The sequence below is a fragment of the Amia ocellicauda genome, chromosome 7 (assembly GCF_036373705.1).
Source record: "Amia ocellicauda isolate fAmiCal2 chromosome 7, fAmiCal2.hap1, whole genome shotgun sequence".
NCBI lineage: Eukaryota > Metazoa > Chordata > Actinopteri > Amiiformes > Amiidae > Amia > Amia ocellicauda.
The window spans coordinates 3,645,310-3,716,157 of NC_089856.1; the positions used below are offsets into that span (position 1 = coordinate 3,645,310).

General features: G+C 49.2%; 3 protein-coding genes across 4 annotated transcripts in view; all 3 read right to left on the minus strand.

Annotated features, from left to right (window-relative positions):
• Positions 1–13,898: 13,898 nt before the first annotated feature.
• Positions 13,899–30,185, minus strand: nfil3-5 (nuclear factor, interleukin 3 regulated, member 5). Its single transcript, XM_066707975.1, has 2 exons — positions 29,862–30,185; positions 13,899–19,092 (listed from the first exon to the last, which is right to left on the minus strand). Exon 2 carries the CDS (start codon positions 18,488–18,490, stop codon positions 16,838–16,840), a length of 1,653 nt encoding a protein of 550 aa, XP_066564072.1. The 5' UTR covers positions 18,491–19,092; positions 29,862–30,185; the 3' UTR covers positions 13,899–16,837.
• Positions 30,186–35,575: 5,390 nt separating this feature from the next.
• On the minus strand, positions 35,576–40,373 carry LOC136752555 (NFIL3 like protein). Its single transcript, XM_066707976.1, has 2 exons — positions 40,109–40,373; positions 35,576–38,515 (listed from the first exon to the last, which is right to left on the minus strand). The coding sequence occupies exon 2, from the start codon at positions 38,433–38,435 to the stop codon at positions 37,128–37,130; it is 1,308 nt and encodes a 435-aa protein (XP_066564073.1). The 5' UTR covers positions 38,436–38,515; positions 40,109–40,373; the 3' UTR covers positions 35,576–37,127.
• A 25,957-nt stretch (positions 40,374–66,330) lies between these two features.
• The window catches only part of klf1 (Kruppel like factor 1 (erythroid)), a 4,820-nt gene continuing 302 nt past the window's right edge, over positions 66,331–70,848 (minus strand). The window contains exons 2-4 of one of the 2 annotated variants that reach the window (XM_066707978.1): positions 70,767–70,838; positions 68,222–69,179; positions 66,331–67,715 (exon numbers count right to left, since the gene is read on the minus strand). In XM_066707978.1, the coding sequence (XP_066564075.1) occupies positions 67,540–67,715; positions 68,222–69,179; positions 70,767–70,838 (1,206 nt within the window). In that variant the 3' untranslated portion in view covers positions 66,331–67,539. Of the gene's footprint in view, positions 67,716–68,221; positions 69,180–70,766 lie in introns of both variants that reach the window. The other variant, XM_066707979.1, reaches the window with a different exon arrangement.

The following is a 70,848-nucleotide window of genomic DNA, read 5'->3' on the forward strand; positions in this document are numbered from 1 at the left end:
ATTTATATTATGGAATTGACTAGGGTTACATTTTAGCCTCGGCTGTGTTTACGGATGTGGTCCACTTACCGTTGTGGTCGTGTTTCTACCGGGTTAACCGAGACCGGTGTAGTTCCTCACTGTGGCTTCACATCGTGTGTGTTCGGTGTTGGCTGTGGTTTGGGTTCTGCGTATTGTTCGGCCTACTCGTGGGCTGAGCCTCCTTGTGGAGGAATACTGTAGTATACAGTCATAAATCTTTCTGCTCAGAATACAGATTGACAACCTGATTTTAGCTGTTAGGATAATTGTTACCCCTCAAGCAACTGCCACATTGGATGTTTAAAGATCATATCGCTGAAAGAAGGGAGCATTTAAAATTTGCAAATATTTGCTTGCTTGTCACATCATAACGCCTGCTTGACAGTTGGCATCCTTCCTGTTTAATTATAGCTATCTTTCCACTACATCACATGCGTCAATGGGGAATGCGTTTGTCCAGTGCTGTCCATTAGCTAGTCTCTGCTTTGCCCTGATGAATGTAATGTCTTCATTGATTTATTGTCATGTATAATGGAAGATATAAAAAGGAAACCTATCCATTCTTAAAAAAACATTGTGTGGTTATTCTTAATAGAGACTCTTATGTGCTAATTGTGTTTTGTATAAATAATACTGTTTATTTTGTGGCTGGCGAAAATCTCTCCCACGATGTCTGCGATCCGAACAGGCCTGCTGAGTCAGGGCAAGGCAAGGATTTGCAAGGGAAATGGGCACAAGAAGAACTGAACTCACTTTCAAATCATTTCATCACCGAAAGCCCTGCGGATTTGGCCCATTGTCTTTATATTGTGGTTCTTCTGATTGTTTGGTTTTGTTGGCCCGCTCAGCGCAGAGCTTTGTTCTTCCTGATGGCGGCGGTGGAATATAACCGGGGCTGGGCTGCCAGGGGGGGTTTTCTGCGCTGCCAGAAAGCGTCTGTACTCCCGCCTGCCCGCTCTGTGCCAGGATTACTTAACCCACACAGGGTGCTGGCTCACAGCAGGGCATTCTGGGAGGTGCGCCAGGACCCAAGGTGAAAACAGTTAGTGGGTGGCAGCATCTTCCCGTGCCCCCACCCACCTCCTGCAATGCACACAAAGGGCAGTTTTAGAAAATACTGTGTAAAACAGATTTGTAAAAATTCAATGAATAAATCGACAGGATGCACCCTCCTAGTTTCCAGTGCAGCAAAAGTGGTGCAATTCCTGCGGCACAGACTCCCCCCCCATCCCCCCCACCTCAGCTGTGCCGGTTAAATATTCCCAAAAGACGGATCTTAGTGCATTTTAATAGGGTCTAGACTAGAGCCTTTTTTTTTGATCGACGCACACAGGAATATTGTACCACTCCTCCCTGCAAAACTAATTACAGTGAGAGACCAGTCCTTTCAGTTGATCACAGGCGTGTTCTATGAATCTCTATTGTTATAACCTTCCATAAATGCCCTGGTGCAGAAATTGGGATGCACTCATGGGTGCACATAGCAACCCAGTAACAGAAACTAAAGGCCAGCCATGACATAACCTCTGGTAAAATCTAAATCAGGCGATCGGATACTTGTCTGTACTTGCCCTGTTGCTTCTGCTGTCGTGGTTTAACAAAGAAGGTATGTTTTCTTCTCCTTTTAACAAAGGGAGGTTACATTTTCCCCTGGGAGAGACACTACCTGAGAGGAGTGGCAGGCGGGGGGTTATGAGTCGTGTCATTTCCTGTGCCCAGTGACTGTGCCCGTTTTGGGGCCGGCCGCGCAGGAGCGATTAGTTTAGCCTGGAGCCGCCCGATCCCTCTGTCAGGAGGGGGTTACATGATGAAACGTACAGGAATGTAAGGCTCCCTCCCCCCATCTCCAGTTGGCAAGCCCTCATGACCACTGAAATCTCATCCCCGGCCTGGCCCTGCGCGCTTAGCCCTTAAAAGGACCCTTTGTGGAACTGACACACAGATAACGGTGACTAAAATAAATAAATAATAACAATCTGTCATCAACTTGGAATTCCTTGAGAACCAGCGTCTGTTTACTTATTTTGCTGCTTTCTTGCTGTTGTTGTTCCTCGCAGCGCGTCTCGAAAGCACAGATTACAAGGCTTTCTCTTAATATTTTCTATATATAGTCATTCCTGGGGAACAGGGGGACAATTACGTGAAGAAGAAAAAAGAAAAGGGGTGGGTAGGCCCAGCTTTTGGGCTCCAGCCAGGCGCTGCCGATCCAGTTCCTGCCTGCCTGAGTAGGCCTCAGATCGGTTGCCATGGAGAGCAAGTTCACTCTGGGTCCTCGGAGTAAACATGTTTGCAAGGGGGGGGGACTGACTGACCTACATTCACTGCAGCCTCGCTCTCTCGCTCTCGCTCTCTCTGGTAATGCTCTGTTATCGGAGATTATTCTTTCAGGACCACGGGGCACCGCTTGTTTTCAGCTTTTTATTTAAGGTCAGAGAGTAGGAAACAGGCGGGGGCAGTGAATGAGGGGAGGGGAGGGGAGGAGAGGGGGGATGGGGGGTAGGGTAATTGAAATATCCAGCGGCTGTCGGCACCTGAAATTCTTTATGGAAAACCAGGCAGCCTGAAATTGGGTTAAGCGGGGAGGCAGTGGAGCAGAGCAAAGCAAAACAAAATAAAATCCCCGGCTGTCTCGGATTGAATATCTAGGCCGGCAGACAAGGTGAGCGGGGGAGCGGGGGAGCGGGTCCGTACAAGACGGAGGAGAGGACGGGGCTTCGATCCTCGCTTTCCCTCGTTCCTCACTCCGGAGCTTGACTTACCTGCGTTACCCAGTCAGTCCCGGACAAACACGGTCCCGTGGAAACACTCGGAGCGGGTTGTGTCATTTACACACCTATTAATATAACCTGATATTGTTTGTTATGACTAGAACATAAGAACATAAGAAAGTTTACAAACGATAGGAGGCCATTCGCCCCATCGTGCTCGTTTGGTGTCCATTAATTAAGTGATCAAGGATCCTATCCAGTCTGTTTTTAAATGTTCCCAAATTGTCTCTTCAGCCACATCGCTGGGGAGTTTGTTCAGATTGTGACGCCTCTCTGTGTGAAGAAGTGTCTCCTGTTTTCTGTCTTGAATGCCTTGAAGCCCAATTTCCATTTGTGTCCCCGGGTGCGTGTGTCCCTGCTGATCTGGAAAAGCTCCTCTGGTTTGATGTGGTCGATGCCTTTCATGATTTTGAAGACTTGGATCAAGTCCCCACGTAGTCTCCTCTGTTCCAGGGTGAAAAGGTTCAGGTCCTCAGTCTCTCAGTAGGACATTCCCTTCAGACCTGGAATAAGTCTGGTTGCTCTCCTCTGAACTGCCTCTAGAGCAGCGATATCTTTCTTGAAGTGTGGAGCCCAGAACTGCACACAGTATCCAGATGAGCTCTAACTAGTGCATTGTACAGTCTGAACATCACTGCCCTTGTTCTCAATTCTACACTTTTGACAATATACCCTAGCATCGTGTTTGCCTTTTTTATTGCTTTCCCACATTGTTTGGATGGAGAAAGTGAGGAGTCCACATAGACTCCTAGGCCTTTCTCATGCGTTACTTCATCCAGTTCTATTCCTCCCATAGTGTAATTATAGTGGACATTTTTGTTACCTGCATGTAATACCTTGCACTTGTCCACATTGAATTTCATCTGCCAGGTGTCGGCCCACAACTTAATATGATCCAAGTCCCTTTGAATAGCTGGTGCTGTTGAGACTGTATCTGCTGAGCCACCTATTTTAGTATCATCTGCAAATTTGACAAGTTAGCTAACTATCCCAGAGTCCAGATCATTAATATAGAAAAAGCAAAGGCCCCAATACTGATCCCTGTGGAACTCCACTAACAACCTCACTCCAGTTAGAAGCGACTCCTCTAATCAACACCCTCTGTTTCCTAGACATCAACCAGTTCATAATCCATCTACTTACATTACCCTGAATGCCTACAGCTTCCAATTTGAGGATCAGTCTTTGGTGTGGAACCTTATCAAAAGCTTTTTGGAAATCTAAGTATATCATATCATATGCTTTCACCGGATCTACAGCTGCAGTTGCATGTTCAAAAAATTCTAATAAATTAGTAAGACATGATCTGCCTCGTCTAAACCCATGTTATTCTCCAAGAATATGGTTTTCATTGAGATGCTCCTCTATTTTCTGTCTAATCATTTTCTCCAACATTTTACAGGTGATGCAGGTGAGACTGATTGGTCTGTAATTTCCTGGCTCAGTTTTGTCCCCTTTCTTGTGGATTGGTTTGACATTTGCCGTCTTCCAGTCAGTTGGCACATCCCCTGTTCTAAGTGTCATTTGGAATAATTGAGTTAGCGGCCTATAAATAATTTCCCTCATTTCTTTAAGTAATGTTGGAAATATCCCATCTGGCCCAGGTGATTTGTTGGTTTTTAATTCTGCTAGTCCCTTTAGTACCTCCTCCTCATTTATCCTGATCTCTCTTAGGGTTTGACTGGACTGATTGTCAACCTGTGGCATGTCATCTGTTATTTCTTTTGTAAAAAGATTTTGAAAAGTGGAGACCTGATTCTGATTCATTTTGAATTTGAAAAACTTAGCTCAGAAAATCCATGTAATCATGCAGATTTTGATTTCCAACATCTTTGCTTCACAACCACATATCACCAGCGAAAAATCCCACATCAACCGACATTATGCAGCAAACTAGACGTGGTTTCTGGTGCTAGTCAATCACAGATCTATTTTGGTGGAGGTGTGTAATTGAAACGGGTGAGGATGCACAACTCTCGATTTGTGCGCAGCTAGAAATATGCGTCTTGATTGGAAATCAGCTGTTTCCACCACTGATGTAGGAGTTTCTAGGTGAGTACAAGCTATGGCACCGTGCACCCTGCCCTCCCTGGTTGTGTGAATGCACTTTTATATTTTGGAGGTGAGGTTGAAATATGTCCACATGACAAACGATCTGCAGTTTATTTATAGAAATCAATAAAACAAACAAAATACCCTAAGTTTATTTTTTTACGAGTACAAAGTGCCACGGTCCAGAATGTGTACAGAGACGCCCAAACAGGGAATCTGCGAGCAATCAACTCACTAACTAATGGGAACACAAGCTCTATATAGGACATCCATATTACTAAATAACATCCTATTGGCTAATAACCGGAAGGGCTGCTACTGGGTTCCACACCTCCATAACAATACATTAAAAAAAAAAAAAAAATCATGAACATTTTATTCTTGCGGTCCGTTCAAAAGCGTGTGGCGGTCCGGATTTGGCCCGCAGTCCGCCTATTGACTACCCTTGACTACCCCTGCCATAAACCATCATAATGAACACTTTTTTAGACACAGTGTTGGTTATAATCCAGTAAATCCCGTGGATTGTCACTCACAACTGGTCTGTTTGTCTCACAACTCCATCAGGATGCTGTCTGTTCCCATCTGCTCACACCCTTACCCCCCCCAGGTCAGGTCTGATGGTCCGAGTCTCGCTCCTGCCCCTGGAGCGAGTGCTGGCAGTTAGTCGTCTGCAGTCATGGCCGGGACTCTGACAACAGGAGTCACATGTTGTTATATTCCTCATTGAGGTTCACCGAAGATGCGCTCGATGCCTGCGCTGCGCCCCTCCCCCAGAGCACTGGGCAATAGTAGGAGCCCCTCGGTGATGATGGTCACCATCTTAGTGCCCAGGAAGTGGTGGTTCACAATGCCAGCCTTCATGTGGAGCTTGTGACTGCAGTGACGTCACGGAGGACAGTAGCACGTGCGTCAGGCCCACGCCGACTGAACAGGCTTCTTTTGATGGTCGTTTTGTGCCGTGTAATTCAATTACTGCTGTCGTTTACACCACAGAATGTCTGCATTTCAATCCACACACACGCACGCTTCAGAATAGGTATCACACGCAGAGGATTTCTCATTCAAAGACCTGGTGATCTCCGCTAGATCCTGCTTTACACTACTATGTCTTTAGTATAATATATGTCTTTAACTGTGCGCTAATCCACTACGGAGTCTTATGAGTCTTCGTATATGAAAATAAATCTGTAAAAAACAGATCTGAAATGAATTGGACACCAGGGTTTGGACTGAGTGTCAAAGTGTCCTAAACTGGTCCTGCTTTTGCAACCCAATGCAGAATGGCTCTGTTCTCCCTGGCATTGTCTGGCACTGTGACTTTATGCACAATCCCTGCATTTCTCTGTCATTCAGCTCTGTGGCCCTGTGTCCGTAGGTATTTTGAAACCTGAGGAATCGCCAGCTGCCGTCCACATTCCAACACAATTAAACCAATCAGTCAGTCAGTCCGTTTCTATTTGGCCTTCGCAGATGTGGAAATAAACACATGATTACAGTACATCAAATGGGATTCTCTATGTATGACTGATCATTTCAAATTTCTTTTATCAGTTCTTTTTAATCTGAAACACTGTTTTTTCATCTCTGTCACTTTGCACTCTGTACTTGCCCTGCTCTTGTTGTAAGCTGGCTATGCAAACTTATGCAAGATGCTGCTCTCCACGGAAAACAAATGTATTCAAATGGTAACACTTTCTGATGTCATGACATAACACCCCACTTCCTGTTCAGATCGAGCGTCTCTGTGTCCAAGTCATTTGCATGATAAACTTAACGGGGGAACTGTAAAAAGCACTAGTGCTAAAGTTACATAATGCAGCAGGCGGCAGCCGAATACAAGAAGTCCTACGACGGGGGGGGGGGGGAACGCGGTGCAGTGGGGTGGGATGGTGCAGCAGTGGGCAAGACTAGGAAAGACTCTTCTGACTGTAGGAGCCCGGTGTCAGAACACAGTCCACGTGTGTTCCTGTTTGAAATGACATCATAATGGAAAGCCACTCCCTCAGAGCCATTGTAATCATGGAATTTCTTAATTGCGTGTTGGAGAGGAGCACTTTTGTACTCTCTCTCCTTTCTCTCATTGTATCCTCTTTTTTTCTTCTCTTCTTTTTTTCTCTTCCTCTGTCTTCCACCCCTCTCTCTCACTCCCTCTGAAGCCGCCTCCCTATGCGGAGCCCCAGTGCACTCAGCTCGGAGATCGCTGACCTATTTTTCACCACGAGGGGAGTCGCAGTTTGCTTTGAAACCCAAGGCTCCTATTGGCAACTGGCCACACAAGTTTTTTTTTTTCCCTCTATTTTTTTTTTGGGGAAACGCACATTCCACCAAACCAGAAGGGCCAAGGGAGGGGTTGTGTTGAGCTGTTCGCTGCTTACTCAATACGCTATTGTGCTGCAGAGGCAGTTTCACACCGCAAACAAGCAATACTGCGAGGCACAATGGAGAGCGATGTAATGCGTTTCACGAAGGCGTTATCTACAGCTTGCCTAGTTATCCATAGATTTGCAGTTGCACATTCTTGCTACATAGCTTTCATTAATCAAGAACAATCCTACAGTTACATTCAGATTTAAAAAGTTACAAATCGGTAACAGAAAAAGAAAAGAGCAACGATGAAGCGGGGGACAAAGCAGAAATATACAACGTTGTGTGTGCTTTGTTTTATTTTTGTAACGTGTGTAGTAGCGGTGACTCTCGGGGTGATATGCCAGCGAGTCGGCCAGGGCCTTGACTGTAATCAAACATTGTGCTTGTTTAATGCTTGAAGAGAATGGAAGGCCAAAAGCTACAGTAAGCCCTTTGTTTGGCTGTGTGTCACACCCCCCCTCTCCCTTCCTCTCTCTCTCTGACCTACATTCTGAAGGACTGCTGTTGCATAACCAGGTCTGCGCCCGAAAATCAGGCTGTGACTGAAGCCCGTCCCCCATCTGTATCCAGTGAGCAGGAACTAGGGCAGACTGGAATAAGACCGCGGTGTTTATAGGGGCTACCAGGACACTCTTGCTCCACAGCTCAGGGGAAATGAAGAAAACTCAGCCCCATTTATGTAGATTTAAGATTTGTTTTTGTTGTTGTTGATATGTTTTCAATTTTGGAATTGCCAGTCTCTTAGTGTCCCCCCAACCCCTCACCTACCTCCCCTTAAGTACTGGTAGTTTGCAGATGAACTTGGCTGTCTGAGACCACCATCAGGCATGGTGCCCAGGGTGCGTTGAGCACATTGCAGCCGCACATCTGTTGGCCTCCATGCCCGCCGGTTGGCTGAAGGGCTAGGGCCCGTGTGGAAGACGGGCCCCTCTGCTCATCTTTCTCCGGCTGCTGTCACAGCGTCTGGATTCATGTTGCCGGGAGAACGAGCAGACTTGGCAGCCTGTTCAAACCTCTGTATTTTAAGAAAAGGTTTTCCAAAGGAACTCCCCCAACTGCCTCCTTTGGCAACATCATTACGGTTTCCTCCCTCTAACGCCGTTGACTTCCCAGGGCCGAGCCGACATCTGCTTTGTGAATTCAGTGTAACCGTGTTCAATTGAGCAATTAAGACCTGGCTGTATATTACAGACTGTGCGGTGATTGAAGCAGTGCTTTGACTGACTGACTCTGTCTTCCTAGAATTGTACGTTTAACTTAGTTTAAATGTGGGATTTTTTTTCACCTATTACTATTATTATTTTTAGATTTAGTTTATTTTGCAATCGGTTTTTATTGCTCTCAATACCAGCTCATTAACTGATTGGAGGGGAGGTCGATACCCAACACCAATGCCGCACTAGTGGGCATTGTTTTCGTCCAAGAGGGAATAGGGTCCCATCGGCTTGAGTGCCGAGATGGGTTGAAGTCGTTGGCTGGTTGAGTTGCGTGGCGGCCTGGTCACAATGTGGGAGAAGGTGGGAAGCTGAAATAGCCTCTGTGCCCCTGAATGAGCGCAATGTGTGCTTATGCAGGCAAAGTTTGTTACGCTGATTAGAGGTACAATACAGCAGGAGCAGCAGCCTGGCGGGAAGGCTGTTTGCAGGTTGTTATTCTTGTGCCTTTTCCTGCTGTCACTCTGCCCAGACGAGCACGACGCCCAGAGGAACATGCAAGCCGCTAACACGGGCCCCAGATCTCCGAGGTGACAGCGCCGCAGGCCACATTGGCTGGAAAGGTCTCAGCAGTCACTCGCAACCCACGGGAGCAGCGGGGTTTGTTTTGGCCTGCCGAAATGTAGGTCAGGTGCGCAGCCCTTTGTCTTCCGCTGAGCAAACACAACGAGGGCAAGCGCTGCTGTGGTGCTCCTCTCGGGGAGATCGCTCTCATGCTGTAATGGCTGCAAGTTTGTGCACGGTTTGCAGAACGTGGATTCTACCACGGTTCGCAAAACTGAAAGCCCCCGCTGGGCCGTCCGTACAGGAGTTTTACATGATCCAGCACATTACTGCTGTTGTGCGAGCTCGTCATTGTTGTGCAATCACATCCACCTAGTTGTTGTGTGCGCAGTTTGTGGGCTCATCTGCTGCCAGCTTGCTTATGTAACGTCGCGGGGCCGTGCTGCTCCAGTGCACAGCATGAAAGACATGGATTTGAGGTGTCACTCACGGCTGCCTGCATTGTGTACATTGCATAAGCTGCTAATGCACTTTAGTCCATTACAGATGTGTATCTGGTAGTGTAGATGTATTCATCCCACTGTGTGACGGCGTTGTTGCTGTAGCGTGGCTCACCGGCTCACGCGGACTTCTCAGAAGCACACTACGGGGAAATCGGCCTATTTGCTCAGTGGAATGTACAGGCCATCGCGATTCTCAAGAACACACCGAATTGGTGACGCGTTGTAGTTCGGCTACATTTTGTTCCTGTGCTTTATGCAGTCCTTAACACCCAAAGCCCTTAAATATATACAACATATATATACAGCCCCTTTACTTAAACCTACTATTTCTGTGCTGGAATCGGTGGAGGAACAATGTGGGACATGCTGTCAGGGGCACAGTAGGCAAGAAGCATGACAGGTGTGTAACATTAGGGCTCTCGAGTGGCTCGGCAGGGTCAAAAGCCCCCATGACTGATGCTAAGCGTCCCTCAGATGTGAGGGGAGAAGTGGCTGTTGTGCTGTTAATTGAGATTGGTCAGGCAGTTAATTGAATCGAGGGCGCTTGTACAGACGGGGAAAAGTCCATAGGATGAACTACTTGACATACTTTCATGCTATCGTAACCCATTGTGATTTCGCAGGTCTTAAAGGCTGATCTGGTGAAAGACGGGAAACAATAACTACAAATACACAAAAGGAGGAGGTGGTTTCCAAAAGGAGGCCCTCAACACTCTGTCTCCACAGCCGCCTCGCTGTAAACAAACCGGTGCCTTCTAGTAAGCAAACCTGGCAGTAGGGCAGAGTAAAGGAGAGAGAGAGAGTGAGAGATGGAGAGAGAACAGGGAGGCCTAATAAAAAACAAACTTAAAAAACGAGACCAGGTAGCGCGCTCTCCATCGCCACCCGAGACGGCTTTGTGTGGCACGGCACGTCTCTCTCCCCGGCTCCTGACCAGCGATCTCCCCCACGCCCCGCCTCCGTCTCCTCGCCAGCCACGGCAAACAAAGCCTTTCCATTTGATTTGATTGTTTTTTTTTATCTGGCGCAGTGTGTCAGTGGGTTTAAACATCAGGCTTCGAAATTGCTTCACTGCATACCAGCCAACCCCCAGCCCCCCCCACCCTCCCTCCTCTCCCAGCTCCGACACTTCTCCATTCCTCTCCTCTCCCCCGCCTTCCCCTTTGCTGACCTACTTTCCTGACCTGTTTTCATGAGCTCCCGCATGTTATAATCGAATCAGAAACAACAACCTTCAGAGGAGCCTCGCCTGCCTGTCACTGTCACTGCCATCACCTCTTAATAGACTCCGAGAGGGGCTGGCGAAGGTGCCGGTGCCGCAGAGATAGTGTCGGGGCGGGGGGGAGGGGAATGGGGGGGCTCCAGTGTTGTCCACAATGGGGATTAGGGCTTGTCCTACAAAAGGGTCGAAATCTAAAGCTGCTCTTTGTCGCTGTGGCTGAGGGTTATATCATCATTAGAATGTTGCACAGCAGATACGCCGGCCGCTTTGTCACCGAAGCACGATGCAGATTCGGCTGCGATCACCCGACCCCTCTTTTGCCAAGAATATGAAGCCCCCCCCACCGCCGTGCACAGAGGTTTTGACCCGTTTCGGAGTCGTTAAGTAAGCCGACGCTGAGCTGGTTCACGCACCGATGTGTGGGGGTTTCAGCGACTGCTGTGCGGCCTCACTGCGGCGGGCGGCGTATGTCTGTGTGCAGGAGCTGACATGGATCCCGATCGTGAACCGCGGGAGGCGTCTCCGCTTCCCTGTGCCGTATGAACAAAAGGATGGTGGGCGACTTCCAGGGAGTGCTTAGAGCGCTCGGGGCAAGTCTCCGGTTTCACTGATCTGCCCACCTCATCCAGGGGAACGCAGGGATGCTGCAAAATACACACATTCCACAAATCGTTACGGTGAATAAATGATGCATAGACGTGCGTGTCCTCAGCTCCCATGGAAACGGGGGTGTACGTGCGCACCTGACGGGGGCTGCGGTTGCCATGCCAGGCTAAAACAAGAGCTGATCCCCCCCACTCTCTCTCTCTCTCTCTCTCTACCCCCGCCCAACATTTTGCACCTGACCGCTATCACTGGGCCGTAAAAACTCGCAGCCTCCCTCCGTTTGTAGGTCAGGGAAGTGCGTTTGGCACGGCGGTGCGGTCTGGGATCAGTGAGCCGAATGTAGGCCATTGTTACACGCCGAAATTACACCCCCCCCACCCCGTTCACCGAGCATACTGTGTCATTGGAATTGCTCTGGGTTTTCATGCAGTTCTTGCACAGGTGCAGAAACAAAGACTTTGGCCGCATGGATCTGTGGCTCTAAGTGTTGTTTTTGATTACATTTTGTTAAATCATACATTTAATTATTTTCCCCTCCTGATCAGCCTGTCTGTATTCTAAGCCTTGGTAAAGCCACCTCCAGTGCCTTAATTAAACTCCAGGGAAGGCTGTTAATTAATCATGAAACGAGCCCAGTTTGTGTGCAGTGCACTTTTTGACAACAACAACCCTACCTCCCACACACACACACTCAATTTGTATCATCGCTCAGTCTCTTTGTGTATCGATTTGTTTCCCTATACTTTTTCCCGTTTGATTCTTTCATTCAGTTTAACCGGGGGATCTCCTCATTCATTATACAGCAAGACCAAACCAGTTGAAACCATAGACGGAGAGAATGAGAATAAAAGGGGGAGAGAGAACGAGAGAGAGGGAGAGATGATACGTGAAATTTAATGAGGGAAGGCGAAACAGCATTTCCGAGAATGCGAATCTGTTCGGCCCAGCCCCTGACGTCTGTCTGTGTTCTTCTGAAACGCTCGTGAAGGCAGGGTGTGTCGGGGGGGATATGAGAGTTGGCAGAACAAAAGCCAGCACAGATGTGATCCTAATGGAGAGGCACGCGCCGGCGACAGGCACAGCGGTTTGAGGTTCATGTGGCTTCTAACCCAGACAGAGCGCCTTAAAACTCGCTTTAAAATGGCTTTGTTCCTCATGTGTGCCTGATCCCTTCCGCAAGCTCCGTGAGGTCAGCCCACTACCGAGAAATAAACGGCATTTCCGATCCATTCCTTTGCAAAGCCTGTGTTCCAGCTAATCCTCGGCGCAAGAAAAGTATTGGCTAAGACTTCGAAGGGTAAACCAAGAGAATAAAACGCACGCCAGGCGTCCAGTTCTTTATAAGTTTGGTATCTAGGCTGTGTAAAGGTTGCACCGCGGAGTGAACTGTAGCACAAGGGGTGATTGTTAGGTGATGAAAAGTAAATCTAGGACTAGTCTAGAGAAAACGCATCCCAGTGCTGGAAGACATCAGTGTTGTCACTTCATTCAACCAATCGAGCTGGTTGGGAACAGAAAGTGGAAGTTAATAATAGTTAATAATGTTGCATGTTGCGCTAAGTGGGCAGTTTTCATTTTTATGTGTGTAGCATTAGTGCCATGTACATTGTGGAACATCACACCACAATTATTTCTATCCCATCAGCACCAAGGAGGGAGAAACACACAGGGCGCTCAATCCCATCAGTGGAATAGGCTTCTTTCATTGCTGACCTTTCTCGTGTCCTTACCTTGCCTACTGCAGACGCCTCTCCTTTAAGCAGCTCATTAGCTGGAGAAGAAACCTTTAATTGCCTTACTGGCACCCAAGCCGGCCCTTAATACAGTACTCAAACCTGCCCCTGGGAGATCTTTATCTGTCTCCGTGCCTCTGCTAATGGTGTTCGTTTTTAGCCGAGGCTTCGTTCAGATTCGTCTGCGGACTTGCCCAGTGTATCAGGTCCTGTGCCCCTGACTCTGAATGCGCCTAACTTTCCCCCTGTGGGTCTTCAACTTTAAACCAGCTGATGTATTTTATGTATCGTTTCCTTTCACAGCAGGCAGGTCTCCTCAAGGGTAAATACTGCGTTTCATCTGCCCTACCTCTGTACTTTATTCTCCATTGTCTTTTCTGTAACGTGTTGCCCCCCCGCCTGTACAGTGCTTTTGAATTTCTGAATGTGAGTTGCCACGGCTGTTGTCACGCTGACGCATAATAAGTTACCTTATCCGAGGGCTAGACCACAACGTTGGCCTGCCTGTGAATCGCGAATTACAAACCTGTGTCCTGACCAGTTTCATTTCTTGTCTTATTTACAGAAGGCCTTTCTATGATTATTTATGTATTTATTTATTCGCAGATGACACATCTATATTGCAGTGGTTGGTCCTGTCCTATTAATAAATAGTTACTTTGTGACAAGTGTCCCATCACTTCCCATGGGTCTGCACCCTGATCCGGGTTTGGCTTGGCTCGGCCCCCGCCCTGGCCCTGTGGAAGACCCACGTTGACCCACGCTGTACTGCTGGGCTGTGTTGCGGTGGGTGTGTGTTAAATTGTAAACTTAAAGAATGCAAAACCGCGTCAGAAGTCTTGTCGGTGAGTGTGCAGGAGAGACTCGAGGAAACAGACAGGAACAAAATATGAGATCTCCAATAATTTTGTGAAGTTCAACATCATTTTATTTTTTTTATTTTTTCTTTCTTTTTCTCATTTCCATCATCAAATATCAACATTAGTGTCCTTCCATTTTCACCCTGGGGGGCTGGGTTTTTTTTAGTTTTTTTTTTTGTATTTTATAGAAAGCCCCCCTCCCTCTCAAACACTGACTGGGGGACAAGGAACCTTTTTTGAAAAAAACGTATCATCGGGGGGGCAGGGGGAAAAAACTAAAAAACACACACACACACAGCACTGAATACGCAATGGGGGGGTGGGGACGGGGGCCATTACAGATTATCACAGTCAAGAAAAAAACGGAAGGAGCCGAAAACAACGAAACAAACAAAATAAAGCAACAGCGTAAAAAAAACAAACAACTCAAACGCAGATAAACCTTACAACATTGTCCAGATAACAGCTGTACATTTATACACAAGAGCCAGTGTCAGTGCACTGTGATGCTTCACACAGACGCCATCCCGTCAGGCGCAGGCCGAGCCCGGGCACGCGACGACAGAGGAATCCAGAGGCCTATATTACACAGGGAAGCACGGTTTAAAACAGGAAAAAACAAAGTGAATCTACCTTTTACAGTTTTTGATTGTCCTTATAGTTGTCTGGGTTCTGTGACCTGATCGGTCATAATGTTTAGATATTTTATCCTGGCGACAGCAGCACCCCAATGCATGTCCTGACTTTAACTAATGAGTTGCTGGTGTGCGGCTGGCGGCCTGGGCGATTGGGGACACTCGGATCGGACGCTGTGGGGTCTGTTGAGCGCTACTTCCTTATGGGGGGGCGAGAACAAAGGCAAAAGACACGCATATCCTAAAATAAATATGTGGTGCATATGTTGTATTGATTTTGTATTAGTGGCAAGAGATTTTGCTGATGAATTGTGGTATTCAACTTTTGAAAACTAAGGGATTTCAGAAGTAGCAAGTCCAGTAGTCCAGCAGCATATGGTTTTCAGTGATACAAATACAGTAAAATGTAGGAGTGCTTTGTAATTGCCGGGGAAGAGAGAGAAGTTGATTGGGCAGGGAGCCATCTTGTATTTTCCAGGTCAGCAATCTTTACTGCCTCTGATCCTGATTGATCTTAATCTGTGGGTGGGGGAGGAATGTCCTGTACTTCACGAGAGCCATGCATCCCAATGCCCTATTAGGAATGTAGGCTACGGCGCAAACCCATGCTGGGCGGGAGTTCAGAAATAGACGGCGGTATTTGCAGAGACTTCGAGGGACATCTAGGCCTGCGCGTGTATTAATGTCACGGCATTAACCGCCATGTTAGACTCGGATCGGCCTCCAGGGAATGGTATGCGAGCGACGCCTGGGGCAACGGGATACCGCAGGGCAGAGCTGATATCTGGGCCCGATTTGGCTCGGCTGCCGGGGCCAGCTGCGGTTTCTGGTCTGAGGGATTAGGAGCGTCTTGAGTCTCGTCTTCTGCTGATATTTACAGGTGATATGCTAAATTGACATCCCTAATGTATTTAAATGTATAATGTCCAAAAACAACCTGCACACAGGAGTTTTAAGCACTTTTTGTTTCACGTTCAATGAAGGCTTAACGGGACCTAATTGTGAATCGGGAAAACCATGTTGTTGAGAGTCTGTATCGTTCTTAACCTTAAGACAAGTGTGTGGCATCTATCCTTGAACACTGACGATGCCTGTATTTACAATGACGTGTTACACACTTGTGGTTTTGTAACAACTTGGCCTAAGACAGTACACCTCTTTGTCCTCGGGAGTCATATGTTATTTTGAACCTTTTTTGACAAGAATGCGTGTGGATTCTTTTAGTGGAGGAAGTTAGGGGCATGTAACAGAAACAGGAAACAATACAAAACAAAGCAAAACTAAATTGCAGGACTGTTTTCACACAGACAAGCTCAACTTCAATAAGAGTACAAGCGGCCGGTTTTTTCCAGCTGGTTTGTTTTAGAAAGTGAGTTTATAACACCCTGTTGGAAAGACAGAATCTTCGTTGATGTTGATTGAAAATGATTTCAGTTACTTTCTAACAAGACAATGTTTCTGTCTGTCTTATTCTCCCCTGAAGGGTGCATGATGGTATACCTTTGTTTGGTAACCAGTAAGCCTTCCAGCAGGGTGTTTTTTAGCTCACTGTTCGTGCCCCAAAGCCCAGATCTGACACCATGCCTGTAGGGCTGCCATTGCTAGTTCTGTAGAGATTTCAGGTGCGGTTCGAACGAGACACAAGTTCGACTGAAAAAAACATCCTGGCGCCGACCGCCCAGGCCCAGCTCTCTTCTGCAGTTCCATTTTGTTCGTTTTTTGTTTTCTTCGTTTTTTCTTAAAATATATATTTATATATAATATGTATATTCATATACACAGTAATATACAATCCAAGTGCTTGAAAAAAGGAAAACCCACAAAAGAAAAGAGAGAATTAAAAAAATAAACCAAAACGATTACTGGAGGGTCATTGGGCGGTGATGAAGGGGAGTGGAACTCAGTCGGAGGCTTCTTTGGTCAAGGGAATGTTCCCAGAATGCCGTGCAGTCGGTGGCGACACTCCCATAGTCCGGGCAGGAGTGGCCACCTACTGTCGGGTCACGTGAGTCGAGCTTGGTAGCAAAGAAGTGGTTAGAGCCAGTTACCGTCGTAGCCGTATCGATTTATCGTTCAGTGGCTTTTCAGAGAGAAAGTCTGAGTACTGGCAGAGTTCCAGTCCCCTTCACTCGCCCAATGCGTAAGTGCTTTCATAGTCTGATGAGAGGCGAAAGTATTGAAACCGAGTATCCATAATCAACTCTATAAGACAGTGCACCCAGAAACCCAGCCCATTGAGTTTGTTTTTCCTCCCCACTACCTACCTGGGCCAGTGGTGGGGAGGGAGGGGGGGGTTGGCCAAGTTCGAGGTTTAGAGAGCCCCCAGATCTCTGAAGCCCATTGAGGCTCTCAGTCGCGTCTCTTGTTGCGGGAGTTCGCCCTTCGCTCCGTCTCCTTCTGCTCTCCTTCCCGGGACACGGGTTTGCAGAAGCCTGCCGGCGTCCGGTTCTCTCTCTTGCAGCCGCCGGAGCTGTTGTTGCTTCCGGCCGGCTGGTTGATGTGTGTGAGAGCCAGGTAGGGGTGCTGGGGCAGCGCCGGGCCGCCCATCCCCGCGGTGGAGAGGTCGTACTGGGGGGCACCGCTGCAGCTCATGGCCCTGTACTTGAGGCGTAACTTGTGGGGCAGGGCGGTAGCCTTGACCTCTGTCTGCCCATCGCTGGGCGGCTGAGCGCCGGAGAGGGCGGGGGCCGGGGACACGGGCTGAGCCGGTAGCCTGTGGTAGCCCCCCGCCTCAGAGCAGGAGGAGGAGAAGGGCGATTCGTCGTCCGTGGAAGCATCTTTGTCGGAGCTGCGAGGGTCTCCGTCGCTGGATGAGCAGTCCTTGCCCGGTCTCTGCTGGTAGAAGGACTCTGAGGCGGGGCCGCCCTCGTAGGTGAGCACCGGGGGCTCCTCGTCCTGAGAGCTGAGGTAGGGGTGGTGGTATGCCGGGCACTCGCTCTCCTCATTGTGCAGGAGATCGGGGGCATAGGAGTTGGGGCCGAGATTGTCATGCTGCGGCGGCTGCTGCTCTTGCTGGTGGAGGCTGTACTCCACTGGTTCCTCCGCGCTGGAGAACTCATACGGTGATGGCGAGTCCAGGCTCTTGAGATGCTGCTCCTCGTCGGCTGTGGACTCGGAGGCTTCCAGCTTGCTGGAACTGTCGTCCGTCTGGGCCAGGCTGTGGGAGACGGGCAAATGTTCCTGCCTCTGCACTGGCGGCGGTTGTTCTGCTTCACTGTCCTGAGGCATCTGGATCTCCACGGGGTAACATCTGCTGCTGAACCGGTAGAGGATGACGCTCCTCTGGGAGCTGAGGTTGGCGGAGGGTGGGGTGGGGGCTGGCTCGTGGTGGTAGTCCATGACCGTCTCCATCTCCTGGTGGTGAGCGGCCATGCCGTCGAACATCTGGGGGCTCTCCTGCTCCAGGCCGTTGATGTCCATGGCCGAGCTCTCGCGCTTCACCTCGTAGCTCATGGGCTCGGGGCTGTCCCGGGAGGAGCCGTCCGACATGTCGGACAGGGAGCCGCGTGGGGAGTACTTGGCCAGGGTGTTGCCGTCCCCCCGGCTGGACTGCTCAGCCTCGGAGGAGTCTGAGTTGAGCATGACCTGGGAGCTGCTGGAGTAGCCGCTGGAGAAGTAGTGGTTGACGGAGCTGCCCCCGATCTGCTGGCTCTTCTCCATGTAGGAGGCGGTGCTGATGAGGCCGAAACGGAGCTTGAGCTGCAGCAGCTCGGTCTTGAGCCGCACGTTCTCCTCGTTGAGCGCCAGCACACGGTTCTCCAGCACCATGTCGTTGAGCCGCCGCTTCTCCCGCGAGCGCTTGGCCGCCTCGTTGTTCTTGCGCCGCTTCTCCCAGTATGAGGCGTCCTTCTTCTCTTCGGAGATGAACTCACGCTTGCGTCGGCACGTCATGTTGGGCTTAGGCTTGAGGGATCGGCCCGGCCGGGGGGACGGGACGCTGTCGGTGAAGGACTGGACGCTGTCGGTAACACTGTGGGAGTCCTGCGAGTTCAGATTTTCCATTGTTCCGTGCCTGCCTGTGGGAATTGTTGACACCTGGATGTCATCGATGAAAATATTAGAGAAATCGAGTTGAAGTGTGCGTGGGGGGAAGAGAGAGGATGACGGGTACGGCAGCTGGTTTGGGATCCTCACGTTTCTTGGCGATCTTTTCCCTTGACTTCTAAGTGGCGGAACTGTTGGAGAACTGCAGATGAGCTGTTTGCGCTCTTCCGAAGAGGAACCTCATTGATTTGCGATGCTCGCCGGCTCTTCAACAGTGCTCGTTCAAGTGTCTAAATTGGCAAGGAATATTAAAAAGAGGTCGGACTCCTCGACAATCTGCCACATTTAACACGTTTCTGGGAACCGGAGGGGTAGAAGACACGGGGACTCTTGCTGGCACAGACTCTGAGCCTTGTGCTTCACAGATCAGCGCGGGAAGTCGTGGTCCTGCTGTGTGGAGGATGTCTGTCGTGTCGCAAGCTGCTTTGCTCCTGGTCGAGCTGCTGGGCGGCTGTGATGGATCAAGACCTTTGCAGGATCGATGTCGCTTCCCCGGGTCTTGGACTCGGATCGAGGGGAGCAGATCTCTGGAGTTCTGTGCTTTGCAGTAAATCCTGCGCCTGAGGAAACGAGCAGAGGGAGAAGGAAGGTGTTAATGGGTGTAAATCATACACACAGATTCACAAATGAGTAACGCTGGGTAGCAGATGCCTCTAGTCACTGTATGAATGTTGAAAATGTTTTTCAAAGCTCTAGAATTTCTGTGAGACCGAAGACTTGCAATGTTTTATTAAATGTATTTAAAGCCGTGCAAAACAGATGGATTTTTCTCTTTTAGTTTTAGGATTTTTTTTTACTACTTTGCCTACTGTTAGACGAAACACAAGAGCCAGGAGTGAAGATGTCACATATTTCGCAGCACTTTCAGTTACAACATCGTTGAACTGCCACCCTCTCGACACGGATACCTACACGGGACTGACCGGTCGTGTTGTCACCCTCGAAGTCAGAAAAATTATGGGAAACTAGAACCGCGTTGAAAGCACATCAGCGTGGTTGGATTTCACCTCGTTTCTGTGCCTGGTTCATTGTACGGTGTCTCTCCCACATGTCTCTGTGACCCTCCCTGCACTGTAATGCGTTTCACAAGTGTAGCCAGCACTCCTCTGGGTCAGCCAGCGCCGCACACCGCACTGAGATCCCAAACAGACCTTTTTTTTTTTTTCTTCCTTTCCGGCCCCAAGTCTAACAGCGGTAATCCCCTTTCTTTAAAACAAACACAACAGAACGAAACACCCAGACACGTGACATCTGGAGGTCCGTTTTACTGAGGCTGGGCAGGAAGACAAAGTGAGAGAGGGCAAGAAACAGACTGAAAAATGACATGGGCGTCCCGATTCTGTTACAGATTAAACACTTTCATATTGTATGTGTTGGCGGTATTTTATTCGACCTCCGCCTGAAGCACAATGCATTGGAATCGAACTGTCTGGGTATTCTGTAAAAAACAAAAACAAACAACCCCCAAAACCCATGTCATAATAGTATCAAATCGCTTCCACAGTAACCGCGGGGCTCGGCCTAATCGCGCTGTGTAGAGGAGAGCTCCCTTGGCTCGGCCCTGGGCCCCCGGTTGCGCACCATGTGACCCGAGCGAGGGAGCTGCGCCAGGCGGGGGAATGTAGGTCACTGCACAATAGGATCTGCAGCGGCTGCCAAAACAGTCAAAACATGCCGTGTTGTGTAAGCCCGTCACATAAGAGCTGGCTTCCCGGATCTGGAAAATTAAAACTGCGTAAACAGTCGTCGCTTTGGAGTGGAGTGGGGGGGGGTTATCTTCTCCCTCCACCGGGCCGCTGCTACCGTGGTCTCCAAGGGCTTTACCACAGCAGGGGGCTCCGGCCCTGAGGGGCTAGGGCATGCTCCTTTAGGCTTGTGGTTTTGGCACGCTTTTGCTTTGTCTCTCTCTGCTTATTTATTATTAGGAGTTAGGAGGAAGAGAAAAATAAAAATAAGATATCCTTTTGTGACAAGGATGCTTTCAAAAGTATCCTTCAATCATTCTCATTCACACTTTTATAATATATATTATTATCTAATATTATTATTACGACTATTTATATCACTATTCTACTGATTACATAGTGCTATTATTGTTGTATTGTTAAGGGTGTTATTTCTTATGCCCCGCCCTTCACTCATAGCTGCCCCTCAGTGAACCGAACCCCTGTTCTGTAAGCTCCTAGCGCTCCCCGGCCTCAGTTGCATAATGACAAAAATCTCCTTTATGAAAACCAGATGGCTCCCCATCGGAGTGCGTAATGCCTGGCCTCCATCTAATCTCCCGCAGATCAGTTCACCCATGTTACGTCAGCGACAAAGTCTGCCGTGAGGGCAGTGTTTTGTCTCCAAACGTTTGCTTATTTTCTGACTATTATTAGCCCGCCGAACGCAATGGGATTTCTGAAAAAAACGCTCATGAAATTCTTAAATTGACAAAAAGCTGCCGTCGTGTTTCTTTGCCATTCCTGTAATTCTATTAAAAGCAGGAAGCCCGTATCTCAAAAACAAGAATAACTTTGTTTTTGCTAAATGTTATCATTTGATCAAGTGACACTGATTAGATTACACTCCACCCCCCCTTAGTTTTCATAATCAAATCATATCATTAAGCTATTATAGCTGTGAGGTTTCCAGGAAGACACCAACTGTGCCGAAACAGCAGAAATCTGTAAACTGTTAAATAGTCTCTCTCTCTGTCTGACTACCACCTCTGAATGTTTTTCTCCCTCTCTGACAATCCTGCACAGGAAGGCTGTGACTCGCTTTACCAGGGCGTGTACAATGACCGTCTGAAAAAGATACTCGTGTATTTGTTCTTCGTGGACAAAAGATTTTTTCCTTAACATCTGTCTCACAGGACTGTGTTTATTTTTTATTCATTATGTTTTTGCTTACATTGTCTGTTAGTAGCATGCATTCAACAAGGTTACCACAAAAAATATACCTATTTTAAAGTGATTTGATACCTGTATTTATTATCTAAATTACAATACTCTTGTTGGTTATCTTGAGCAACTGTGATTCCTAATGTTGGTTACACTTCGTCAACATGAACTTCCATTTTCCTTTTCCTTTAATGATAATTGCAAGATCACACAAGCCACATCCTGCAGCTATCAACTGGGCCTGCTTTGGAAGTAGCCCAGAGAAAGGCGAGGCTGTGGCTGCCATAGCGGTGCGCTCAGCACCACGGTTCCCCTGACTCGAACCCCCCCGCCCCCTGGAGTCTGACCGAACCCAGCAGCCGACAGCCAGCCCTGAAAAATCACAGCGCCGGGTCCCTTTGTCTTCAGAAGCGGCCGCAATGCGGAAGTCTCGCTAGGGTGTCGCTGTGTGTGCGCGGTCTGAACCGGTCACTGACTCACTGGGGAAAAAACAACAACAAAAAGCTGTTGCATAACTCCCTGCAAGAGGTGCAATTAAACGAGGCTGGCTGTGTCTAGCGAGCTGCCCTGTGTCTGGACTCGGTGGCTCATTAAAGCAGCCCTGTTCGTGTGAGGGTGAGGGGATTGGACCCTAGCAAACTGTCCAACCACTGAGATGTGTGGCTCACACTCAGACACTGTGTTCTGGTGATTGGAAGATATGAGCTTCGTCCTGTGTTGTGGCATAATTGATTGTTACTCCGGTAAATGCCCCTTTTATGGACAGGGTTTTATTAAAAAACTTTGATCTAGAAATGTGGGGTTTTTTGAGTTCCTGGATTGTAGTGCTGTCATTTGATTGTCTCATAGGCCTGAAAGAGTACTGTACTGTGTATATACAACTTGTTTTGTGTTATTTTATGTACTATAAATATCACAAATTGTCTTCTTGAAACGGTTCCATGTAGGACAAAAACATCAACGCCAAAAAGTGGGAAAAGAACTGGTACGAGCCAGCTTTCTCCAGATTCACTCTGGAGTGATGTTCAGAGACCCACGTCAAAGGAAATTATATAAACATGTAAAAAATTATCTTCAGACAGATTTTTTTTCCCTTAAAGAAATATTTATTCTCTCCTGCATTGGTGAAGTTTCATTCATGTAGAGGAATAAAAAAAAGTGGTTGTGGTTTGCAGGGGGCAAAAAAAAGGAACAAAGAAACGAAAAATGTGTTTCAGCGGCACAGGGTCCGGGCAGCGCGGGACGTATTAGCTCGGAGAAAGAAAAAGTCCCAGTTCGACCCGGCTTCCTCCTGCCGCACAAAGGAAAACTTTTGCCCATGTCCTACTGACCTACAAAACAGCCCGGCGCTGTAAATACTGCCTGCGCAACACAGCCTCGCAAAACTAGGTCAGTAGGCCTGCGAGCAAGAGAGGCAGGGAGAACTGGAACATCCTCTATAAATAGAGAGGGAAGGAGGGAGGAGTTTGCTAAAGCGCTCAGTTGGCAGACGAGAGAGGAATTTTACCAGCACTGCAGAGAGAGAGAGAGAGAGAGAGAGAGAGAGAGACGCCTCAGTTACCAGGAGTCAAGTGCCCAAGTAGCACCCAGATTGTGATGAGCATGAAGAACACTTAACAAGTGCCCCCCCTTTAACAAGCCTCGAAGACTGAGAAAGGACAGGATAAAGGCAAAGGGGTGGAGATCATCGACGTCACGTATTACGCCACTGCCTCATGTTATATCACCCTCCCAGGAGCGACCAAGGGCTTGTGCGAGTCATTAACGTTATCCCTCCACCGCAGCGCTGTATTAATGAAAAGTGATTCAACTCCCATCATTTGACATCCTTTCCTTCTTTTCTGGTTGTTATACGAGGAGCTTAGCAGTCAGATGAAACGAATGATGTTCTCCGCTGGCGAATGGCAGCCGGCGCGTGAGCCGCCCACACAGACGCACGGAGCCGAGCATCCATTCAGACAGCAGCCGCACACACTCGCAGCGCGGAAATGTGAATGGGGTTTAGAGTAGGTTTTGTGTGTGTGTGTTTTCTACACACTCCAGAGGACTGTCTTTAAAACATTTATTGAAGTGCGTGGGAATGCACTTGCGGTATTAAATAAAGAGGTGCCTCAATAAAATAAATACATACGTGCATACATACATAAACAATCCCTGTATTTGTTCTCTAAGACTAATCCTTCCTTCTCCATCTGCACAAGTTAATGAGTTCCTTGCTAACAGCCTGCAAATGTCAATCGCTAGCAATCCAACGCAATACTGGCTTAATGTCAGCTTTTTTTAGCCACTGTAAGCAGAGATCTTTATTAAAGGACAATCTTTCATTAGGAATCTTTAATTAGATTTGAATGAATTTAAGCAAAGTCTGCTGTCTTAGAAAGCAGACCCACATCTGTCCATCGTGCGAAACACAGCTTCATTCAGAAACAAGGCTGTTGTTTCCTAACTTTTGCCTGTTGTCTTTCTTTCTTTTCCATTTGCTGGATTCGGGGCTGTAATGGAAGGACCTTCACACTGGTTCAGCTCTGGGGGAGGGGGTTCTTTGTTAGGAAGCAGGGCGCGTCCCCCCCGTCTATTCGTACTCAAAAGTGCAGCCTAATAACTAGGATCTTGGATCTTAAAAGTGCAATTACATGCTATTAGGAGCCCGTATTGGCAGACTGTGGGTTTGGGTTTGACTGAGACTGAGGGAGTTCCCTCCGGCGAGCCCAGAGTCTGACTAACCTTCCTAACCCTGTCCAGCTGGAAGGCATTAGTCTGTGCTGGCGTCGGCGGTCCCCTTGCATAGCGGGGCAGATCGGAACACATGGAAAAGTACGGGTCCAGTCCTGACCCAACCTGGCCGATGCCCACACAGTCAGGCTAATTTAAGTTTGGGCACCTGAAATGTGACTTACAATTTGGCAGGAACAGGCGTTTCTCATCTCTGTAGTACCTGAAATGGTTTTAAACCTCGCTCTGCCTGTGGCTGTAGTGTCAGTCCACTGCCCATTGCATTTCCTGTTTTGTGCTCTGTGCCACTCATCTGTAATTTTGTAATTAAGCCTTCAAAATCTCTCTCACTCTCTCTCAACTCACTCTCTTGGTTGCTATTTTTGCCTGTCAATCCTGTTGCAGAGATGCAGAAAGTCTTCAAAAGATATAGATCTGACTCTTCAACTACAGAAACCTTTTCTTTTCCTCCCATTCTCAGATTGTGGCGCCTGTGTCGGGGGCATGTTGACACTTGAGATCTTGGGGATATTCATTCCTAGCTGTCTTTCCTAGAAAGAGAGCAAGATGTAGCCCACCCCCCACACAGTTAAACGGCAACCACAATACTTTTATTTTCATTTTCACCCTGTTTATAGTCAGGGCACCGCTCCTGTGCATACCATTCATGACTATCCTTAAGAGACAAACACGGTGCGAGAAACGTCCAGGTGCAACATATTCCCCCGTGGAACACGACCGGAGACTTCTGACGCTGTGATCAAAATCAATCAAAATCAAAATCAAAAGCATGGCATGTGCTAGCAACAGAACTAACTCGAGCAAAACAACAACAGAGGGATGGGAGTAGTGAACACTTGCTGAGTTTAATGACTTTTTACAAATATTGTAAGGTTGTTCACATTGAGGCTGTCCAGAGTGTGAGAGCGTGGATCTGAAGGATCTCCACATTTCAACACAAAAACCGTCCCCGCTGTGAACGGGGGCTTAAGCCACCGATTCAGGAACTCGATAATAACATTTAAAACCCATAAAGAGGTTCCTTGACTGGCTGCCTGTGATTCCTCCGCACCGGGGGCCCGGTCTTTCCTCCTGCTTCCTGGCACTGAACTCGGACTTTGGACTGAGATAATGAAACACTTGACTGAGAGAGGGCTGATACTGTAGGGGAAAACTAACTAGCAACCATACTCCCCACCCCCCACCCCAAGTCCCTGAAAAATAAACAAACAAAGAAGATTGTGTATGAGCAGGCATATGTAACAAAGCTGTTCTTGTACAGAGGGACCCTGGATCCTAGGCTGGGCTATGAAATCGCCAGGAGCGCGGGAAACGGGAAACTTCACGTGTGTAAAAAGACAGCTTTTCTGCAGATATTTTTCTGTTTGTACTTTTTGCTTTCGAATCCTTTAATACTTTTAAGTTCATGCTCAGATTCAGGGGCTGTTCGAGCTTGTTTGATTTGTTTACAGAAACGAGTGCGCTGATGGCAGAACCGAAGGCCCCCGACTCGAAATGCATCACAAGTCAGGCGTGTGTAGGACGGCTTTTAATAAGTTGCTTTTGCTCATGGGGATCAATTATGTCAAGCGCTCACTCGGAATTAGGCATTACGTAACATCCAGTGCGATACGTGACTCTCATTAGCTCTTACACACTCTACTCTGGCTTTTGATATTGTTAGCACGGCTAAAAATAAAAAGCAAGGCTCTCCACAATATGTAAACATGCCAGAAATGCTGAGACTGGAGCCAAGGATTGTGTGAAGGTCTCTGCATATTTCTGCTGAAGTGGAAGAGTTTAAAATTGGCTTCAATGGGGGGAATAAAGGTGGGTTAGAGAGAGAGTGAGTGCTGAAGGGTAATTTATGTCCAGCAAGGACCCCCTCTTTCTTATCGGGTAAGAAAATCGTGGCGTTCTGATACTCCGGCAGACAGATCCCGAGAATGGGACCGTGCTGGGAGAGAGGACAAAGGAGAGGAGGAAGAGAGCTGGAGAAGGGATGAAAGAGAGGGTAGAGAAAAATAAAAAAACAGACAAAGGAGGAGGGCAAGATTGCATCATCTGATTTTCCAAAGCCCTTTGATATCTATTTTTCTCTCATTCCTCTCTTTCCCCCTTGTCTTATGTAACCAAGCCTCTGGGGCCGTTATGAATATGCTAAAGTGCCCCCCCCGCCCGTAAATAAAGACTGCGAGGAACAAAGCAAAGCGCAGCCTTCACGAGCAGCCGAAGCAGCGTATTGGTTCTCTGCGGTCTGTTTGTTACAGCAGCCAGGATTCGGCTGAGGTGGCTGTTCCTATTTTAATTGAACAGCAAAGCATTCCTCTGATCCTCTCTCTCTCTCTCTTCCCCTCCCCTCCCTCTCTCCCTCCGCTGCCTGTATGACTAATCTGACCTACATTCACAGTCCTGGCAAGTGAACTGTGCTAATAGAACCAACTGGCAAGACCGCTTCTTCAAACGCTGAACAGACCGTGGATTTCCATTAATTGCATCACTTATTTTCTCTGACTCTCTTTAATTATTATGTTTTTGTAATAATTATTATTATGCAACTCCATCAACCCCCCCTTCTCCCTCCCACAAATGCTGTTGGGAGACCTTATCCATCTGCAAAAGCTTTATAACAGAACGTCTTGGAATGAAACCATGTTCTTACCCTTCCCTGCCTGTCAGAGCACTGCAAGTACAGAAATGCCACAAGACTATTTTTCTTTTTCCTTTTTAACTTCGGCCGATTCTGACACATACTGAAACTTGGTCTTTCATCACAGCTCCACCCTGATGATGACAATTCTAAGAACTGGATTTCCAAAAAATTACATCATGCACAAATTTAGACCATCTATATAGATATAGATATATTTGTGTGTGTGTTTTTATGTGCATGACCTTTTGAAAAGCCAACTGTTGAGTCCAGTCTCTTGCTGCTGGTCATACAAGGAAATCTAAGGAAGTCTGTACTTTGCCCCACTTTCTATTTATTCCATTTGGTCTCAAAACATGGTTCTCTTCAAATAGAAATCACTTCACACTTGAGTTGAGTACAAGTTTAACTTTACCAGCTGCTCTTACTCAAACTAGCCCTAAACAGAATAATGCACTATATTTGACATTCATTATACTTATTGGGAATAAAATAAAGTGTCAACTCTAAATCACACAATTTCAAAAGCACAAAGTCGCTATTTTAATATTAGAGCTGGTGGCTCCTATATATATCCTGTTCATTAAAGTGGTACAGCATCCGTAGTGCCAACTGCACGGTTGAAGAGCCAGCCTGCGTCATCGAGGGCTACGTGCGTGCGGTAACGTGCTATTTCAGACGCACAGCGGGATGTAGGTCAGCCCGTGCCTGCGGGATACGCCGAGCCCAGTGCGCCGGCATGAGCGCAAGCGCTTTGAGATACAGCACAAGTGCGCTCACTGGGCCTGAATAACGTAGGCAAGTCTTAATTGGACAAGGTTGTACGCGGTTGATTTCGCCTGGAAATTGAGATTATGATTGTTATTATTAGCTGTAGCTATGACTGTTTTTAAATTCAAAAATAATTATAGATTTGAATTTCCAGGTCTCTCTTAATTACCAATCATTGGATAGCTTGAACACAGGGACATGTTGCCTAATTAAGACGCACAATTGGTTCAATTAAGCAGTTAACGATCTGGATAGAACAAAAACCCGTAGACCCTGCGGCTCTCCAGGACCAGGTTAGCCACTAATACAATAGCATGTTCACTGAAATGAGAAATGGGAAGTCATTCGTGTATATGTGGGGCAGCTGTCATCAACTCGCACGGCAGGGAGTTATTTTTATTGTGGTTGATTTTGCTGCTGTCTTTTTTTTTATGCGTTAATCCCCTTAAGCTCTTTGTAAAGCAATGGTCAGGTCCGGTGGACTTTATAATACATTGCGTACATCGTTTTATAACATCAAAAAGAGGGGTTATGTCATTTCATGTCATTGGTAATGTATCGGTGCTGATAGATATCGCGGTTTCCGCACGGCTGCAGCTGTGAGTCCGGCTCGCTGCGCTGCGTGAAAGCCGTGGCCGCGTTTTCCCAAAACTAAAAAACAAACGCAATACCTTAGGCACCATTCACTGGCACGAAGGAAACGGCTTGTTGTGCGAAGTTGTTCAGCAAAATTCACAGCATTTTCCACGCCAGTAATTCCACATGCAAGAGTGTTATTATACAGGTATAATGTATCGTGTCCAGCAGCCAGTGTGCGGGCAGTGGCTGTTCGTAGCTGATTCACGCGTGTTTATCGTGGAGTTGTAGTTATTGCATTACTCACGGGACCGAGTGAAACGGGCTTTATTTCTTGTCGGCCGGTTGCAACACGGCCACTTGCGATCATATCTGTGTTAATTTGGCGCACAGACCAGGCATTTTCCCGAAGTTTGCATAAAGTTACATCACCGTTGTGTAAGTGTAACCCGAGTAATTTCAGTCCATTTACTGTAAGCCTGGCGCAGAGTTCACATTGCACTGACTGTCTTACCTAATTGCGACCTTCTGGATTTCAGAGGTATAACACGCTGGTATAGAAGGGGGAGGGGAGGCTGCTCTACATTTCACCCTGGTCTTGATGCAAATGAACCCCCGTGCCTGTCAAATATAATGCACAGGACCGTTTGCACAATGTCTGCCTTTGGCGTCCAGGTACCTTACTGTAGCGCATGCATTGCAATGCACAGGGGTAGAAGTTACACTGACAGTTACTTATGAACTAGCTTTGGCTTTATGGCGTGCAAAGTCGAGCACTTCAAACGGGTGCCCCCGCAATGCCATTACCGTGCGATAACTGGATTGCGTTTCCTATGAGTTCAGAGAGAAGCGCGGTGCAGATCTACACACAAAGCCAAGTGCCGGAGCAGGACACCCTGCCGCTGCTCCGTGACGTGCCGGTGGACGGGCCGGGTCGGACTGGACATGCGCCTCTCAATCCCGGGAAGCTTGTTCATTAATAACGACTCGACCTTGAATACACGCTGCGGTCTTTTTTTTCTTTACACAGTTACGGTGTTTGTTTTTATATTGCCTCATGTGTAACAATGTTTTAGGATGCATTTCTTTTACGACATAAGGTTGTGTGTATTAATGCACACATCGGAGGTATTTTGATCAAATGCCCAAGTGCTATATATTCACCCGTTTCCAAAATGTAATAATTTGCCATTTTCACATCCTCGTGCTTTTAGCAGTTGCAACGAGGTCTCCCCAGAGCAGAAGTAAGCACACGCCCGTTTGACCCCCCATTTGACACAAAACCCACCCGACACACGGGCAGCAGAAGGGCACGGTTATGGTCACGTCTGGAGCGCGCTTTTCCATATGGAAATACTCCCAATATGGAGCTGCATCGGACCTTCACATTGACTCCCCAGGAATTCCACCCCCTCCCCCTCTGCCTCGCACCGGGCACATGAAGGAGAGAGAGAGAGAGAGAGGGGGGGGGGGGGTCTGACATTGACTGGCAGAATGTGCTGAGACCCCCGCCCGTGTCTCCGGCGACCGCACGTCCAAAATACATCACTACAAATAACACAAATGTGCGAGAAAAGAAAATCCGAAATTTAAAACGTAACCGCAACACAGATAGACCAGTTCAGCACAAAAGGGAAAAACCTCCATTTACTATCAAATCCAAATGTATTGCAAGTGTCTTAACATCAAAACACGCAGCGCAGGATCCCACAGACAAAGGCATGCGACGTACCTGACCCGCAAAGAAAGAGAATAAAATCCACAGTGATGCGCACCACGCTGTTCCAGGGCAAACCCTCTTGTCTTTTTTTTTTTCTTCCTTTCTTTCTCTCTCTCTCTCTCTCTGTCTTTGAGTTACACGCTGGAGTGCAGGTCCGTCTAGTCTCACTGCCCGTGTGGGTTCCGCGTCTCTCTTATTTTGCTTTGGATCCTCATGTTATGTTGGTGACTTGCTCCAATTTCTCTCTCTCTTTCTGTCTCCAAATGTATGTTAGTAGGTCAGTCATTGCATAACAGCGCTCTTTGGGTGCCTAGTCACGTTTCGTTTCTCTCTCTAGCCCCCCCCCCCTCCGTGGCTCTTCCAGTGGCAGAGATGTGTGGAGCAGAGAGAGAGGAGGGACCGGGCGCCGCGCCAGGCTCGGCTGAGATGTAGGGCACAGATACGCATAATACGGTTACTAAACAGGGAAGAGTGAGAGAGAGGGAAAAAACACGAGAGGCTGGAAAAATAGAACCGCCAGGGAGACATTTTTAGAAACAAAGCCCGCAGTTGGAGATAAAAAAAGCACCGGAGCTGAGACGCGGGATTGTGCGCGGTGGAGAGCATGCGTTACGCAGCGGCGCTTTTCACACGCATCTCCCCCCCGCAGTCGCATTGACATTGAAGGTGACCCTAATGTCTCTGCCCTTTGTTGTATTATTATGATCACCAGCCAGCACTGTAGCACAACACACACACACACTATATATAATTCAGCACAGATTACATTAGTTGGGCATGGGGGGCGGAGGGGAACAAGAGCACACAAACAAACCGCAAAACGACAGAGAAAGAAGATGCATTTTTCTGAGGAACTGTTACCAAGCGCTTCTGGTGTACTGAAGAAATAGCCTTTCTGAATTAAGTGGTGCAACAGTGTGGCTTCCCGGTTGACCTTCGCCCCGGGTGGCAGGCGGTTTGCCCTCTGTTGCAATCGATCCAGAGCACACAGCTACCAGTACAGCTGCACTTTAATAAGCAAAATCATATTTTTTAACTAGACTTTGAGAGTTTAATGGTTGCAATGTATTGGAATTATTTATAGTATATATTTTGAGAGAACTCAAGCCAGAAATCTGTTTAAAAAATCTACATATTACTACATACTTTGTGGTACACTTTTGTAATACATCAGCATTAGCACAACTTGGAAGATGTATTCTACTATGTGCCTGTTAAAGATGTTACTAATTCACAGAACCCCAGGTTATGGATGTTTTTATGATCTGAAGCCGACAACACTTTTGGATTTAAATCGTGGATGTTTTCTCAGTCTGACATTGTCCTGAGAAGGTGGGGTGGTATTTCCCAGTGTTGATGCTCAAGGGAGGGAGGGCTGGAGCACGGCGAGAGTCAAGCCAGTCCATCAGATAAAGGAGATCCAGTCTGGCGGCCAGATCGCTGTTCAGTTTCTGTCTAGGTTCCCCCGGAGAACAGATAAATAGTCAGTTTTGTCAGCCTCCTGTTTGTTCCAGTTCTGACTGTATCCTTATTCACCGAGCTGCTGATTGTAAACAGATTTCACTCCTCGATTACTGAGCAGGTGCTCCAACATTAGTTTTCATTTTTTTTTCTTGTGGTGTAAATATCCAATAGTTGAGATCAAGCTACCAGCCACTGCTGTTTCAGTGCCTGCTCTCTTTTGTGCTGAGTGTTTTATCACACGATTCTCTCTCGGTGAAGGCTGCTCTGTCTACCGTGGCAGGGTTCAGCGAGGGCATTTGGGCAAATTAAAACTAAACCCGGGGGTTGTACCGGCACCCCCGATCCCAAGTGAGAGGCGGGAAGTTCGTTAGTGACCCCTCCTGACTGGGGCCGGTCCTTCAGAGGTGGAAATGAAGACTACGAAAAATGAATACGGGGTGTGTGACAGATGACGTGCTGTGGGGCATCTGTGTCTTTTCCCGAGGTTATGTGACATCCCCCAGACGGTGTGCGTCAGAGAATGGGACGGCTAGTTTCATCGCATCCGATCACAAGACGACGGGGAGCGAGCGGCCGACTCCGTGGCGGGTTCATCTTGGCTGCGGGACGAGATCATTTGTATCGAGCGTTTTACTAATTGGGCCGAATCAAACCGATTTCATTGGGCTGACGTGCATTGCAGTGCAGTGATTGCACGATCAGGCAGATTGGGACATGAGCCGGTGAAGTAAAGGTCATGGCCGAGTCAGAGCATCTCCCCTCTTCTTAGAAAAACAGGTTCCTGGGAGGACGTGATCAGAGGTGATGGCAAGGATAAATATTGGAATGGCACGTGTGTGACCGGAGAACAAAAACAAACTGCTTGTGTGAGGATCCGACCTGGGCTTAATGCCACATAAATAGATTCATAGATTAGATTAATTTCCTGAAGGCCTTAATGAGAGAGAGAGAGAGAGAGAGAGAGAGAGAGAGAGAGAGAGAGAGAAGGATGAGGCTTATGATTGGGCTCCGGGTTGTGTGTTCGTCAGAAAGGTGGTTTATCAGATTAAGGTTGAGGAGTCGCAGTGGTGTCGGCCCACTACCTGCCCTCGGTTTCCGGCCGTTCCTCTCCACAGTCTCGCTGGTGTTTTCTGAGCTCCTCTGATGTGGTTTCTCTTCCGCGTGACTCTGTGGGCTCAGCGGCCGCTTCAGCGAGAAATGAAATAAAAAGAAGAAGGCTTGTTTAAAAGCTTCCTTAAAAACTGCTTCCTCAGGGCAGGAAGTCATTGGCAGCAAATGCAGTGATGTATCATTATTATTGAGTTATTTTTTATATATATATCGATACATGTGGAAAACCTTCATCCAGCAGAGGATCAGTAAAGGAGGATGATGAGATAGATAGATATATTTACTTCACAGCCTGTAAGTAAAACCACAGTGCACACCAGCCGTGCCTAAATCAGACCTCCGTTCCGAGCAATACCCCCCACCTCATCCCTCTCTCTCTCTCTCAGTAGTAACAGGTCTTGGCTTTGAAGAAAAGGAGAGAGAGGGAAGTGAGAGCAGAGCCCCCACCCCCCCAGTCTTTGTTCGGAGGCTGTCAGAGCCGCACGGAGCAGAAACCTTGCCCTTGAACTTCAGTCCACCCCCTCCCCCACTACACCCCCCATCCCCCCCCGTCTCTCGGAGCTGCGTCTGCAAGGGTTCCCATGGCAACTGGCGAGGCGCCTGCCTAGCAACAGGCTTTCTCCTATAGAGAGAGAGAGAGAGGGGACGAGAGAGAGAGGGGGAGAGAGAGAGAGAGAGACAGACAAAGGGCAGGCTTTATTTACATTGCAAATCAACACGGCTCAGAACGCGCCCGCCTCTCTCTCCAGCACAGAAATGACAATTTCCAACACCCTGCCTGGAGAGACGAAGCTATAAATATGCCCATTGTAGTTGCCTATATGTCGGTTTCTTGGCAGCGACGCTCCTGTGATGAATATTGTTGTGGAGGATGAGCTGTTGGAATGTGTTGTTATCCCCCCCACTCCCCTTTTTCTTTTTTATTTACGAATGAGATTTCAGTTTTGAATGAGAATCGTTTTTTTTTTTTCCCCCTGTGTGGGCCCAGTAGGGGGCAGCATACACACTCGCTCAGACGTGCACCGTTTTCGGGGGAAATTGATGTTCGGGGCACAGATCGCAGAAAACGGCACCCGTGCAGAAACGCTCACTCCACCAGACGGACGACAGAGCCGTCCAGGAAGAGCGCCGGGGGGCGACTGAGGGCTTGGGGGGTCTTCTGTTTTAATCACCGTGCTGATTTCAATCCTCCGCGTTGCTCGTCCAGATCCACAGCCTTGCAACTGCAGAGGGTCAATTACAACCGATTAATTAGGCCGAAGATGATGATTAAAGGGAACGTTACTCTTTCTAATTTCCTACTTCCACCGGCGCGATACATTTTGAGCACCAGCGTGTAACGGTTCTATCCCTCAGTAGATGATGAAAATGAACGACCGCTAGCGAAGAGACGACTGTTTCTACTAATTTATGCCCCAGTTTTTTACAAGAAAATTACGCTTTTGTTATGAATGTTTCTCCGGGATCTTTAGCATTAATATTTGTCAGTTATGAATCTATTGAGAGCAGGAGACAGTGTGTGCTTCCCTATGCACTAGAAACCCCTAATAGTCCGTGGTGACAGTGCTGCGGCCGACACTGTGCTCTTACTCAAACCCACACGAGTAGACGACACCCTACCTGTCCAATCACCAGTCAAAGCTGCGCGCCAGTCAGCCTGATCTTCGAGGAATCGTGAGCTCTGGCTCCCTCTAGTGATGAGTGATTTGTCACTCCTCTAGTCTGCACCCTCTCCTGAAGCTGGCGCAGTGGTGCTGTATCCCTCGTTACGGCACGTCTTCATTAAAACAGCAGCCCCCTGTTTCCCAGAGATTCATTCAAGCCAGATTTGCAGAGAAGAGGAGTGTTAAGGAATCCACTAATGGGCTGTTAGTGAACCACTGTCCCCCCAGACACGGGCACAGAGACGGGGCGCTCGACCCTCCTCTCGGTAATCTGATTGATTGATTTTTGATTTTTATTCATGTATCTGCCTCCATCTTCACTCTCCAGGTGGACGGCTGTCGTGTCTCACCCTGCCCCCCCTTCACCTCCCCACTCCTCCTTCCCCTCTCTCCGCTCTCGGGATTGACGCAGGGAAAAGGCACGGTCTTAAATGTCAGCGTCTAAGTGCGGTCAATAATTCACTGCCTTAAAATAGCCGGCGCTGGGTGACGCCAGGAGCCTGCGTCTGTTTCTCTGAGTCACTCAGTCAGAGGGGCCGCCGGGCGCACGCTCAAGGGGGTCGGTAAGTGCCCGGGTGTTTTCGGAGGAATGTGTGTGCTCCGGGCCGTCGAGCACGAGTCGCGTGTCCTGCTCCTGAATCCCGATTGAGTGTGTAATTAGGCAGCAGTCGTAATGATGATAAGCCGCCCGCGACTATTTGACTGTTCTGCCAGCGCTGCGGAGCTCCGAATCGGCAGCTCTCTTCCAGCATTTTTATAAAGTTGTCATATCATTTACTGGGATCAAGTGCAACGGCCTGTTTTCTGGGATTCTGTTCCTGTAACCCCACCACGAAAGGACGAAACTGCTGCTGGGATCAGTCTGTGCACCTCCATCCCATTTCCCAGATGTTTCCCGGAAGGTTTGCGAGATCTCGATGGTGTCATGCTGCCGGGTCGCCCTCTCGGGCCCCGCAACTGTGACAATCCACCCTCCGGCTGGATTGACACAGTTGCGGAGCCCGAGAGGGCAAACCCATTCTCCCTGGCATGGTTTCCAGGTTTAACAACGTTCCTTCCTCTACCACACCTTTGAAGATGGCAGACGGCCTTTTCCAGCTTTTTAAACCCATTAGCCTCGTATTTCCGTCCTCTCTGCCTGCCTTAAAAGCCCTAATTTAGCACTTGTTAGAAGCCTCTTCCGTTTCCACCCCATTAAATCTCGCTCATCCGGTGAGGAAGAAACCGACAACTTTGGCTGCTCTATTAACTGTACGGCCGTCAAAGAGCAGGGTGTAGTTCGCTCCGTCTCCCGGCCCTCCCGTCGCACAACTAATGACTCTGCGCCGAGTGAAAGCCTTTTCAGATTGAGCCGGCAAACCCAGCTAGTTATGGTGGTAGTTTTACTAAATGAAGGCCCAATCCAGCCTTGCCAGGTCGACCGATTCAGTGATTTACCAGTTACATAAAAGTCCCCCCCCAACTTCCAATAAACTGCAGACACCAGTGAACCGTCAAAAAAGTTTATTTACATGTTTAAAAAAAAGATATATAAGGGAAAGGAAACAAAAGATATATATATATATATATTATATACAATAAATACACACTGTACCTAGTGATATTTACAGTCCAATACACCAACATTGTGTGACACGGATTTGGAATAGTGTGAACGGCATCACAAGGGTTGTGTAGTGAGCTGTATAAGTGTCGACTTATTTACAGACCGCAGCGTCGTGCGGTCGTCGGTTTGTTCTCGCTGTTCTGGGTACAGTCGTGTCTAACACTGCTTCTGCAAATGCCTGGGACGGGACGGCCGAGGGTCCAGCCATGGCATCTCACCTCCTCGGCGGATTGTGTTTGTGCCGATGGGTGCCGTGCTGCCGTGGCACAGACTCACTCCCCTGCTCTGCGGCGATTGTGAATCTCAGCCGGGCCCCCGAGGTCCTCGGTTGTGTGTGTGTGTTAATGTCAAGTGTGGTTGTGCAGCTGCCACAGTGAGTGGCCAGGCATAGGAAATCGCAGGAATGAGGGAAACCTCCCTTTGTGTGTCGGGGATGGAGGGGGTCAGGTTCCCAAATAAGTTCATTTCAGACGCTCTTGGACGGGGTCACTGTATCGAGGGAGAGGTGGGCTCATGGGTGTGAGCGTTTGCAGGTGACAGCTGGGACTGGGTTTGAAGTGGGGATGCATCACTGGTACAGAAGTATCCCCGTTTTGATATGAGAATTAAATGCATTTGATATGGCCTTTCAATTAAGCCCTCCGAGTCCCTAAGCAATGCTATAATGTCTGTAATATGTAGAATTTGTATGGAAAAATACTGTCCGCTTTAATTGTGATTGTTGTAACCTTTTGAAGATTTGCGGTTCTGGATGATTCTACTGCATTTGGCACCAAATATCCGAAGGCTTTTTAAAATGTTATTTTTAAAGCGTGCCTCATTGTGTCTCATAGTCTAGGACCCCCTTAAATTCCCACCTCCCGGACCTGCACCCTTAAATTCTGGAAAGTGAAAGAAAAAAAACTAAGTGGGGAAAAAAACGATTTATAACTCAACAGTCACCTGATGAAATTCACCAACGACATTTACTCCTGTGTGCCATCATAGTGAGCTAACACTAAAATATATATCTTAATTTTTAATTGAAATATAAATTCTATATGTTTTTAATCGAGAGTTCGCCTTTGTGTCTTCAGCCAGATTGGACCTTCGTTTTATAGTTCTGCAACAAGATTTTCAACAAAAGAACATCACAAAAGACGACACCAGCACAACACAAAGGGTGCGAACGCCTTCCGGGGGGGGGGTGTTCTAGGTGCATCTCATCTTCACATGCTCTTTTCCCAAACTTGTGAACCAGCACTTGAGTTAGTGTCCCTGGACCCAGAGAGGGTCTGTTTTCGTGTGACAACCCCACTCGGTGCCAGTGCGGGGGTGGCAGATGGGGGCGGCAGATGGGGGCAGCGGTGGGGTACAGCAGTCCTGCACTTTCAGCGTCGAATGGCTCACACGGAGAATGAGTGACTGTCCTCAACTCGTACGACCGTCTCTTTCTTAGTTCATTTTGGAGAGCAGCTGCTGGGAGAAGAGTTTCTTCAGCTGGGCCACTTCCTCTGTCAGGGAGCTGAGCTGCGATTTGAGGGCGGTATTCTCCACATGGTAGACGCTGTCCTGCGGGCTGGCAGAGGGGTACCCGCCTGGCTGGGCACAGTACTGCTGCTCCTCCCTCGCGCGCCCGCTCTTGGATTCCTCGCCCGGGCCGTGTTGCCAAGCAGGCTGGACCCCACAGCCGCCAGCGTGTTCCGATTGGCTGTTCCCCAGGAGGTAGGAGCCCCTCATCGGCTCCCGCGTCAGTTCTCGGCCACCGACGGGCTGGGCGGGGCTGCGGCGGACGTCGGCGGACACCTCCCCGCACTCGGGCCCGCTGGGCGTCTTGAAGCGCAGTTTGTGGGGCAGGCTCTTCATTCCCTCCCCCAGGTCGTACCTCCCCACGCGCACGGCCTCCGCAGGGTACTGTCCCGCCTCGGCCTCGGCCTCTCCACCCACGGGGCAGGGGTGCACCTCGTACCCGGGCTCCTCCGCGCCCTGGGGGGAGAACTTCCCGTGCTCGCTGAGGCGGTCGTCGAAGAACACCGGGCTGCCCACGCTGGAGCTGCCCGGGGTGGAGAAGCCCGAGTCCTCGGAGAAGCTGGGTGTCTCCCGGTTGGCGCCGCGGCCGCCGTAACCCTGCATGTAGGCCTGGCCGGCGGGGGCGCTGTGTCCGGGGTAGGAGCCCTCCGTCCGCGGCAGGTATCCCGAGTGCGCCGGCATGGCGGTGTGGAAGCGGGCGGAGGGTGCAGGGGTGGGCGGCGGCTGGATGGAGGCTGCGATGGGCAGGATGGTGGTCTCGGACGGGTCCTTGATCAGGCCGAAGCGGAACTTGAGGGCCAGCAGCTCGGCCTTGAGTCGGGCATTCTCCTCCAGGAGCGCGATGACGCGGTTCTCCAGCACCATGTCGTTGACCCGGCGCTTCTCCCGCGAGCGCTTGGCCGCCTCGTTATTCTTCTTGCGCTTGTCCCAGTAGCCGTCGTCCTTCTTCTCGTCTGGGATGAACTCGCGCTTCCGGCGCAGGCTGGCGCTGTCCTTGCGCTTCAGCTGCCCACGTCCCAGCAGGGAGCGGGCCAGGATGCTGTTGGTGGTCAGGATGGACACGGCCTCGTCCGTGAAGGAGATGCCCCCCGTCTGCACCTCCAGGGTCGCCCCAGTGGGGGAGGGCAGCAGCTCCTGCAGGAACTCGGTGGCCGGGGAGCTGTGGTTGCCTCCTGGGCCGCTCTGCTCGCTCATGCCGTGAAAGCGATCAGCAGCTTCCTCGTCCAGGCTCATCAGACTCGATGGGGCTCTTGGAGTTTTTGTTTCTCCTGCTGTGTTCACTTCTCCGCCTCTGAGTGCAGCAGCAGCCCCACCTAGCGGCACAAGGAGAGAAGCGCAGAGGGTCAACAGGGACTGCATTTGTGTAATTCTTATGTAAGATCTGTTACAACGCGCTGTTACGTAACTCTGTTACATCAAACCTATCTTTCCATTAAAATTCCCATTCAGCGGCTCAGAAAACAGACAGACTACAATTACACAAGTCTTACCCGCTGGATTTTCTAATTTACAGGACAATTTTAACCTTTTATTGACTTAATAACTTGACATTATAAGGTATAAAAATAATAAATGTATCTATTAATCTTTCAACAAATATTTTTACCGTTAAAAACAGTTCTTTGCATAATTTGTGGGATAAGTGTTTTTATACAACTGCTTAGCGTTTCCATGCATAAATAAATGACTCCCTGACTTACGCTCTATTTCGACGTTTTAATAAAAAAAAAATTGCATTTAATGCACTTAAACCGAGAACTTAAGGTAATGTGAGTCCGAGGAGAGGGGTTATGTGGTCGGCCCGCCCCAGAGCCACCGCGCTGAACTACATTCCCGCTGCAGACACACGACTGAGGCTTATCCAGCACACACATGTAACATGCTCCTGCACAAACAGCCCCTCTTACAGGGTCCCCGGCAGCTGGTCTTCAATGCATTTTGCAAAACTGAACACATGTAAAATGGTTAACTCTTGCTAACATTTCGCCCTAGGTTATATACCTTCATTTTCACAGACGGTCTTAGTTGTTCTTGAACACTTTGCTACATGTGGTTTATTCCAGGTGGATTCGTGTCAATTTATTAGAGCCAGCACGTCTTCAAAGATGGACATGTAGCATCCCCGTCCTGAGGACAGTTCATTATCTCTTCTCTTCGGTCTGTATCGGAGTCTCCTCCTAATTAGCCCGTCCCGTAGATTACTGCGGTCCCTCAATGGGGGACTACATTAAAAGCACCCGAAACACTGGACACATGGAAGGAAAAGTTCGCGTTCAACACGTTTCTCATTTCCCCAACAAGTGTCGCCTTAACTTTCTGTGCAGGTTAGACTCGATGCATCTCGACATCACTAGTGTACAGTGTAATAAATCCGGATTAAAACGCGTCGTAACTAATAACTTGATATGTATACATATGTGTTACTAAATACTGACCCAATTCCATCATTGTAATCATTGTAATCATTGTAATTCTCCTTAAGAAACGGACGGGTTTTATTGAATGCAATATTTGTGATATTGTGTCTTCTGTTCCCGCGTACTGGGAGGTGAATTCTAATCTAATACTGAGGTTATTATTTTAATAGCAGCCGATCCGCAAGCGCCCTAGTCTATACATACCAGTTAAAAATGCAGTCATGTGCTTTTCATTTCAACGACACAATTATTGCATTTTAGTGTTTGTCGGCCACGTCAAACGCGTTGCATCACACCGTCAGCATCCCGGGACCGGAGCGCCACCCCGGCACCCTGTAACTGCCTGCACTGCTTTTGCGTGTATCCTAGTATTAATGAAGCACCGCTCCTACCATGCAAAGCTTTCCATTTTAACCCGCAAGCATTTATTAATTACGATTATGCATATCATTAAGACAGAAACAACACATTAGAATGCCGCATTCTTACCTGCGCAGAAATAGAACCTCGGCTTAATTCCAGAGTGTCGGGTCCAGTGTCGGGTCCAGCAGCACCAGTGCTGTTTGGTTTCGGTTCTGCGATCGCCTGTTATAGAGATCTTTGCCACAGATCCCCGCCAGCAGCTCCGACTCGGGCTCCGCTCTTCCTCCCAGCTCTGCTCGTTTGCCTCTGCTGGGCTCTCAATGGCGCAGCCTGTATTTGTTTCTCTCCCTGGAAAGTTCAGGCGAGGACGCCGCCTCACCTCGGATGAACCCCGGGGCCCTGGCGAGTGGGCCCGGCTAAGGACCGCCCAGCGGGCCCGCCTCTCGCCGCGGAGGGGAAGAAGGGAAAGCAGGAGGGGAGTGGACGGCAGCGCGTCGGCCGGGGGGCCGGGCTAGGAGGGGACAGCTCAGGCAGCGCGTCGCCTGTCCCCTCCCTCCCTCCCCGGCGCCCGGCCGCGCAGCGCAGCGGTGGGATAATCTAGTGGTAACTATTAAGTAATTCTCACGACGACGTGTATTTATTATTGCCTCTGTGTTTCAAAGCATTGGCTGCTGCATGTTGCTTGTGTATGGATTGCCAGTGCGCCCCACAGGCCCCATCAGCGGCACCTTCTGAGCCAAAGACGCGCGTTCTTTCTGTCTTTGTTACGTCACGTCTTTTCTGAATGCGTAACGCATCCTCTGTAACAGGCGGCAAGTGAAGGATGAAAGGGCAGTATTGTCCAGCTTCTGCATGATATTATATGATTGCTTTTTTCCGTTTTTATCTCCTTGATACCCTGTCGTGATGAACACATTTATCTTGCAGCACTTGAAAGATGCAATGATCAAGTCTACTTTTACTGTGTGTCTATGAGTGACGCACAACTGCACAACTTGTTTTTCTACGAAGGATTTCTTTAGAATGGGAGTCCTTGTATGGAGTCCCCTTGACAAAATTGTCCACCCTACACACACACACACAAACACAAACCAAAAAATTATACACCGATTAGCCATAACATTATGACCACTGACAGGTGAAGTGAATAACACTGATAATCTCATCATCATGGCACCTGTCAGTGGGTGGGATATATTAGGCAGCAAGTGAACATTTTGTCCTCAAAGTTGATGTGTTAGAAGCAGGAAAAATGGGCAGCGTAAGGATCTGAGCGACTTTGACAAGGGCCACATTGTGATGGCTAGACGACTGGGTCAGAGCATCTCCAAAACTGCAGCTCTTGTGGGGTGTTCTCGGTCTGCAGTGGTCAGTACCTATCAAAAGTGCTCCAAGGAAGGAAAAGCGGAGAACCGGCGACAGGGTCATGGGCGGCCAAGGCTCACTGATGCACGTGGGGAGCGAAGGCTGGCCCGTGTGGTCCGATCCAACAGACGAGCTACTGTAGCTCAAATTGCTGAATAAGTGAATGCTGGCTCTGATTGAAAGGTGTCAGAACACACAGTGCATCGCAGTTTGTTGCGTCTGGGGCTGCGTAGCCGCAGACCAGTCAGGGTGCCCATGCTGACCCCTGTCCACTGCCAAAAGCACCAACAATTAGGATTGGGAGTTGCTTCTTTGCACAACGAGTGGTAGGAGGCTGGAACAGACCACCCTGTAATTGAGAGTGACTGGGATCATTCAAGACGTGGTTGGATGTAACAGTTCTTCCTTTTTTCTCTTCAGGAAGATTCAACAGCACGGTGTCTCACAGCCTCGAACCCAATCGGAGCCCTGCTGACTCGATTAAGCACTGCACTAATCTGACAGAGCAGCTTAAGAGTCTTAGATGGTTTGGTTTTTAAATCTTGTGCCATTTTCCTCCCCAAAAAAGTCCCTGTTTACACTGCCATGATACCCCTCTCACCCACATCATTGCCCTCCTCCCAGTCCCACTTTTGCCCTTGCAGCTGTGATCTGAAAGACTCAAACCCTCTGTAGGCTTTATTTATACACTTCCCTGTACCCCGATTCTCACCGCTCTACCCGCAGACAGACTGACCCGCTTCACCAAAAGACCCTCGAAGGGTCAACGAACTCACACAACCGGAAAACCAGTTATATGGGCGAGACTTTTTTTTTTTTAATCGCGTGAAGATGACGATTTCTCTCTTTCTCTCAAGATCATCCTGGGACGCCGCGGTATTTACCGCATGTTAATCCGGCCGCTCGGCCCTTCCAGATCAGACCTGCGATCGCGATTCATATTCTGCTGCCTGCACCGGGGATGAAGCTGGTTGTTGTGGTTGTGTCCAATCAGATGGGGGGCAAAGATTGAAGTTATTTATATATTTTTTTTGTTTTTCTCCTTTACTCCAAACCAGTGGCAACAAAGACTGCTGCAACACTGCTGAGGAGAACCGGGCTGGTGTGGGGGCGGTAATTTAACATCTGGCTCATTATTTCATATTTATTTCCTTACCGCTTCCTGTCACAGGAACCTGGAAGTCATTGATTAGCCTGTTTGTTTTGTTTGTTCTGCTTTCTTTCTCTCTCTCATAACTTTGTGAAATGCATCCGTGGGAATGGTGTCCGATTGTGGTGTACAGGTGCCTCTGGACATTCTTACTCTACGAGTCGAGTGCCCGTCCGTTCACAGTGCCTCCCCCGATGCGTTATAAACAAGCCTGCAACACAACACCGAGCACAGCACAAAAGGTAGCAGACCCCAACACACCCCTGCCTGGTTAAACGTGAAGCAAGATCATATTTCTCTTCTGCGCGGGTGGGGAGGTGGGGGATGTTTGTGGTGAGGGGGAGGCACCGACGGTCTGTAGACAGTCTTTTGGACCCCGGGGAATGCTGCATGGACAAGTTTGGCGTTTGTTTTTTGCGTCACGAATATTGCAACACAATGGCGCTCATACGTTGACTTTAAAAGCATTTGAACTTCTCCTGATTTAAATTCACATTTACAACCCCTAACGAAAAAAACAACAAATACAATCGAGATGCGCGAATCGCCCTGAACTTGTGACCCCGTTTCTCCACCGCGAGACTCGCCTCGACTGGCACGGCCGGGAGCCACTGGGATGCTCATTTTAATCCGGCAGGGGGATCTCTCACTCCTCCCACCCCCTGTGGGGATACACGAGTCTGGCTCCTGTCCTCCAAGGCCAGCCGAGGGTCGCTGTCCTCCCGCGTGTTTGCGGACAGTATCGCAAGCCCCGGGTTTCCAAACACGCAGGGGTCAAAGGTCAGCGCGGGGCCGGGAGCGGGAAACTGAGCTGATCAAACAAACAGGCTGACAGTTAGCTGGGGGGACGATACAGCACATATCTCCTGAAGGGGGCTGGGGGCTCTGAGACAATACTGCGTAAGGAAAGCGTCGTGTTTTTCCCTCACTATAGGTACAGTTCTTCGAAGTTTGTGGCTTTGATAAATATAATACTGACCTCTACGGTTAGCGGGGTTATTACTGGGACTTACGTAACACGTTCCCAATGTTTTGATGTTGCGTTTCCACACTGGCACACAGGAAAGGCAGAAGAGTCTATATGACTTGGCCGGGACCAGGGGTGAGGACACAGGCAGTGGGCACAGACCGTTCATTTTCAACCCACAAAGAAAGACCTCCTAAACGCAGGGAGGGGTGGCATCAGCTGCGGGGGATTGTGGTGGTTTGACAGTCAAGCATTTTTGCTCTAGATCATTAAAAGCATTTGACACAGCCTGCCCTCTCTGCGGTTGTGCCAGGGGTTATGTGCCCTGCAGAGGCTGTTATTGTTGTTGAGGGCACCGTCACCGCCACGCCGGACATGTGATATTTTTCGATCAACATCGTCCTGCCAACATGGATCAGGCCTAGCTTTGCATTTTTAATGGTTCATTATAGTTTGTTTTTTTTTCCCATTCATGAGTGAAATTCATTCATAGCTGATTATGCAGCATTTTGGGTCTTTGAGTCTGATTTTGTTCTTTTTGACACATGAAAAAAACCCTCAAGCAAAACACAGCAGTCTTCCCTAAAATAACTGACTGACTTTCAGGAATCGGTTTTATTGTATGCTTGTATGTGGCGGTGTCAAAATACTGAGCACTGGGATCTTTAAAGCAACTGGCAGGAGCGGCTCTGACGGGCTCAGATGGCCTCCTGGCCGCGTGTAGCACGTGCTACATCCCGGGACATGAGGATCTGATATCTTTGTGTTTGTTTTCTTTAAATATATATATAGTAGCATTAGGGCTAGATTGAGGTGCCAGGACAGAACACTAGTGCTTTTGATATCCCTGCAAAACATGTCATTTCCAATCCGAAATCATCTGATTGCCAGATGACCGGGGCCGGGTTATAAATAGAGAGTGCCTGCTGCCTGCGCTGGGTATTGGAAAAAGGGTGAAACTTGGTTGTGTGTGTGTGTGTGTGTGTGTGTGGGGGGGGGGGTTTGTTTTGTTTCTCTGTGTGTACATGTGGGTTTAAGAGCAAACGGGAGGGGGGGGATGTTACACAAGGCAGAGAGGAGACCATGTGAGGACGCCGCTGAAACACTAAAAAGCAAAGGTCGTCCCAGGTTTGTGGAACAGGGCAAGCGATTGTGCGCGGCGGGTGAAACTCACGCTCGGGCAGCTGTCCCCACTTCAACTCCCGTCGAGGCCGCGACCGTTGTTGCACCACCCCTCTGAGAGCGGCATACGGGCGGCTTACCTTATAGGGGAGGCCTCAAGTCCGGGCGCAGTCTGGACCCCTGTAGTCTCGGTTTCACGGTAGGGAGTCCCAGCAGGGTGGCACGATGCTGGCAGAGGGGTGAGATTTGTAGTTGGCCAGGGTTTGGAGTGGAGCGAGTCTGCAGAGGTCGATGAGCAGCCTGGTCTCTATCTGAAGGACTTTGCAGAGCGTGTCGTAGAATGGTCACTCGGGGTGCCACTGCCGGTGACATCACTTGCGATGCCACCCATCTGGTGACGCAGCTCAGTCGACCCATTGGGTTAATGGGAGCTGGGCTGCTTCCACAGACACCACAAGCCTGGCTGTGGTGCTGAGCCGAGCCACGGACAGCTGCTCTCAAACTGTGCGAGAGAGAGTGCAATGGATTCCAAGACAGACGCAAAGTGTGCAGCAGCTTGACTTAATAGATGATGTCAGGGCGTCTCAGGGCCAGGTTATTCCAAATGAGCTGAACCATTTAAAAAAAAGAAAAGGGAAATGACACGCGTTATTGAAGCTTGCACGTCTCACAGAGGCCGAACGAAGTCTGCGTTGGGATATCGCACGTAGCTGCTTACTGGCAGTGCAACCCAGAAATATGTTTTTCTAATGTCAGTTACTGGATTAAACATTGAAATGATTGGAAGTTATTTAGCATTTAACTGGCAAAAGTAACCCCCAGTTGTATAACAATACTCAAAATACGCTGTCTGTAGTGAATTGATTAATTGAATGTAGTTTAATTGAGACTTAATTATGAATTTAGACACAAATCCTCTCTCCGTTGACCCTGAAATAAAGATGACGTTTAGTTTTGAGAAATGGCTTCTTTTCAGAAATGCCCAATTCTGATTTTTGTCACGGAGCATAAAAATAACAACGTCTAGGCCTACATATAAAATGTCATTATTAAATTAGAAATATCGTGATTGATTTTTTTTGTTTTGCAAAGGCAGATCAATAATTACATCAGATCATACGCAATATAATTTCACGGTTTTGTTTATTTTGAAGCTGAGCTTATATTGTTACAATGTACTGTATTTATTGGTATTATTCTCCATACTCTTCTCTTCCCATCATGCTGGTATAAGTTGATCTTTGTTCCAGAACTGTACAGGTTCTTTAGATGTTTTTTTGGCAAACTCTAATCTGGTCGTCCTGTTTTTGGGGCTTACCAATGGTTTACATTTTGTGGTAAACCCTCTGTATTTACTCTGGTGAAGTCTTCTCTTGACTGTTGACTTTGACACAGATACTCTACCTCCTGGAGGGTGTTCTTGATCTGGAACTGTCGTGAAGGGTTTTTCTTCACCAGGGAAAGAATTCTTCCGTCATCCACCACAGTTGTTTTCCACGGTCTTCCAGGCCAGATAGTTGATTTGGCCACATCTAATGTTTTTGCTCTCTCTCTGATTGGTCTGTTTTGATTTCTAAGGCAAGAGTGAAGGCAAAACGCCCCAAGAACAAGCAGGAACTAAAGACAGCTGCAGTGCAGGCCTGGCAGAGCAGCACCAGGGAAGAAACCCAGCATCTGGTGATGACTATGGGTTCCAGACTTCAGGCAGTCATTGACTGCAAAGGATTTGCAAATCCATTGTGGTGGCATACAAAGCCAAAATGATGACAATTGTGTCACTGTTCAAATATTTATGGACCTAACTGTATATGCTTTTGAGTTCAAGGTTAAAAATAGATGCCAATGCAGAGTCTGAGCTGAAGGTGTGTGTGTGTGTGTTTTGTTTTGTTTTGTTTTGCAAACACAATTACATCCAGCCCTGAGATCTATGTCTGTGTGCGTGGTCTAATTCAGTTTATAAAATAAAATAAATCTCTAAACAGAGCAAATGCAATGTTCATCACAACGATCGCAGTAACAAACAATGAACATCAATGAACAGACCGTGACAACTGTACAGCAGTGCAGAGTTACTATGTGTGTCACTATGAGCACGAATGTGAATACAGAATACAGCTCCACTGTGTGCAGGGCAGCTGGGTCATTCTGTCATGGGTGCCTTTTTGGGAAGGTGTGTGTGCTGCAGGTTGTTTTAGCTGAGCATTCACACACAACTCCACACACGGCTGTCGAACTAACTGGCAAAATGTCGCCCTGCAGCCGAACACTGTGACACTGAACACCCTGCAGCCCAGTGCGAGCACTGCGCTGTGCTGTGAAGGGAACAGCCACTCTGCTCCACTGCGCTTTACTGCCGGCCCATCCTGCCTACCTATCCGGTTGTGCTGCCAAGTCGGCCGGCTCTGGCCTCCTCTTTGTTGAGCATGTGGCAGCCAGGACGCCTGTGACCCAGGGCAGGGGGTGCGGATGGGGGTTGTTGTCTATTGTTGGGCGGACACATGTGGCACAGTGCCAGGGTTTGTGACTGTCAGCACCCCTGCCCTTTGTGCAGTTACTGGCAAGTACTCAAGAGCAGGGGGGTGTTGGCGTTGCTGAATACAGAAGCTACGTGGGAGCCACTGCCAGAGATTGGGGGACAACCACACTCTCCCCGGATCTCTGACACTGCAGAGGGGGCTGATCATGACTTCCTTTGTCCTTTAGTGACACAGTCCTGCAGCTTTGACCAGTCCCTGTAAATCACCCCTTACTGGACACCTTCAAACACATGGAAATGTTTACTAATTAAGCCCAACGGCTAGCTCAATTAAACACTTCACAGTCTGGATCAAACAGATGGCACTGTGGCCCTCCAGGGGCATGGGTTGGCCAGGCCTCAGGGACTCCTTCGCCTGGCTCTGCCCACACTGCCCCGGCTACTGGCCAGAGCTGTGTGTAGGTCAGGCTGTGGCTTACACTCTCACCATTACAGTGCAGGGACAGAGATGGCAAAGGGGAATTTAAAAGTTCCCACTTCCTCTTCAGACTATAGGTCATAAACCCTTTAAGAGGTTTGACAAGAATATATTACCCCAGTTTGCCAGGTCTGTATGTGACAAATGTCACGTCGCTGTACTAATACTTAAATGTCAAACCAGTATATTTTTATTATTATTTATTTAGCTATTTCCTAGTCGACGCCCTCACCGCGGGCCATTTACAATAGTTTATTTTCACAGAACGTAACCCATTAGAGCGCAGTTGAGTGCAACGCGCAGCTTAAGACCTGCTCAAGGTAAACTCTAATCCGCCCCAACCATGCGCAGCGGTTACAGCACATTGTGTGCCATGGGGTCACAGCAGGCAACACTACCAACCGCACAAGAGCAGTTACAGTAATGCGATAGAACAAAGTGTGGGATTAGGTCCTTGTGCAGTTTGTACAGTGCTATATATAAAACACACACGATCAGACCTCGATTAGTGCTAGTCTTGGATTACCCGACCTAAAATAACAAAGTTTAAAAATCTGGGTCGGAGAAGCCGGCCTTATACCCTTATAGAGTGTTGTATTATGATCTTAACTCATTTGACTGGAGTGGGAATTAGTAGAGATGCTCAGAATTGTAATAAATGGTCCGATGTTTCTCCTGGCTGTAACCACGACTGTTCCCGACAGAAACCAAATCTTTCCCCACTAGTTTGATTCTGGCTCCCCCCCCCCAACCCCAGGTCTGTTACGCACAAGTCTTCGTATGAATCCCACACCCAACCAGGTGTCTTGTCCTTGAGAAATAAATGGATGCAGAGCTGCTGAAACTCTGATTCTATAAAATACAATACAGTACCAAAGCGAGAGAAAAACTGTTTTCTCTGGGGGCAATAGGAGAGAGTCCGACACACTGGCCTTGAGTCGGTGTTGGCACTCGGAGCTGCTGTGCGTGTTCGATCCAGCTGGAGAGTGTGTTGGCGTGTAGACGTCAGTAAATACAATTGGAGAACTATCATTAGGACAGTATCGTGCAGAAGCATGTTCTCCAGCTCTGACCGTGTTTTGATACGAAGCCCTGCAGGCACAATGTCATCAGAACAACGACGATGTCAATGACTGAGGAGCACAACGCACACACCGCTACGCTGACCGTAAACAAGCGCTGCAGTGGGTTTGAACAGAAATCCGTCAGTGTCGCTTGAATTTTGTCAATATCCCTTAACTGTGCAGATATTCCCAGATATTAACCTCACACTCTTATTATTATTGAATAGGTATATAGAAATCTCTGTAGCCGTGATGAGACAGTGTTACACAGGGCAGCCTGAGCGTGCGGGAATCATAATCATAATGAATGTGGGACCTGTGAGATCAAAGGACAGGAGCTCTGTTTCCCTCTCTTTGTCTCCCTCTCTGTCTCCCTGTCCTTCTATCTTTCTCTCTGTGTCTGTCTCTCCCTCCCCCCCCCCCCCCCTCTCTCTCTCTCTCTGTCTGTTTCTCTCCCCTCCGCTCACTCTCTGTGCTGTGGTACAGGGCTGGCAGGGATGAGGGAGGCAGGCTGTGGGCCGTGTCCGTGCGTCCTGGGATAACTCGGAGCCCGGCACGTTCACCATGTCGCATGAGGAGACGGCTTAGCTCCTCCCTGGACTCAGCCTCTTCCTTGAGCAGCACAGATCTCTAACCCCCCCGGTCAAATTGCAGCCCCGCAGGCACATGAAGACGGCTGACGGTGGCGCTCTCTCTCGTCAGAGACTCTGAGGAGGCCTGCGGGGGCTGGAGACCCAAGACGGGGTCCGACAGTCCCTTGGTGAAGCGCTGTGCCCTGATCCCTCTTGGCATCCGAGAAAGAGCGAGCCAGTGTTTAATAGGAAGGTTCGCCGGAGAGAGAGTTGTGTCCCACACAGGCAGGTCTTGGTGGGTCAGTTTGGCTTAAGATCAGGAGAAGCTATGGCCCCGTGAGCTGATCAGGCTAGGGACAGGGTTCGACCCCACGCCGACGGACAGAACCAGCCCCCGCATGGGCGAAGTGCATTTGAAGGAAGCCCCGATACATAATAACCCCCCCAGCTCCACCGCCTTCCCTCTGTGCTCTTCTTATAGAGACCACCCACATAAAAGCCAAGGAGCTATTCTTTCTATCCCCCCCTAGTTCTTGGTTTGCGGTTTATATAAGCTTCGGAGCGAGGGGTTGGGGGGGCTGTTTGTAAAGTCTTGCAGTCTTGAATGAATTCTCTACTGCGGTGAGTGGGAGAATCGGGGGTGGGCGGGGCGGCATCTATATGGAGAAATGTGGAACATATGAATGTGGTTATATATAGATCTGACTCAGTAAGCGTAATTTAGCAATCTATTGCATAACTGCACCCCCTCCCAACCTCCCCAAGGAGCCTTAATATGCCCTCCTCCCCCCCACGGCTGCCTGTTACGCCAGCACAGTCGCTGGAGCTGAAGGGAAGGCGCTGGAGATGTCAGACTGACTAAACCCATCAAAGGAATGTGCATCTGTGCGGAGAAAGGGGGCAGCGTTTACCTCACAGATCCCGGCACTACTATTCTGGGCCCTGCTCTGACATCACTGTGTCGCTCTGGCAACGGGTGGTTGCTAGGCGCTGCCGGGGGGTGGGGGGGCACGGAGATGAAGCGACGCAAGAGTGAGTGGCAGGCGTCTCCGCAGCAGGCGGACTGGACCCTTTGCCCTGGTCTCCCCAAGACACTGCCCCGCCCCTGAATCTCTCTAGCAGCCCAACATCATGTCCGTGACCAGGCTGCCACATCCTGCTTCGTTAGTGACTCGTCTCTTTTGTGCCCTGTGTTGTCTCCTACATCCTTTTATTTTTTCTAGTTTTAGGCTTGTAAGCATACAGTACGTTTTGCCCTGCCTAGTCAAAAAATAACAACCAATACATATATTTCCCTGCCTGATATGTGTTATCTTGCTAACAGTTTTGTCCAAAGTGTCTTAAAAGGAAATGTATGAAGTCACAGTGCAAAAGGTTTATATTGCAAATTTGTGTATCGAAAGCAACAATAGGATGCAATACGTATGATGCAATACAGCGGCACAAGATGTAACGCAAGATAAATCGAACGAGCAGAAATATAGTGCACTTGTACACAAATATCATGATCTCTCAGTCTTCGGGAATAAAGGATCTCCTCGGATAGTACGTGACAGACTCTGTGCTGCCGAGAGGCGGACACCGCGAGAGAAAGTCCTCAAGGGGAGAAGTGTCTGATCTGCAGCCCCGGGAACCTGTTTGCCACGTTGTGAAGACATAGCAAGCAAATGGCAGATAGACATTAAAATACTGTGCAGACGACAGGCTTGATAGAGCCGTGCTTTTCACAGATCTGTGCATGCTGTTCATAGGAGGTTGCATTGAAAGTCACTGCTGGAGGGCATTATGGAGAACAGATTCTACATATAACCCTTGACTTATTTAACCAACCATCCAACCCCGTACAATGTTGAATTTCCCCCAGGTCTCAGTGTTTTTGCAAAATGTTATACAAATTTGACTTTAGTGTGAGTGGCTGCTACCAGATACTGCGGTTTGTGTCGCCTCTGTTTTGTGCTCTGGCTTTTACCCCAGCCATCTCTCCTAATTTTAATATGCCGGGGCTCTGTGGAAGTGAGAGAGACATGCAGCAGGATCATGTTATACAGATGCAGTAGGGGGAAAGATGCCCATAGGGTGCATTTATTTTTCCCCAAAGGTTTTCTGTCACAAACGCAGTTGTAACAAAGTGTTTACATTAAATATTGTCTTAGTGAAAAAGTAAATAGAAGCACAAAGGGGGACCAGTGAGTGCAGTGATGATGTGCTATTGATGATCTGTTTTTCTTTTTTAGGTTTTGTTTCGCTTTGCATTGTATGATTTTTAGGCCGATGCATTTTTGTATGCATACTATCAGCAGAGAAAGTAAGTAATTTGCTAATTTGATCTCACTCGGTAGCGAAACGAGCCTCTTGCGTGAGTAACACGTGATGTAATTTTGTATTGGTTAGCAATTGCGTGCGATTTATTCTAGAAATGCAGATGGATTTGGGTCGATCGTTGCTTGCAATGCAGGTAGACTGGCACGAATTCAACACCATGCATATTCCGTAGTCTTTCTGGGGTTTGTGGGGAAAGCGGCAACGATTTAGCCCTATTCCTAATGATTGACAGTTTACTGAAAGAAGCTGCAATTCTGATTCCAATTCAGTCCGTCCTTTATTGGAAGAGAGAGAGTTCAGATCTTCACTTTTCCACCCTTGTGGCCAAGGTCTGGAATGTTTTTTTCCTGACAGAAAAAGAAGAAAAAGATACAGCGCCAGAAATGGATGCCAAGCTGACCTTAATTCTTACTGGCTGGCACAGAGGGATGTGCGTAAAGTAAAACTTACACACAGGGCGCATTCTTGGGGACAAACAAAAACACAAAACAGCCAAACCTGTTTTGGAATTAAACACGTGAAATAGTACGACCGAAAATATATAAATAATAACAAAATCAAGAATGAATTTTCGGGAAAGGCTGAGTCTGTGATGGAGGGGGGGGTCAGTGTTCAGAGATGCACTCACTGTCCTCGGCTGAACTGCGATGCACCGCGATTGTCCGTTTACTGTCCAAACGAGGATCTGGTCTTAAATGAATTTTGCCAACTGTTACACATAACCTGTCGAAATGTATCAACCTCAAGGAAAAACATACGCGCGTGTGGGATCCTGCAACGCGATTGCCTGTCAATCAAACCGCCAAGAACCAGGATTTTGTGTTTTGCAAAGTGTAGGGTCGCAGGGGCTGAAATTTGATAGTGGGTACTGTTGGGCACTGAGTGGGTCACTGACAGATGTTGCATCTGAAACCACTGGACCACACGTTTCTAGAAAGCATATTTTTATTGTCGGCGTCTCCAATCACTCTGCACAATCAAATGGCTGCAATACATCACATTTAAAAATGCATGAACCCTCAACATACGCTTTATGATGTTTCGCACGTCCCATTATACAACTCTGGCGTGTCTTAATTAAACCGCAGCGAGCCCGTTCATGCTCCTGTCTTGCAGGTGAGACCAGGGCATGCACTGCCTTGTTACTTGTATACGTGCAGCCTGAAATAACCTTATAATAGCGCGAATGAAGAAGGCGAAGTCTTTGAACGTCTTCAAGCAATGCGGTGTCTATTGAAATGCATTAACGAGAACCATAACCCCTCAGACGGGAGGTTCTGCGCATCTCCTGCGCCGATGACAACCTCTGCGCTTTCAATCACAGGCGTGTATGCACCATCTTTATATAACCCGGTTAAAATTAGAAAGGAGGATGAAAAACAAAAGGGGGATTTTAAAATAGCAAGCGCCCCGCCGATTCCAGCAGCACCTCCGTCACTGAGCCGAGGTGCGGGGCTGATTGCGTCACAGACAGGCTCTTAAGATCCCCCTGGCGACAGCGTTACCCTGACAACCGCATCGCTGGAGACCCGAAATGTAGCCATTAAAACACGCGGTGAGATCACAGAGCGGGGAGGGCGAGTTACGTAAAATTAAATAGGAAAGGGGGGGGGGCATGGATGAGTAACGGAGGAGGGAGAAGGAGAGCAGCGGGTTATGTAATCATTGCTCCGGGCTTACATAATACATTCATAAGGAGGCAGGCCACAGGACGGATATAGCACCCCACGATCTGACGCCCGCAGATGAGATTAGAGACAAATACCCTGTTTATTTACACTCCAGCAGAGTAGCACCTAGTGTCCCTACATCAGGCTCATCTCTCTCTGCGCAGTATGTACAACAGCTTTCATTAAGCCTGGGCTTTGACAAAATACTTTTCTTTAATAATAATGACTTTTTTTCTTGCCGGTCTGGTCTGTGGTTTTCCTAATGCAGTGACGTCACAGTGGACCCCTATGGTTGCTTAGGAAATTAAACGCACAAATTATTGCTGAACAGATCGTTTCCTGGTTTAAAATATTCGTAACGCTTTACAATAATTCATTATGAATAAATGCATGCAGCACAGGAATAACATCTCAATGCCTCCGGCACTTCCTCTGAGTGCTGATGTTGATCACATGTATAAGCCCGGACCCCAAAGCTAGTCTGTAATCCTGACCCTGACCCTAAACTAATTCAAATGAGGTTCATACGGCACTGATGTGTTGTTCCTGTGGTATTCATAGGAAGAATTGGTGCCCATTGTATTAAAGTGCCACCAAAATATGAATTGCCCTTCAATCACCTGGGAAGACAGAAAATAAAAAGACCAGCATGGTAAAATCTGATTTAGCCCCTGTGTGCAGTACTATCCTATTTATATTTAATATGTTATAGACTCTGTGATCTTGCAGTACGGATATGGTCGGCTGAATTTGACCCTGTGTGCAGCGTGACTGAAGGGGAACTGTTTAACTCGACCACTCTTTATTATTGTTCTTTGCATGACATAAACAAAATATGAGAACTGAGTAGGATTTATTCCAAGGGCGTAGATGGCTTACCCTACAGCCTGAGTGACAACCCCTAGTCTGCAGAGGGACCCGAGGTACGACGGCTGGATCCCTGCAGTCCCCAAACCTCTCATTAATGTAGTTTCTCAGAACACCAAGCCTTTTCCAGTGCAGCCTCCCTCTCTTGTTCAAATGGCGTACATAGGCGTGCACCTGTTGTAACAGTGCCCAACAGCAGCCTCCGGCTACACCGCGTGGCACAGATCCTGCCCTGGAACACTCCCAGGCCCAGCCCAGTACAGCCCGTGCCACTCTCGAGACCATCGCCCGTGGCCTGCAGTTGTTTCCTGCAAGCCTTTGCAGAGAGTGTGCTGTTGTTGTGTGTGGGCTGCCGGGCCAGTCCAACCTGTTCTGGAAGATGATATGCTCGGCTTCACAAGGCGGCAGCTGGGCAGTCCAGGAGCCTGTTGGATTGCTGTCGATCTGAGGGGGGTCGGCATTGTGCCGCTGCCAGCCACCTCCTATTGACAGGGGTGCGGAAAATCAGACCACAAGCAACTTAACGTTTCTTTGCAAGCCCCCCCACTGCCTGCTTGCTGCTCAACCTCTCTGTATTTATAATCCTGTCATTTGCATCCTGTGATTCCCGAAACTACACCTTGCACTGAGTTTTAGCTACACAGTCAAACCAACTATTAGATCTACTACACGGGACACTCTTTGACCCCTTTTGTTCACTCTGATACCAGGTGTCACCTTTTGTTATGTGCACTCTGCCCAAACAAGGCGAACCTCCCTGATTGCCCTAGACTCAGTCCTTTAATCGGTCTCATTCCTGTCCTGTGGTCTCTCAACTGGTCACCTCAAGTCTGTCAGGAGATTGAACTCCTTTTACTGCTGCTTTAGGCTTTTAGTCTGTGTTTGTGTGTCTGACAATTCTAGCAGTTTAGACTACTGATTTATGCATGTATTAGCACATGCCTGTTCCCATGATGCACTTCCAAAATATACATTTAATGAAAAATTGTGCAGCAGGTTCCCAAAAACACAACCTACAGCCGCTGTCCTAATAAGAAATGACCTGAACCGAGACACAGCTTGAAATACAACGCCCGATTCGACGAGTTTGCATGACGATCTATTTTAGCAATCCAGTAAGCTGTGACCGTGGATTCCCATCTGAACCCATGATTCACCGCGTTTGCCCTCAGCAGCTCTCTGGCTGGGCCCAAGTGTGAAATGTGGACACAGCCGGGCTCTGGATTGCCCGCCCTCTCATCGTGTCATTTATTTTTGTTCCGTTAAAGCGCCATTATCTTTATGCCAGGGAGAGAGAGAGAGAGAGAAAATCAAACCAAGCAAAACACACATCAGAAACCAAGGAAAAAAATTAGGCAAGTTGATTTTATTTCTCTTTTTTTGGTTGCTTCCCACACAGAAACCCGTTCGCCGCTCTAATTTCCTGGCATGTCCATTTTGGCCCGGTCCCTCTCGCGCTTGCCAGAGCTCCTGTGGTCCTCGGCGCAGCCCTCACAACAGAAGCTGCATGATAAGTCACCAGCGATGTGCCAGAGAGTGCCTGACACAAAGCAGAGCGCTCGGCGTGTGCCAGCGCAGTAGCACGGGGGGCCGAGTCGGAGTTTTTAGTCAAAGTTTGTGAGGCCCTGCCATTCATTTCGGAGTCACGTGTGTGAAATCTGAGAATGGTATGATTTGACTGTATTTGAACGACAGCTGATCAATAATGTGAATTTCGCCCAACGTGGTTTGTATTCCTCCGTTCTCCACATGCTGCGTCCTCAAGTCCCCCTGTGGACTCCGGGGCCTTCCTTCCTTGCCTTTACAGAGGTCGATGGTTTATAATGAGCTCCCCCGGCTCTCTGAGTTGTCACTTAGATGTGCCAACTCTGCCAACGTGCTCTTCATGCACTCACCAGGGTCTTTGTCAGGTCAAGGGGAAGGTCGCCTTGCTTTTAAACTCCCCTTATTCCCGTCCAATGACACAACCGACCTGGAGGTGTGCCGAGTCACCGTGATGCTCCTCTCATCCCTCCCAGGCTGGCCGAAAGTTATGCAAGCCACACCAGAGCTCAGGAAAGTGAGGGTGACATGTGAACCACAATCAATCAATCAATCAATCAAAACATACGTATTGGTCCTCAGAATCGTCTTTTGGGCGTCTAAATGTGGACGATACTGAAACACTGCCACCAAACCCTGATGGCCAGTGATGTCACTGCAGTAGACACACTAGCTGTTGCAGTTGCTGCCAAGGTGTGTGTGTGTGTGTGTGTGTGTGTGTGTGTGAATATTAAATAAATGTTTTGCGTCTAATCTGCAAATTAATTCTACCCACTCCTCTCTGTTTCACTCTGTCTCTCTCTCTCTCTCTCTCGTTACTTTGACACCCAGAAAAACACACTCTCTTGCTGTCTTGAGCGTTTTTATTCTTCGGTGCAGATCTTCGGTTGCCATTATCACCAGCCGGAATGAGATCAGAACGACCTGCCAGGATCGTGTTGCACTGAAAGCTGTGTGCTCCTGCTTTTTGTGATTGGCACCTAGAACCAGGGTTGGATTGGGACTTTGAAGTGGCCCTGGAATTCAATGACAATAGTGGCCTGGACCCAACAGTGGACTCGCCAGGACTCCTCAGACAAATACAGTTTTATTTATGCAAAATAAAATGTTACATCAGAGGTTACACAAAAAAATGAATGTATTAGACCTGTAAAACTGTTCTAAATCCCACCCATTTCTACATCCTGTTGACTTCTCTCGCCTCCATGTTGCATAAAACACAAAACACTTCAAACATGGAAAGTGGGGACGCTGACCCACACACACACGCACACTCTTCAGTCATAACACACTTTCTCTCCCTCCCTCCCTCCCCCCTTTTTTCTGAGAAATGTGTGCCTGAACTCGCTCACCCGTCACTCTCTCTCTCCTTCAGCCGAACTAGGTCACTCGGCTTCATAAACACGCTGAGCCTCTTAAGGCCGGGAGCCTAGCAACCGGCCTCTCTCAGACGCGCCGCCCGGCCCATTAAAGTTTCAGAGTCGGCCGGGTATGCGGGAACAAGCTTCGATAATTGATGAAGGTGGTCTTTTTCTGCCCCTTTGAGCGCCGTGACTTTATTGTTGTGGGCAGGGATGCTTTTAGCTGGTGGCTGGATACAGCGACCCGGAGAGGAAGGGGGCCGGGGTCGGCAACTTGTGGCAAGTCAAACGTATTTCCAGGACTTCGGGGAAAGGAGGAGAGGAGGAGGAACCCAAACGGGCCCTGCAGTGCAGAGAGAGAGAGGGTATCGGGTGGTCCGATTTGAGGCAGTGAGATGAGGGAGAGAGGCCACTGTTTGGAGTCCCGTCAAATTTGTTAAATCAATGCAAATAGAGAGAGATATTAGATGTGATGACTGCACTCCTTTAAAAAACAATACAGATTGTGGTTCTATCTAGATGTGGAATTGAAACCTACAAGACACCGTCCCTCCACATACCACACACTGGTAACCTGAAGCCCGGCTGCGACATCACTGGAAAACTACCGAGCGGCAGTTTGTGTCGGTTTCGGATTGCAGCCGCTCAGAAATGCAGGTGTGAGAGATGTTCTCAGCTCTTGTGCAATGTCCTCGGCGGCCCGGTAAACAAGCACGCATTCCTGTGCCCTTCTAGTTCAATCCAGACCCGGCAGGATGTGCCAACAGGGCTGCGCCTCCGCAGTTCGGTGAATCAACATTCCCTCTTAACTGACATCAGGTGCCTTGGAAGGTGTGGGCCTTATATGCCACTGAAAAAAAAATTTAAGGGCAAAAATAATTACTAGAGCAGAGACGAATCCCAGCCTTTATAGTTGTCCTGTCCTAACTTGCCGCACCTGTGGCTGGGAGTATAAATAGCTGGGTGACACGAGGCAATGTGCTCGAGCTTCTCACCCGATTAAGTGTTAACCTCTTGTGGGAACACGCGCCATTGAGAGAGCGCCGCCTCGCTGCACTGGGTAACTGGAGGGGCCTCTCTTTCTGCTTAAAAAGAAAACACTGAGGAACAGACACAGAGAGCAAGACGGAGACAGATGGAGAGTGACAGAGACGGACAGAGTGTGACAGACGGACAGAGAGAGAGAGAGACGGACAGAGAGAGTCTGACAGACAGAGAGAGTATGACAGACAGACAGAGAGAGAGAGAGAAGTAGAGAGAGAGACAGACGGGCCTGCTGCTGCCTGATCCACAAAACCATCACAGTGTTGACAATCGATTACTACTTTTAATTCACGTCCTGTCGAGCTCTGCGTCGGATGGGCCGCGGCCGGCAAGGGACTCGGAATGCGCAGGAACAAAACACAATATTGTCTCAGCAGAGACGCTGTCTTGATTCCTGGAAGTGTTCCTGGGGGTGTTCAGGGTGTCCGTTACAGTGGGTTCCTCTTGCGTCAAGTGCGTCCATTTCTCAGAAGGCACCCTCGGCCCCGGCGCTGTGGATAACACATGCCACTCCAGCCACTTACGTGTCGGCCCGGGGGCAGAGGCGCTACAAAGAGCGCTCTGCCGATATTGCAAAACACATCGCAGGCAGAACTGCAGGGGACGCATGGAGAGCTGTCCTGCCTCTCAGAGCGCACTCTCCTTCTGCCCTGCTGGTCTGAAAGGCTTCCTATAGCTCCATGTTCCTCTTTCTGTATCGGGAGAGGGAGTCCCCAGTCATTTGCATGGTTTCTGAATTAAACACACCAAGATTTCTTTAACGTGAAGGAGGCTGTGTTACTTTGATCGTGTCACAGGAAAGAAAAGCGATGCATCTTTATCTATTATTACAATATATATATTTTTTAATCAGATCTTAAAAAGCTTTTCACACAACCTGTCTTTGCACTGGAGAGAGTGATGTCAGCCACTGAACATCTTTGCTAGTATTGTGGAGCCCCCGTGGGAGCAACTGACAGGCTGCGGCCCCTGTGAGTGGATCGGCATGGACGCCCCCTGGCGTGGGGAGGCATCAGGAGTGCCTGAAGTTTGGAGGGGGGGGGACAAGTGAGTGAGAGAGATCCAAAATAGCATTCATGATACATGGACTTGCGGTTGGATTGTGCCGTGGACTGGTCACTGTGTGTCTTGTGTTGTGTGCTTTATCAGTATGTGTTCAGAGGGCAGCCTGTGTTCATGCGTAGGACATTCTGTGTCTGTTCATTCGTGTCAGTAAGCACTGCATATCATAAATTCATCTCTCTTAGCTGTCACTCTAATGTAACGTTGTATATCGGTATGTTTTCTGGCACTCGTCGCTTTGCAGTGAAACCAGAAATCCGACGCTCTCTGCAGGCACCGGGACCCTGAGGAGGACAGGAGGACAGACAGTGCTGAAGTACGGTGACCCGGGCTCTGGGTTAAAGCCCACTGCTGACCGTCGACGCAGTTTTTCTCAGAAGACACTGTGACACTGAAACACTGTTACACTGAACACATCGCAGCCCAGCACACCGACACCCTGAACACACTGCAGCCCAGCACTGTGACACTTAACACACCGTAGCTCAGACAATCCACTACTGACCGTCGACGCAGTTTTTCTCAGAAGACACTGTGACACTGAAACACTGTTACACTGAACACATCGCAGCCCAGCACACCGACACCCTGAACACACTGCAGCCCAGCACTGTGACACTTAACACACCGTAGCTCAGACAATCCACTACTGACCGTCGACGCAGTTTTTCTCAGAAGTTAGAGATAAAACAGGGCCCGTGACAGGGAGGCGGAGGGCTTTCTGGGAAGGAAGGCCTCCCTGTCTTCTAGGAACTGTTATCTCCCCCGCGACTTATTAATAACATCAGGAGTCTTGAAAGGGCCTCGCTGTTCCTCTGAGGAGCAGATACGGAGCTGCGGGCGAGGAGCCCAGCCTCTCAGCGGAGTCGCGCGGCTCCCGTCTCCCATCACGTGGAACTCTTTCATCTCTCGTCTTCTTCTTTTCGGGTTACTCTCATCTTTTTTTTGCTGTCCTATTTTTGCAGAACACCCTGCAGCCCAGCACACTGACACTGAACACACTGCAGCCCAGCACACTGACACTGAACACACTGCAGCCCAGCACACTGACACTGAACACACTGCAGCCCAGCACACTGACACTGAACACACTGCTGCTCAGCACTGATACTGAGCACACTGCAGCCCAGCACACTGATACTGAACACACTGCTGCTCAGCACACTGACACTGAACACACTGCAGCTCAGAATAGACTTCTGAACACACTGCAGCCCATTACTGTGACAATAAACACACTGCTGCTCAGCACTGACACACTGAACACACTGCAGCCCAGCACTGACGCTGAACACACTGCAGCCCAGCTCTGTGACTCAGTAAAAGGGACTCCGGCAGAGGGACCCTAAGATGGTGGAGGTCCGGGCAGAACCTGTGGCTGCGGCTTTGTGGGCGAGATGCGATTACTGCAGATTACGGAGAGCTATTTTTGCAGCGGCTGTTTTTAGAACCGGGCTGATTGCATTGCGGACCCTCACACCACTGCGAGGCGGTGCGAGCGCCAGGGCCCCTCTGGACACGCATCGCCAGCCCCCCGAGCGGCCGCAGAGAATGCAGCCCGACAGGTGAGCCTGGGTCTCCCCCCAGAGCAACCGCTTCTTTCCAAAAGAGTGAGGGAGAGAAAATAAAAGAAGTTTGTGTTCAGGCTAACCCGAGATGACTCCTGCCCCCAATCTGCCAGCCAATCAGCTGCCACGGGCTGGAGCTGGACTGGTAAACAAGCTCTGATTGGTGGTCAGGTCTCTGTCCCAAAATACCCTCTCTGCAGATTGACTGACCTCACACCACCCTGCCTGTGCTCCCTGCCTAGGCCCCTCTCTCTCTCCTCTATTTTCACTCACTTTCTGTCCTCTAATGCTCTCTCTCTCTCTCTCCCCCTCCTAGTTGCTATTTTGTGAGGAGATGATTTCCTTCCTCTCTGTTGTTAGATGCATCTCTGCTGTTGTGTGTGTCTGACTTGGATGTTTCAATAAAGATGTTCAAAAAGTAAAAGTCTCACTTTCTCTCTCCCTCACTTTTCTTTCCCATCTCCGACATATGCCAACATAACAGTACGTGAAGCAGACCGTGCCGACTGTCTTTTTCCTTTATGTCACGTGTGTTGAGTGTGTGTAATCCAATGTGCCTTAATCAGATCTCAGTGCTGTGGGGTCCTAGGCTGACACTGCCTCGTCACTTTGCGGTATTCAGCGCTGTCTGATTTGTTCGAAACACTTCTGCTGCATCGACAGGTTTTCAAATCGCATCCAAGGTGGTCGCCAGCGACGCAGACTTTAATAACTGGCGTTCGATGGCAGTGAATCACCTCATAACGTTAAATGCCATCAGAAAGAATCCCCGACAGTCCGAAGCGACCGTCTGATGGTCGCTGCCGGGCAGGATCTCGTGCTGAATGATCCTGGATGGCTCGGGGGACTGTCCTGCACTTGTTTTGCATGTGAGAAACTTCAATGTATCAGTTTATGGAGAAGAATTTCAAGGATAGCAACCGGAAAGTTATTACAGTATGACTGTGAAGCCGAATTGTGATTGGCTGATCGTCTTGCCTTGTGCTGTCAGTGTGGGAGGCAGCAGTTAACTCTTTCGGTCCTGGGGAGTTGGGAGGAGAGTGAGCCAGGCAGGAGGAGAGACGGGAAAGTGGAACTGACATCACTTTTTCTCGTTTACACACACATATGATAAACACAACGTCCCTGTCGGCCTGTCTCCCTGTTTCTGTCTCATCACTGACTCCATCGTCCACCTGTCTTGCATTCTCCTTCTCTCTCTCCCTAGTCACATGGTCTCACCGTCTCCCCACTCTACCTGTCTCCCTGTCCATTTGTCTCGTCGTCTCACCGTGTCTCTGTCTCTCGGTCTCCCTGTCCCCCTTTCTCTGTGTCTCCCAGTGTACCCGTCTCCATGTCTCTGTCTCTCCCGGTCTGCATGTCTCCGTGTCTCCCCGTCTGCCTGTCTCCGTGTCTCCTGATCTCCCTACTGTGCTACCCACCCTCCCCTCCTACAATCCTGCCTCTGCAAGAGAAACCACAGTTACATCAAGCCAAAGGATTGGGGGATTTGCATCTCTACATCCCTCAAGAAGCCCCTTCTGTCTGCAGGGTGGCCAGGATTGAACCCCTGGCTGGTGCTGGTGGGTGTGTGGGTGCTGTTCTCAGGTATTCTCTGATTGCATGTTTGCCGATCGCAGAGGAAATAGGTCACAGCTCCTCCTACCCCGATCTCCCTCCTGCCTCTATACAGCTCTGCCTAAACTCAGTGCTAATTGAAGCGGGACTTAAAGCAGTGCCGGATCGGAGCACCAGCAGGTTCACCCCAGTGCGGTGTGGCTCTCGCCTCGCCCCGTCACCCCCCACCGCGGCTTCAAGGCCTTTTTACGGAAGAAAGAAATCGATAGATAAATGTCTCGGTCGTGTGTAACACTTTATCCTACGAATCCCGCCAATCTAAACCTAACCCTGGATTTCCAAGAAATCCTGGAACGCTTCCTGCTTAAAGCTGCTTTCTTCTGGCTTTCATTTATAGATTTGTATGGGGGTGGGGGGTATTGCACTTCCTCAAAGAGAGAAGGCCTCGATCTGTGCCACCAAAACAAGACCAAGGATTGTCAGTTCTCCTTAGCGGTTGGTGAGCTTCTGCGCACAGCCAACAGCGTCATGGAAAAATACCCCAGCGCTCCATGCCTTTCTCTTCCCACTGAGCTATTTTTTGTCTTGTTGTGTGTTGTTTTCTTCTTATGGTTGAAATGAATGATCCAGCATTCATAACTCAATCCGCACAGTGCCGTCTGTGTAGCCTTGGCGAGTGTGTTTGTGAAACTCTTGCTGCTGTGGTTTATCGGCCGCAATGCCTCTCTTCAGCCGCACTGGGGGTTTATCTGATCTGTGTCGGCTCTTTGGAAAGGATCAAAGGAGCCTTTTCATATCTCAGCTGTTCTTGTTTTGTTTTGTAATGCCTTTACTTTATGTTGTGTTGGTTTTGTTTTGAGGCGATCTGTTGTCACTTAGGATGTGCCGCTGAAAGGCTGCAGTGACTGATCTCCGGGTCTCTCGAGCGCAGCCCTGCCAGGCCGCGACGGGTGCATCACAGTACCGTTTCCGATCGCTGTAGGTGGCACATGGGTTGGACGTCTCCTCACCGGTGTCTCAGAGGGGATGAACGAATCCGGCAAAGGCTGAGTGGAGGTAGTTTTGTTAAAGAAAGAAAGAAAGAAAAGGCATGAAATCTCAGGGGGTTTTAATGAGTGAATTGGAAAATCAAAGCCACTTTGATAGAAGGGAGATGAATGAAGCTTTAAATAGAGAAGTGTGTCAGCAGATCCGTGTAGAGAGTTAGGTGTGCTCAGAAAGGCCTCCTAATAGCAGGGTAGGCGTGTTATTGGTGTAAATACAATGGCGTATGCGGTCAGGTTTTTTAAAATGTTTTCTTTTTCCCCCCAAAGCAAATTCCCAGTAGAACAAAGGCTCAGCACTGCGCTAACTCGTTAAGCGTGTTAATTGCATAGTCCTATATCAACTGCCTTTTCTGAAGCTGTCCGTCAGCATTCCTGTCCCTGAGTGACTGACGAGCGTGTGTCTTTTAATCGATAGTTAACGAGGGTAATAAAAAGAGAAGTGGAAATTAACAGATGCAGGAATGAATGAATGCATCCATGCAAAAAGCAGCGTAATCAGGTATCGAGCATGAATTTTGTTCCCAAAGTGAGAAATTCAGCTCTGGAACACAACACCTCAGAGTAAAGGTGGCAATACCTGAAATATGAGTGTGCGTGTCGGACAGAGGTGCAGCTGCTCTCTACGTGCAATCCCAGGTGGGGGAGGAGGCGGGGGGGGCACTTAGCAGGAGCGAACAATTGGGCCTTTATGTGGAGAGGGAGCCGTCTCTGACTGAGTCACCGGGCGCTCGCAGTGAAAACCACTGGAGTTGCACAACCTTCTATAAATATTACATCATCAGAATGGGGTGCTGGAGAGATGCCATCTGGAGCCGTCGGCCGGCGTGCTGAAGGAGCGCCGCTGCTGTGGTGCGATCTGTGGTGCTGATGCTGCGCTGGCAGCAGATGAAAAGGGTGTAGGAAATCTTCAGGGGGCGCGCTACAAAACAACAACAACATCGACAATGAAAAGCCAGACCTCTGGTGATTCACTTGCCTTTAATTCACTCAGAACTCCTCCGGTCCTCTGGGACGATGCCTCTCTCTTGCCTGGGGTTTGTCAAGACGTTTCTCGGCCTACACAGAGGGTCCGCAGCTGGGCCTGTCGTACGCCTCTCAAGCCGTCCGCAAGTCCCTTTTGGCATGAGGTGTTGTCGTCTAACGTCAGGTTTCCAAGTGGGAGATGCCAGTAAATTACTATAAATTTATCACCCAGATATTATTATGCTTTATTGTTTGGTTTTTTGGACGTAATTCAAGTTGTATTTGCTCATAAGACAAGGGCTGAGATTTGTCGTTGTTAAATTATAGCAATATATTTGGCCCACATTACTTGGCAGCTTTCTAGTAGCTGATTAGATTTTCCGTGAACCCAGAAAGGGAGCTTCAACTGCGAGGGTAGGGAGTGTGCTCCAGACCCCCACCACTCTCTGTGTAAAGTACCTCCGGTAATCAGTTATAAATAAACAGATTTTCAGTCAAATTTAAAACAGAAGTTTGAGTGTTGAATCAAAACTGGTGATCTCTTCTACTCAAGACTAAATAACTACTCTGTGACTGACAGCTGCACAGGAAAGAGTGTCTCTGTCACCCCTATACGTGTGCGGCTGGCTGGATCCGGCTGCTGCCTGGTTAACGCTTATCTGTTCCCGATCATGAGAAACGCCTCGACACTGAAACTGGAGTCCTGCGTGCCTCTGAGTTTCTGTGCTGGTGAGAAGCGCATCCTGTCAAAGCAGCTCCTCAGGTTCAAAGCTGTCGAGCTGAACTCCACCACGGGTTGTTTCCTGAAGGATGCACATTCCTCACCATCTTTACTCCGGGTCGCAAAATCAACACTGGTCCGCACCTGTGCTGGCCAAACTGCCCAGCAGTGCCCATCCACAGTCGTCCAAAGAGAGGGTGGGGCCGAAGCCAAGAGACCTGCCGTGTTGGCAAGTGCACCACAAAATCCAAACTTTGCCAACTCGAGCAACTGGCCAGGCTGGGAGTGTCAAGTGTGCGATAAGCAGGTGGGGAAAGGCACTGTATTTGTGTGTGTGAATTTATTTTAAACCTGAGCAGAGCGAAGTTCGGTCACACCATCACGCCTGTGTCCGATTTAAACCTTCGGTGCATTTCTGTTGTGACGAGGTGGCCCTGGAGCTGTACTGCCACCTGCTGGTGTGATAGTGCATGACGTCTCATATAGTGCTTCACAGGTCGCTTTGAAACCTGTTGAGACTATAGCTTTGCTGTGAACTACCATCTCCCCCACTCCACATAGTGAACAATTGGGGGCTTCCCTGCGTGACGAGGGAGGTCTCTCTCCGTCTAATGTGAGATCAGAGTTCGAGGAGATTTAAGTGATGTGATGAAAGCTGACTAATCACGGCCTGCGTGTGCAATACATGACTAAGGCATCGAAACGACGACTTGATCTCCGAACAAAGTCACCCACATCACGTACATCCCTGAACTGGAGTCCGCACTGACGGACTGTTAAACATTAAACTGACATTACCATCGGCTTTCTGTGCCACTTTCCTGTAAATATACACAGCACTGTCGTCCGCTGATGAAGGAGGATGACAGTAAAAGGGCTGTGACGGAGTTGCTCATTGTTTTGGTACCGGTCCAGGAAGTGGGCGATTTCAGCACCGGTTATGCAGCTGAAATATGTGCTCAATAAGGCGTATTACTGTCCTTTCACAGCCTAGAAACACTGTACAGACCCAAGCTGCCTGCACTGAATTGACCAGGAGGGTGTGTGTGTGTGTGTGTGTGTAAACTCTTGACCGCCACTCCACTGAGCTCTTCTCCTCGGACCTCCACGCTGTGTGTGATCGTGCGCTTGGCTGCCTGTGGCTCCGTGTGGCCCTGCATGACCGTGGCTGTTATCAGGGGGAGAAAGCGGCGGCTGTTTGCTCTCTTATCTGTGCCGTTGTGTGTCTGGAGTCGCTCTCGGAGGGATGTTTTTGTGTTAAGTGTGACATTTGGGATTGCCAGCCGGTATTGAAAAGTGAAATGTCTTAAAGTTAAACGGCGCTCACTTGGCATAGTTGGTACAAAGTGGCAGATTTCTGTATGTAGTGACGGATGAAAAGGTCTTCCTCTACACCCTCCCCACCCCAACTCACACCTGAGCAGTTTTTATGCAAATGGCTTTAATAAAAATCGCAATACAAACCACAGTACAAATCCAAAAACAATGATGCAATACTGTGAAGCTCTGTTGTCTTGGAGGGGGGCGGAGTTGTTCCCTGGGGCTTCAGTGCAGTGGGGCTGTGTGTTCACCGCAGGGGGGGAGGATGAAAATGAAGACCATAGCTGGAGACAGAAGCACTGCCACCCGGTCTTGAGAAGCAGAACGGGCCTATTCTCGTTTTGTATTTAAATGAAAAGAGGCAACTTCTGATGCAAGGAAATTATTATTATTAAGAGGAAGCCAACCCTGACATGCTCAGATTCGGTCTGAACGAGGTGGAGTGGCGCTCTTTCCCAGGCATTATCAGAGACCCTCCTCAGGGCCGTTAAAAACCAACAACAAACAAACTCTGAATGAAGACCATCTGTCCTTGTTCTGCCCATTAACTCCCAGGCTGAACCATGCCCTCTCTAATGCCCCAAGGCCAAGCTGCCTCACGAGCCATGATTGAGTGTGCTCCCCTTTATGCTCAGTGTTTTTATTTTCTTATTCAACTCCTAGCCGTGTCCACCCTAGACTCTCTCCCTCTCCCCACAATGGGCCCACTGAATGGCACATGGCAATTGGGCCAACGCAGACTCCTTTACGGGCCCGGCAGCACAATCCTGGACCCCCGAGCTTGCACCCTCGCTACCAGCTTGGAAAAGAGCAATGCGCCGGCAGTTACACAGATCCGAGGAGTTTTACACACGGCTGGTACCTCTGTCAAGATGAGAGGAGACACTCAAAAGCTCGGGACCTCGAGGGTTTGCGCCCAAGCGCAATCCATGACCCCGGCCCTAGCAGGCAGGGCATCGGTCAGGCGGGGCGGTGGGTGGCTAGGGGTTGGGAGGGGGCAGCAGGGGGATGGGGGGTAGGGCAAACGGCTGGTTAGAAAAGGTTGTTAAACTGAACGCAGCCGCCTGCCTACCGTTTGTAACCACAGCACACACTGAGAACATGGCCTGGATCTGCCACCCCTTCCCACCGGAAACCTTGCGACACTCGGGGAGTTGAGAAAAAAGAAAAAGAGACGAAAAGAGACGTTAACAGATCTAAACTCTGTAATTGTGATGGGCAGCGTGGTCGGCCGTCTGTCTGCCTGCCGAGCGGGGGGGGAGCGCTGTGGTGTGGAGTGGAGGAGTGTGGCGGGATGTTGGCGGGGAGTGGGGGGGGCGGTTAGGTGTGTCTCTTCATGTGCAGCGCCAGGTGGTCGGAGCGGGAAAACGCCTTCTCGCACAGCAGGCACTGGAACGGGCGCTGGCCGGTGTGCTTGCGGTAGTGCCGGGTCAGCTCGTCCGAGCGGGCGAACTTCCAACCACAGCCCACCCAGTTGCAGTGGTAGGGCTTCTCACCTGGGGACAGAAAGACAAGGGACAGGGGAGAGAGTGAGACGCATAAATTGGGTGAGACACGCAGACAGGGCCCGTATGCACCGCTGGACGCCTGCGCTTTTGTGTTGTTTGGTTTGTTTCTGTTTCGTTTTTTTCGAGTCTCGGTGTTGTTAATCACTCTTTCTATGGTTTTTCCAATGTCATCCTGGTCAGTGGATGTTGTGTAAAGGTATGGTGGCCACCCCCTGGACACTGTGGGGTGATAATACTCATGGGTGGATTTGGAAACAAGACACGAAAGAAACCAACAACAATTCATTTAGTTTTTTTGCATTCAGGCCCTCCACAATACTCGGGGGGGGGGGGGGTTGCACTATATTCCCACCCCTGTGGCTCCCGCTGTCCCAGGATCACCCTCTTCATTTCCCCACCGAGGGACAAGGGTACCTGGGGCAGATCGGACCAGCAGACCGATCTGACTGCTGGCTTTAGAGGGGGGAGACGCTGTAGAGTGCAGCGCTGGTTACCTGTGTGAGTGCGGAGGTGGGCTTTGAGGTGGGAGCTCTTGGTGTAGGTCTTGGAGCAGCCCGGGTGCTCACAGCTGTGCACGGCCACCCGCTTCCTGGACAACGACTTGCGGCTGCGCTTTCCCTCCCGGGCCTCGGGGGGCGCCAGCAGGGCAGGGAGCGGGGCCGGAGGCGCGGCGGGGCCGGGCAGGGGGTCCGGGAAGAGGCCGGGGTGGGTGGCAGCCTTGTAGGCCCCAGGTGGTGTGTACGAGGGGTAACCGCCCTGGCACTGCTCTGGGTAGAAGACGTGGTGGTAACCGGGGAGCAGGCCGTAGTGGCACGGCTGCAGCAGGGGGGTGTCCATCATGGGCATCCGATTGGGCAGGCAGCGGGCTTCCGGGAAGCAGGGGACCGGGTAGTGTCCGAAACCGCACCCCTTCCCTTTCCCCGGCCCCAGGCAGTCCAGGCCCCCGTTCCGCTCCAGCTCGGCCCCCATGCAGAAACCAAAGGGATCCTCGGACGTGGATTCCAGGGAGTAGGGCTTCGTCAGCGGGGGGTCCCCGGGGTAGCCCCCCTGGGTGTGCTGGAATACGTCTGGGAAGGCAGAAGGCGAGATGGGGAGGAGCTCCGCTATCAGGCTGCTGTTGGCAAAGAGGTGCCGGTCTAAGCCGTGCTGCTGCGGCTGCTGCTGCTTCAACACCCCCACTTCCTGTTCCCGCGCCTGGTACGGTCTGCCGTGGCCCCGCCGTAGGTTGGCCTGTAAGGGTTGCTGCGAGCTGTAGTCCAGGGGCGGGCCCAGCTCAGACTCGGGGCTGCTGATCCCAGAGAGGAGGAGCTCCACATCCCAGCCGACGTTGCTGTCGTCCACCTTGTCGTGCAGCGCCTGCAAGGGCTCGTGGGTGAAGTCCGGCTTCGGCCCCATGTCCGTCCCGGCGGTGTCCCGAGTGGGGGTCAGCGGGCCGTTGTCCTGCTTCCACATCTGAGAGGAGGGAGGAGAGGGTCAGAGAGAAACATACGCACACAGCAGCACTGAAACACTGAGGCCAACCCCGGACGCCGCACAGGGGAGATTGACAGTCCAGTCTATAATGGACTTGGCAGTGTCGGGGTTAATTTACTCTGAGCGGGGTTACCCGCTAGCTCGTAGCGCTGATTGCGTTGTGTGCTGCTCTCCTGTTTGTGTTTGTTTTTGTCTGTGTTATTGTGACATGGCCAGGGTGAAGAATAACATAGAATAGAGAAGGACTTCTTATCTTTGCTGAGTTCTTGCGTATTTTGGGGAAACTCACCGACCTCATTGATCCGCACGTATCAAAAACAGTAATAATAAAAAACAACACCCAGTCCCCTCAGAGCAGTGGTCCCCACCAGCTCTGTTCCCGGGGCCCCACTGTCCGGCTGCTTCTTGTTCCAGCTGAGCTCTCAATCACTTAATTGAAACCTTCGCTGAACTAATGACTGCCTTAAACTGACTTCTACAGCTGTTTAACTTACAAAACCTCAGAGGATTAGGCTAATTACTTCAATTGAGTCACTGAGAGCTCGGTCCCAACGCTGGGTCAAGAACCAGTTTACACGATGATGAAAATCCAACATTGTAAAATCTCGACTGGCTGGGTTAGAAAGTAAGACAGAGGAGAAACCCGTCTACTCAGCACATTCAGTCAACGGGTGTCAGATCCACTGTCCTGACATAATTTGGCTCAAATGCAAGACGGCACTGGCTTTGAAACGCATCTTTGGAGACGCATGCTGCCTCTGCTCACCTCACCTAATGCACCGCACCGCTGTACTCGCATCTATTGCAATAAACCGTTCTGTGCCGTGTACCTCTGAGAGCATCACATTTCTCTGTGGGTGTTAATGCATGTTAATGTTATAGAATCCCGTGGATTTAGAGTTTCTTCCCAAACACTTGACACTTAAACACAAAGCAATAATAACAATAATTGATCTCTGTGAAGAAATGTTTTCCAGTTTGGGAGCTGGAACGATGACACTGCTTGGCCTTGCATTGCTGTGGACGAGTTCAGTTTGACATCACTACAGACCCCCTGTCCGTACCTCTTTTTGGTATGTAAAAAGCCGTCAAAATCCAGCGAGCACCCAGAGATGGCATTCGCTCTCCTCCAGGATTCGTACTCTTAGCTGAGCCACACAAACTACGCCCCCCACCCCAGTCTGTCTGGCCCTCAGTTCAATACAGTGATGCTTCCCCCAACCCCCCCCCTCCCGGCAGCTCAAATCAAGCTTGGATCAAAATCCACTGCCTGTTCACACACACCATAACCTTAGGGTTTACTCTGCACATCTACACCTACAATGACACCTCTCTTGTGATCTTGGAGTTTTTGTGGTTTATTCTGACCCCTAAACTGGTTTCTGTTGAACCCCCAAAACTGTCGTCTTCTAATCAACAAGCTTTCACCCCCCCATGCCAGAGCTAATGCTTGCTTAGGTTCAGCATATGCAGCACTGGTAAAGCTACGTCTGTGAAGAATGAAGCCCTTAATATCGCTTCTGCGCTGTCTTACAGAATAACAACAGGGGAAAAAAGAAAACTTACTTTGCTCTCTGGGGAGTTATAGAAGTTGGAGAAGGAACTGAATGAAGGCAGGACCGCTTGAGTGACCGCCATCTGGCCAAGG

What these genes read in the sequence shown, in the direction of transcription:
- nfil3-5 (XM_066707975.1), bottom strand. Translation starts at nt 18,490, where the DNA reads ATGGAAAATCTGAACTCGCAGGACTCCCACAGTGTTACCGACAGCGTC.
- LOC136752555 (XM_066707976.1), bottom strand. Translation starts at nt 38,435, where the DNA reads ATGAGCCTGGACGAGGAAGCTGCTGATCGCTTTCACGGCATGAGCGAG.